This window comes from Oncorhynchus kisutch, linkage group LG22 (genome assembly GCF_002021735.2).
Source record: "Oncorhynchus kisutch isolate 150728-3 linkage group LG22, Okis_V2, whole genome shotgun sequence".
NCBI classification, from domain to species: Eukaryota; Metazoa; Chordata; class Actinopteri; order Salmoniformes; family Salmonidae; genus Oncorhynchus; species Oncorhynchus kisutch.
This window is the reverse complement of record NC_034195.2, coordinates 21,657,960-21,716,426: the sequence shown is the minus strand read 5'-3', so window position 1 is coordinate 21,716,426 and position 58,467 is coordinate 21,657,960. Positions and strand designations below refer to the sequence as shown.

The window sequence follows — 58,467 nt, the reverse complement described above, 5'->3', positions numbered from 1 at the left end:
CTGGCGAGGGTTCAGTCTCCTTGCCGCTCGGATGTACTCCAGATTGCGGTGGTCAGTCCAGATGAGAAAAGGGTGTTTAGCCCCCTCAAGCCAATGTCTCCACTCCTTCAAAGCCTTGACGACAGCTAACAGCTCCCGGTCCCCCACTTCATAGTTTCGCTCCGCCAGGCTGAGCTTCCTCGAGAAAAAGGCACAGGGCCGGAGCTTCGGTGGCGTACCCGAGCGTTGAGAGATCACAGCTCCTATCCCAGCCTCGGACGAGTCTACCTCTACTATGAACGCCAAAGTGGGATCCGAATGGGCCAGCACGGGAGCCGAGGTAAACGGAGCCCTCAGGTGACCGAAAGCCCTGTTCGCCTCAGCCGACCACTGCAAACGCACCGGTCCCCCCTTCAGCAGTGAGGTAATGCGAGCCGCTACCTGACCAAAACCCCGGATAAACCTCTGGTAGTAATTGGCAAACCCTAGAAACCGCTGCACCTCCTTTACCGTGGTGGGAGCCGGACAATTACGCACGGCTGAAATGCGGTCACTCTCCATCTCCACCCGAGGTGGAAATGCGGTACCCTAGGAAGGAGACGGACTGTTGGAAGAACAGGCATTTCTCAGCCTTGACGTACAGGTCATGCTCCAACAGACGACCAAGCACCCTGCGCACCAGGGACACATGCTCGGCGCGTGTAGTGGAGTATATCAGAATGTCATCGATATACACCACTACATCCTGCCCATGCAGGTCCCTGAAAATCTTGTCTACAAAGTCTTGGAAGACTGATGGGGCATTCATCAACCCGTACGGCATGGCCAGGTACTCATAATGCCCTGAGGTCGTACTGAACGCAGTCTTCCACTCGTCTTCCTCCCGGATACGCACCAGGTTGTAAGCGCTCCTGAGATCTAGTTTGGTGAAGAAGCTCGCCCCGTGCATTGAATCAATCGCTGTGGCTATGAGAGGTAGCGGGTAACTGTACCTCACAGTGATCTGGTTTAGACCTCGATAGTCAATACACGGGTGCAGACCTCCCTCCTTCTTCTTCACAAAAAAGAAACTTGAGGAAGCGGGTGAAGTGGAGGACCGAATGTACCCCTGACGTGGGGATTCGGAGACATATGTTTCCATAGCCGCCGTCTCCGCCTGTGACAGGGGATACATGTGACTCCTGGGAAAAGCGCCGTCTACCAGGAGATTTATCGCACAATCCCCCTGTCGATGGGGTGGTAATTGAGTCTCCTTCTTTTTGGGGAAGGCGGGAGCCAAATCGGCATATTCAGGGGGAATGCGCACAGACCAGGTCTCCAGACCAGGTCTCTCCACCATAGTAGCACCAACGGAAACCCCTAAACACCTCCCCAAGCACTCCCGCGACCACCCCGTGAGAGCCCTCCGTTGCCATGAAACAGTGGGGTCATGACAGGCTAACCAGGGTAGGCCTAGCACCACGGGAAATGCAGGAGAGTCAATGAGAAAGAGACTGATTCTCTCCTTGTGACGCCCCTGTGTCACCATTACCAGGGGAGCGGTGGCCTCCCTAATCAACCCTGACCCCAATGGTCGACTGTCTAAGGTGTGAACTGGGAAGGGCACAGTCAGGGGAACAATGGGGATCCCTAAACTATGAGAGAATGCTCTGTCTAGAAAATTCCCAGCCGCGCCTGAATCGACGAGCGCCTTATGCTGGGAATGCGGGGAAAACTCAGGAGTCATGACATTCAAAAACAGGTGTGCAACCGAGGGCTCTGGGTGAGAATGGTCCCAACTCACCTGGGGTGACGCTAGAGTGTCCTGCCTGCTGCCTTGACCCCCAGAGGATCCAATTCGACACAGACCGGCAGTGTGCCCTCTGCGGCCACAGATGTTGCACGCGAAGGCCCCTCCTCCAGCCTCCCTTAGCGTAGCACCTCCCAGCTTCATAGGTATCGGAGCGGTGGTGCTGGGGGATGGAACCAACAGAGCCTGATCTGGGTGGCCAACAGGTTATCCAGCCGGATGGACAGGTCCACCAGTTGGTCAAACGTGAGGGTGGTGTCCCTGTAGGCAAACTCCCGACAAGCTGCAAGCTGCAGCGATAGTGGTCGATCAGGGCCCTGTCGTTCCATCCCGCTCCAGCGGCCAGGGTCCGAAAGTCCAAAGTGAACTCCTGTGCGCTCCTCACTGCCGCAGGTGGAAAAAACGTTCACCCGCCACTCTACCCTCGGGCGGGTGGTTGAAGACTGCCCGGAAACGACAGGTGAACTCCTCGAAGTGGTCCAGCACCGCATCTCTTTCCACCCACAAGGTGTTGGTCCACTCCAGGGCTTTGCCCGAGAGGCATGAGACGAGGGCGGACACCCTCTCACGGCCCGAAGGAGCCAGGTGGACAGTCACCAGGTATAACTCCAACTGCAGCAGGAAACCCTGGCAGCGGGCAGCCGTCCCATCGTACTCCCCGGGGAGGGCGAGGCGAATCCCACTGGAACCAGGTGCAGGGGGAGCGAGTAGTGGAGGCCCCTGTTGTGTTGGTGGAGGTGCTGGAGGAACTCCCTCTCTCCCAGCGGTCCATTGTTTGGACGACGCGGTCCATGGCAGCGCCGAGATGGAGGAGCATCGCTGCGTGTTCCTGGACGCGCTCCTCTACCCCAATAACAGGGGCACCTGCTCCTGCTGTCTCAAATCAAGGGGTGGGGTATTCTGTCAATGGTGGGTGTAGCTGGTGCATGAAAGTCAGGCGCAGGAGAGCAGAGAGGAATGGACAAAGCACTTTATTTAGACAATCATAATGCAGAACACAACCGTGTCACAAACCAAATGCCCAAAGAACAGGTGAAGGAGCACAAGGTACAAAACCCAAGTACAAAGTACCGGCTGCCACAAACACGGGTATAAAACAAAACCTGGCGCAAAACAGCCGGAAGCTTACCAACTTGACAATAAATAATACCCCACACAGACATGGAGGGAACAGAGGGCTAAATACACATGTAAATTAGTAGGAGATGTAAACCAGGTGTGCAGGAAGACAAGACAAAACAAATGGAAAATGAAAAGTGGATCGGCGAAGGCTAGAAGACTGGTGACGTCGACCACTGAACGCCGCCGAAACAAGGAGAGGAACCAACTTCGGCGGAAGTCGTGACAAGGCAATAGATGAGAAACTGTACCAAATGTTTCTAAGAAAATTAAACTACTCGATCATATTCCTCATTTCTTTGGCCATGATGACAAATAATCTTTTTGACTTTTGTTGTTGACTTTTGTTTTGTTGTTGTGGAAAATAACTGCTTTCATAATTTCCCAAATTGAGTCATTTGAGTGTTGATATGTCAGGGATGACAGAGATAGGGGAGGGTTTGATCTGGTGGACAGTGACCTGAGTGGACCGACTGCCACTGTACTGAGGAGACAGATGCATCAATTTGGATGGAGTGCAGCTCAGCTCAGCTCGTTAAGCCCTGACAATGGCTGCTCTGTGACAATGATGGAGTGGCACACAGAAGCATTGAGATGTGACCCATTCACAGTGGCAGAAAGGGCCCCCCTCACCACTCCCCCCCTTCTCGCACTTCAGGGGACATGATAGAAGAAAGTGATGAGCTCCTCTGCACAGCGAGGGGTTGGTTAAATATCCCTTAAGTACACAATCCAGCCGTGCTAGTCACTTTGTGGGGGCTGTCATGTTTCTTTGAATCCAGGGAGGGATCTTGATAATGTCAACTGGTGCAGTGAATAATACAGTTAAATGATATTTCAGTGATATTGGCAAGATGTTACAACAGGCTCCATACTCTTTATATCTTTTGGTCAAATGTGATATCTGGTTTGAATTACACATGTTGCCAAACAAAAGAACAGAAAAAGCCTCCCTGTCAGTGTGGAAGAACATTGCTGGGATAAGATGGATCGCACAGGCATTCAAACACTCACTGACGTAGACACACACGACTCTGCAGCGATGTGTGGGATGTGAAATATGCTGGATATGGGAGGCCTCTGGAATCCAGGAAGGAGCTGAGTATTGCTGGCAGGAACTCACTTGTGAATCCCAGAGTGAACAACACTCCTAGAACTCACTTCTTAAGCAACTCTCCCTCACTGTAATACACATGTACTTACACCCTCCCTCTCTTTCTCCCTCAAGCTTATACTCAAGTACTGTATAGTTACACTCCCACAGCACAAGGTAGAAAACCTGGCTTCACCTTTGGCCTTGCTGTGGAGCTGTCAGAACATGCACACCTTAATGATACTGTAAACAGGCTAGCAGATAAGAATGTGTCTATTTTCCTGTGAGCATGATCATCTCAGGTTAAATTATGTTAGAGTCAGAAAGCAGTCTGTCCACCGGTGTGACAAGGATGCAAATTAACTCCCTAAAGTCGCTAATCTAATTAATATGGTCCCCATAGACACCACACAACACCTGTCTCACCCATCCTCCACTCAGCTCCAACTGGGCTAAGTCACATACTCACACAGTACATCCCACACAAGATTACCCTAACAGATCACACACACACACACACACACACACACACAAACATCACAATAAGCACAGTTTAAAGATTTGATCTCACCCTGCATCCTCAATTACTGTGACTTAATACTGAGCCACGAATCTTTATCTTTACCTGACTAGTACGGCCTCACCCAGAACACTGTAACCAGTCTCTCAGTCCCCTGCTCTCACTCCAACACTCAGTCCGCTTGTCTGGAGCTGAACCAGCACTGCTGGAGGCTATTGATTGACCTAATATAAACAACATTCAACACTCATTCAAACAAACATTCAAGTTACACATAGGGTTAAGGCTCTGTTTGAAATTGGTCTTTACCCCTCTATCAGTCTCTTACCCACTACAAACTGAACTAAACTACAAGTCATAAAAGCAGACTGCTAGAGGCTTATAGATTACTAGATTAAGTAATTAGGCAGTCGAGTTCACATCTGTTGAACAAAACTACCGGTGGCGGGGGAAAGGGGGTATGGGATGGGGGAGGTGAGAGAATAGAGGCAAATATAACATTGTTGGAGAGGAGAGAAAAGGGGTTAGCCAACAGAGGGATTGAGTAGCAGGGAGGGGTTCTTATTGACAAGCTTTAGAACAGAAAAGCTTGTCCTGAGAATGTGATTGGCTGAGCCTGACAGTAGTGACCATGACAACATATGCTACTCCCATAAAGCCCCCCAGAGACAGTTACTATGTGTACTCTAGACTAGGGCGGCACAATCACCCAGCCCTCCTTTCCATGTCAATGAGCGCTTTAGACACAAACAAAGAGACCAGCGAGCTTGAAAAAAAAAAAACGGTTTTATTCAGAAATGATTGATCGTGTGCCCAGTTCAGTTTTTAAATGTTTCCGTAAATCTCCTACATAACATTGCTCTCAAGAATAAATCAAAGGTTAAACTCTTAGAGAAAATAAAAACATTCATTTTTGGGGTTTAATCCAAATAAAAAGAGGCTACAACAGAGAGATGGCTGCTCCTGGGTTGGGCTGACTGACAGTGCTACAGCCCTGCCCTATTGGTTTGTGTTCCATAGGCGAATCTTAGCCCCACCCCCGAGTGGAGGATAGCCAATAACAGTGTAGTGTCCACAAACACAACTCCCATGATGCCCTTCTCTCCATGGGAGATTAAGGCAGTAAACACAGTGGGGTATACCTTGGGGGTGGATTGGGAGACGAGACTGCTGGGCAGGAAAGACCTCTATTGACCAATGATGCATGTTTGGACTACAACCACAGAGGAAGATACAGTAAAAGCACAATGATGATAAGTCCAATCAGAGAGAGAAAGAGAATAATTCTGCCCTTCTGACATACAGTACAGTAACGTGTCTTTTCCAGTTGTAACACAAACACAGCACCACAGATTGAGATAGTTCTAAACGTTGTGGCGCAGCTGAGATGAGTGAGATGATGCACAGTACAGTAGATAATCAACCATGACTGGTAAGAGGGCTGAGGATAGGACTGTAGGCATATGTCTAAGTGTGTCTCAATGTGCTTTTTTGTGATTTTTGTTGTTGTTGTTGTTGTGTTTCTGTGTGTGCGTGTGTGTTTGTGCATGTGTGTATGTGTGTATATCCCCCCCCCTCTCTCATCCAGGCATGAAGACCCCTCCCTCCCCCAAAAGGTAGCAGCCCCTCCCCTGCCCTTGTGGACTTTGTTCTACTCTCCCTGGGCGTCATAGTTGGCCCCGCCTGCCTTCTTCAGCTCGGTGCGAATGTAGTCCTCCTCCAGCTCACGAGCATCACTGATCATGAACTCCTTAGCAAAGTTCTGCAGGAGACAAAGAGGAGAGGGGAGAAGGTGACAGAAAAGGAATGTGTGAGAGAGTGTTAGACAAGGAAGACAAAGGAAGGTAGAGAGATGGCACAGACAAAATTGTGTTGTACTTTATTTGGCAATCAATTTACTGTATTGTATTTTAACAGCACATTATTTAAAAATAGTATTTGTTTAAAAAAAAGCATGTGAGTATGGGTGAGAACAGAGAGTCACTAACCTGGACAATATCTTTCACCAGTGTCTTGTCAGTGCTGATCTTGGCACGCTGCAGGCCACTTACGTTTTCCCCTATCCAGGTGATGAGGGTGAACTTGGCCCGCTTGCTCATGGCGTCACCCGTTGTGATCCGCACAAAGCCAAAGAGACGCACATCATCTGAGAGTGAGAGAGAGATGAGACAGCAGCAGTCAGTCAGAGATGAGACTGACCATCAGACAGGCAGAAACCTGCAGAGGCTGATGACCCCGCAGACCATTTCCATTCCCAGCTGTCATATGACAGATAATTATGGTATAGTTCTTAAATAAATTGATTTGTCACAATGTTTGAGCCAGCAATTGGCAAGGCCTGATTCCTGTGTACTGCGAGTTGATTGAGCTTTGTGAGAGTGTTTCTATGCTGCTGTCTCAGCCTCCAGTATTTATGCTTCAGTAGTTTATGTGTCGGGGGGCTAGGGTCAGTTTGTTATATCTGGAGTACCTCTCCTGTCCTATTCGGTGTCCTGTGTGAATTTAAGTGTGCTCTCTCTAATTCTCTCTTTCTTTCTCTCGCTCTCTCTCTCGGAGGACCTGAGCCCTAGGACCATGCCTCGGGACTACCTGACATGATGACTCCTTGCTGTCCTCAGTCCAGTGCTGCTGCTCCAGTTTCAACTGTTCTGCCTGTAATTATTATTATTTGACCATGCTGGTCATTTATGAACATTTGAACATCTTGGCCATGTTCTGTTATAATCTCCACCTGGCACAGCCAGAAGACGACTGGCCACCCCACATAGCCTGGTTCCTCTCTAGGTTTCTTCCTAGGTTTTGGCCTTTCTAGGGAGTTTTTCCTAGCCACTGTGCTTCTACACCTGCATTGCTTGCTGTTTGGGGTTTTAGGCTGGGTTTCTGTACAGCACTTTGAGATATCAGCTGATGTACGAAGGGCTATATAAATACATTTGATTTGATCTGTATGAAGTATGAACACAGGCAGGGAATATTGGCTTATTATGGCGACACTGCCAAATCCAAAAGTGGGATAAATCTGTGAGTACAAGAGAAAAGGGAAGGTATTCAGAACAACAGGTTCAATCCAAGGGGTCTGGAGTTGTGAGCAATACCGAGGGGATTGGGGAGGCAGTGATTCTTGGTTCACTCTGTCTCTTCCTCACACATTCATATCACATGTTAGCCCTACATCACTACCTACATTACCAGACACTACCAGACTCTTTTCTGTGTATATCAATGATGTTGCTCTTGCTGCGGGCGATTCCCTGATCCACCTCTACGCAGACGACACCATTCTATATACCTTCGGCCCGTCTTTGGACACTGTGCTATCTAACCTCCAAACAAGCTTCAATGCCATACAACACTCCTTCCGTGGCCTCCAACTGCTCTTAAACGCTAGTAAAACCAAATGCATGCTTTTCAACCGGTCGCTGCCTGCACCCGCATGCCCGACTAGCATCACCACCCTGGATGGTTCCGACCTAGAATATGTGGACGTCTATAAGTACCTAGGTGTCTGGCTAGACTGCAAACTCTCCTTCCAGACTCATATCAAACATCTCCAATCGAAAATCAAATCAAGAGTCGGCTTTCTATTCCGCAACAAAGCCTCCTTCACTCACGCCGCCAAGCTTACCCTAGTAAAACTGACTATCCTACCGATCCTCGACTTCGGCGATGTCATCTACAAAATGGCTTCCAACACTCTACTCAGCAAACTGGATGCAGTCTATCACAGTGCCATCCGTTTCGTCACTAAAGCACCTTATACCACCCACCACTGCGACTTGTATGCTCTAGTCGGCTGGCCCTCGCTACATATTCGTCGCCAGACCCACTGGCTCCAGGTCATCTACAAGTCCATGCTAGGTAAAGCTCCGCCTTATCTCAGCTCACTGGTCACGATGGCAACACCCATCCGTAGCACGCGCTCCAGCAGGTGTATCTCACTGATCATCCCTAAAGCCAACACCTCATTTGGCCGCCTTTCGTTCCAGTACTCTGCTGCCTGTGACTGGAACGAATTGCAAAAATCGCTGAAGTTGGAGACTTTTATCTCCCTCACCAACTTCAAACATCAGCTATCTGAGCGGCTAACCGATCGCTGCAGCTGTACATAGTCTATTGGTAAATAGCCCACCCTTTCTCACCTACCTCATCCCCATACTGTTTTTATTTATTTACTTTTCTGCTCTTTTGCACACCAATATCTCTACCTGTACATGACCATCTGATCATTCATCACTCCAGTGTTAATCTGCAAAATTGTAATTATTTGCCTACCTCCTCATGCCTTTTGCACACATTGTATATAGACTCCCCCTTTGGTTTCTACTGTGTTATTGACTTGTTAATTGTTTACTCCATGTGTAACTCTTTGTTGTCTGCTCACACTGCTATGCTTTATCTTGGCCAGGTCGCAGTTGCAAATGAGAACTTGTTCTCAACTAGCCTACCTGGTTAAATAAAGGTGAAATAAAAATTTTAAAAAAAATAAACATTGTCTTGGAATAGAGCAGTTTTATTCTCTACAGTTCAGCACACCAAATAGGTGTAAATTCACATCTCTAAGTAGATTATAGTAAATGTAATAACACATTTATGACATGAATCTGCTCTGGACTAGGCCCTGTCCATTCATTACCCTTAATAGTGCACTGATGGCACAATCTAGGCATGATTTCTATGTTTATCTGTGCCTTACTGACTCAGAAGCAGCATACGTCTATCAGACCTCAAAAAGCTCTGTTGTGCATTAACAAGAATCAGTGTTAAAATTATCAGCATGGTGTCAAAAGCCATCGCTAGATTCAATACCTCCCCATACAAGAGTCCCCTACATGTCACCTGACTGAACTGTGATATCCACCAGACCACACAAAGGCCTATACTGTTTCTCTGTATAACAACCAATGTTTCTAGCACTTAAATAAAAACATTTACAAATACTTTTGTTGTGCTTGTTTCTATATTTGTCATATTGTGGAAGTGGGTAAGGCTGACAAGTAATGAATAACTATATATGTGTTGAAAAAAATATAATACATTTGCTAAAGCCCGACTTCCCCTGTCGTAAACTTCCTGGTGTGTCAACATCTCTTCTCTCTAAAGCCTTCCCTTTTAGTTATGCTGACAATGCTGTTAAGACAACAGTCCAGAAAACAGCTGCACTACTGTGACTATGATGATGCCGCAAAAAGACAAATAGAACGCTTGAGTTTAGAACTTTTAGTTGATAAGACACCTGCTTCTTTTAGAACACTCAGCCTGTCAACTTCTTAGTGCAGCAGTCTGTGGCCAAGCCCTCAGACAGGATGAGACTTTCACAGTTTCTGTTAAAGCAGATTCATCAGAATGTATATCATATTTTATACAGTAAGATTAGAGAAAAAATATTATCTGGGCAAAGACAAGGACCAGAGTGAGGAGAGACTATAGTAGTATGGGACAGCCCAGCCTGGTCTCCAAGACTAAACGTAACATAGCATATGTAAATCCGGGACACTGACATTAGAATGATAAGTTACGTTTGGTATGGTTACATAAGGTTACTTAAAGCATTATTTCTATTATTTCTATGCTTCCCCGTTCTTAAGTTTTGTTTCTGCAGCTTTTACTTTCGGTATTGTACACCAGCTTCAAACAGCTGAAAATACAATATTTCTGGTTATGTCAAATATATTTCACAGCGGTTTAGATGGTAAAATTATTCTCTACACTATAGTTGCTTGTTTTGTCACACAGTTTGCCCAATTTCCATTTATCAGAATTTTAGCAACCAGGAAATGGTGGAGCAATTTCTGCATAGTGCATCTTTAAGGCAAACACAAAAGGAGGGTGGTTGGTTTGAATGGGTGAGCGTATAACGCAAAATGTCTATCAAATCTAATTTTATTTGTCACATGCCGCCGAATACAACAGGTGTAGACCTTAGTGAAATGCTTACTTTACAAGCCCTTAACCAACAATGCAGTTAAGAAAAATACCAACAACAAAAAATAATAAGGAAATAAAAGTAACAAATAATTAAGAGCAGCAGTAAAATAACAATAGCGGGGCTATATACAGGGGGTACCGGTACAGAGTCAATGTGCGGGGGTACCGGTTAGTCAAGGTAATATATACATGTAGGTAGAGTTATTTAAGTGACTTATGCATAGATAGATCTCAAAATCTCAACACAAAAACTTTCGAATTTTAGCAACTTTTCAACGACTTACTACTTTTTAGCTACTACTTAGCATGTTAGCTAACCCTTCCTCTAAACTAACTCCTAACCTTAACCCCTAGCCTAGCTAACGTTAGCCAGCTACCTAATGTTAGCGTTAGCCACCCAGCCAACGTTAGCCACAACAAATTGAAATTCGTAACATATACCTTTTGCAAATGCATAATATATTGTACATTTAGCAAATTTGTAACATATCATACAAACTGTAATTCATAACATATCATATGAAATGGATAATGAACATCCAAAAATGTATACAAACCATACAAAACATAACATATCATACTAAATGGAGGATTCGTATTTACGAAAACAGGATAATACAAAATGCTCTGAGACCAGGTTGGACAGCCAGGTGTAAGGCCTACTATTTGGGTAGTTAGTATAGCAAAACATCAGTTCTCTTTAAAATAATATAAATCAGTAATAGGCCTAGATTGTAATACATTTGTATTTCATCACTGGAATGTCAGCCCTGAAACAAAACTACAGCCTGGGGAAATACAGGCTTGCAACAGCACAGGAGTTTTTAAATGCAACGCCCAACACTCCAGCATCTAATTGGTTAGTGCCATCCGGAATCTTTAGGACATCTCTACCCTAAACCCTACCATTACCCATGTCAATTTACATTTAAACTTCAATGGGGTACAGCCGCCCTAAGGATCCCAGATAGCAAGGATCGTATCTTAGAGGGATGAGAGTGTGGGAGGGGAGGGTGCTGATATGGTGACGACAGCATGATTTGCTCACTAGGGGTGTCCATACCCCATTGAAGTTGAAATGTAAATTGATAAGGGTACTATGTCCTGAGTAGAATAAGACCCTGCACAAGAAACAGTTGGAACAACTTCAATATTACTGATATCATAAGTTTATAGGCCTACACACTTAAGAACTAAGAAAGGGATACTTCCATATGATGAAGTCACGGGACAGATTCCGGGAACAGACCAAGCACACTAGGCCAGGGTTTGGGGTTTAAGAAGTGAATGAGAAAAATGAAAACAAATCTACTTAGTTGTTAATTTTCTCGAAATCTAAAGGCACAACCTAGATTCGAGCCAATATCTTAAGTAGTTGAAGATGTTATTACTCCAACGTCGTGAAAGTGATAAACTGACACGTTTTCATTTTCGTAAAAAATAAAACACTTTATAGAAGGAGCGTCTTTGATTTGACCGCCTGCACATGCGCAGTTCGGTGCGTGCGTGCGAGACCACCGTTAGACCTGATGATGTTTCTGCGCATGAGCTTAGTAGCCAACGTCGCCATGACATCGCCTACAAGTGTGATCGGGGATTTGATTGGAGAAGCTGTTTCTGCCCATCTTCATATTGTAGGCTTTGGGATCGCAGTACTTCTGTTGTCACTAGTTACCACAGCCAAAAAGTCCAGATTTGCTATAGGCCCATTGTAGAAATTCATGAAAACAAAGGTCACCTTTCTGGTCATAGCCTAATTTAAGGTTAGGGTTAGGCAAAAGGTTATCAGTGCGGTTAAGGTTAGGTTTAAAATCTGATTTTAAGAACAGAAATTGTAGAAATAGGCTGGGCTTAGCCATAAATAAGACGTTGTGGCTGTGTTAACTAGTGACGACCAAGTAGCCTACTTCTGGATGAAGTAGATTACTGCAGTGGCGTGTACTCATGGATGCCAAGGGAAGCCAGACTTCCCCCAAAAGAATGACCAATAAAACAAAGAAATATAAAATAATTAATATTTCGTCTCTCTGTGTTCCATAATTATTCTTCAATTTGCAAGAGGCTGAATGTACACTATATATACACACACAAAAGTATGTGGACATCCCTTCAAATTAGTGGATTTGGTTATTTCATCTACACCCGTTGCTGACAGGTGTATAAAATCGAGCACACAGCCATGCAATCTTCATAGACAAACATTGGCAGTAGAATGGCCTTACTGAAGAGCTCAGTGACTTTCAACGTGGCACCACAGTCATGAGATACCACCTTTCCAACAAGTCAGTTCGTCAAATTTCTCCCCTGCTAGAGCTGCAAGTGTTATTGTGAAGTGGAAACGTCAAGGAGCAACCCGCGAAGTGGTAAGCCACACAAGCTCAAAGAACAGGACCGCAGAGAGCTGAAGCGCCTAAAGATCATCTGTCCTCGGTTGCAACACTCACTACCAAGTTCCAAACTGCCTGTGGAATCAACTTCAGCACAAGAACTGTTTGTCGGGAGCTTCCTGAAATGACATTCCATGGCAGAGCAGCCGCACACATACCTAAGATCACCATGGGCAATGCCAAGCATCAGTTGTTGTCTCTACCTTCTTGCCTTTGTGCTGTTGTCTGCGCCTATCAATGTTTGTACCATGTTGTTGTCATGTGGTGTTGCTACCATGCTGTGTTGTCATGGTTTGCTGCCACACTAGGTTGTTGTCTTAGGTCTCTCTTGTCGTGATGTGCATCTCGTCCTATATTTTATTTTTAATCCCAGCCCCCGTAGGAGGCCTTTTGGTAGGCCGTCATTGTAAATAAGAATTTGTCCTTAACTGTCTTGTCTAGTTAAATGAAGATAAATACAAATCGTCTGGAGTGGTGTAAAGCTCACCGCCATTGGACTCTAGAGCAGTGGAAACGAGAAACAGGGCCCCTCTGTCTCTGTATGTGTAGCCCATCTATCTGATGCCGTCTAGTCAAAAATAGTATTATATTGTTGCCGCCCGTAGCGTTGAATGCAAGGGAAGCCAGAGAGTAGTTGGCCTCCCTTGGTTAAAAAAATAATAGCAAATCAGCGGTGAGCTCAACTGTAAATGGTCCTGGTGCACCAGAAAAAAAGCATCAAGGGAAGCCAGTTTGGATTTGTCTTCACACCAATCACATCACATTGTTGCATCTCATTGTGTTGTCCTCCGGCAGCTGGCTAGATAGCTAGCTAGCTAACATTGTCCCTTTACTAAATTAACCATGGATGGAGATAGGGATTTGGACTTGTGGTTTTACTTCTCTATACTGGCCAATGATTATAACTGCAATTCTGATCCAACCATACATTGTGCCCCTGGCCTGTAGAGGATGGAAGTTCAATATGTAGCGAGATGTACAGTAGTAGGTTAATGTTAACTAACTGGCTCATCATTAACCATGAAGGGAGTTAGTCCAGCGAGCAAGCATTTTAGCTGGGTAGCCTAGGACAACAAACACTAAAAAGGTATGCTACTGTATGACAGAGTCATAGACCATGTCAGCAACATGAAAGAGATGAGGATGGCAATGGCATTTCTCTACAAGTAGGGTGTGTCAACATGTTTTTTCAACAAGTCGTGAAAATGTTGTGTGTGATCTATTACAGCGCTTATTTCCGTTATGCAGGAACATTGTGGTCAATTTGAAATAACTGCATAGGCGCAAAAATTAATGGAATTCTGGCCTTACCTGTGCACTGACTCTTGAATTCTTCATAATCAGTCCCCTGGCCCGCCGGCACAATCATATGGCCCTCATATTTAAACGCTGCCCTAAAAGAACATAAAATGCACACTACATGAATTAAAATGCACTGACCTTACAGACATGTCAAATTGAATATTTGGGCCCGGTCTGTCAAAAAGATCAGGGATCCTCTATGCCAGTCTACTCCACTAATGCGTGTCCACGTCCATCATAAAACATCTATCGGATGGGATTACAATGTAACGACCAGTCTAAAGTAGACTAATCATTCAAAAACCGACGTGTCAAATGCCGGGCAGACATGTCCTGTGTTGTGTCAACATATACGTGTCACTATCACTGTACCTCTTCGATAGACAAAGGAAGTTAGTCATGCCCCGGTACCCTGAATTATTAGACTAAGATAGGTATTTTTTAGGGAGGATTGAAACAATGATTAAAATTGAACACTGGGTGAATGAATGAAAAGTGCACACTTTGATCATCCACCCATTGTTATGGATTTTATAAATGTAGACTCAACTCAATTCTTAGGATGCTGTGTGTAAAATCCCAGATTTATAATTTCCTATGCACAACTAAGTTAAACACACTCACCAGTTTATCTCCGTGTTATCGTCTCTGACGAGGTTATACGCTTCCCTGCAAGCCTCTTTATCGATTCTTGTTGCCATTTTGGGTGGACGCAAATGGACAGTAGCCTAGAGATGAAAGAAAGCACACGGCGAAAAGAACAATCCAAAATGAGCAGAACGTGAGTTCTACAATAGACGACTCAATAGTCTGAAATCACGCGCCCCTATTGAACATGCGCTATTACACGAGCAGTGCGCGGAAAAGGGTGGATCTTTTCTCAATTATCAGAGAAATAGACTATTCTCACGACTCGATTCATTTCCTATATCCAGTTTATGGGCGTTGGTGATGTTTGTCAATCAGGTTGCCGTACTAGAGCGGCGATGTCCCCATACGCAGCATTCACATCCTCCCAATGGTCAACTGAGGGATTCAGCCAAATAAATCCACCCTTTTTTATTGTTGCCGTTTTACTGCGCTATCCTGCCATCTTGTGGTCTGTTAATGTAATCGATGCATGAGAACAATAGCCTGCAGCAACACAATCAACCAAAATTAAACGTTCCAATAACAAATAACATTTAATTTAATTTAATACAATTATATAATAAAATAAAAAAACATAATAGCCCTAGAACACACAGTGATAGAGGTAATTTATTTCAAGCTATACGTGGGACAGAGAGAGAGAGAGCGCGCGCGCGTGCGTGATAGGCTCGCTAAACAGTCATTTTACAATGGCTGTCTCATAAATCTGCTATTTTCAGGAACCTGAGTTACACCCTATACCCCCAGAATGGACCCGCATGACCACATCCCTCCATGAATTAATGAGCCCAACATATATAGAATAAAATCACTTGTCTCATAAGGACAAATTGGAAAAGGCATCAAAGTGGTGCATATAAACTAAACGTTTCTGCACTGAGGGATTTGTTTGCGGTGAGAAACACTTTTAGCAGTGCAGCGCGCAAACTAACCTTTTAAATCTGTGTTCAATAGCTTGACGTTTTCATCAGTGGGCCCCATGCACTAGCCCTGTGATTGGTTGGATTCACAGACAGTCTACGGCTACTTCCTGGATGAGATCATGGCTGCGACTGAACGACTAAATAATACATTTTAAAACTGCTTTTGAGTCAAGCAAGCTGTAACAACGGGTGATGTTGTGCTACATTTAAACACTGTTTTATTTTTTGTCGATACATTTAGCTGTCGAACATAAAAGCGTCTCGTGTAGATCGTTGCTTGTCTACATGTAGCCTACTGTTGGATCTCAAAGTTGCTGTTGTTGAATAGCTGCTACAATGTAACAAGAAGTCAACATCTCCCAGCGTCCTCCCCATACACGTCAAAGTGAGGTGATACCTTGTAACATGATGTCAGTCAAATTTTTTTTTTACAAACAACCCGAAAGTTAGTGTAGTCCAAGTTGTGACTCCACTTGTGGTTTCTCTGAATTATATCGATTCGTCATCAAATTTCACTGTCTTTCAGATAGTGTTGAATTGATAGAACGCAATGGATAATGGACGACAAAGCCGTGTTTCACGGCCTCAACAGATAATTGAGTCGTCCAAGGTTAGTTGCATGATGTGACATATCAAGCTGGTGTTAGTTTTGTCTTACCTGACCAACTTCCTTTAAGTAAGTTTAACTTTTCATGTAATATTACCTGTTGCTCTGTGTCTCAGGTGTACCGTTGGGCTGAGCAAGCTGACTTCCTCCTGCAGGGTCTGAATGAGCAGCGTCAGCACGGCCAGCTGTGTGACATGGTGCTGGTGGCTGATGAGCAGCGTATCCCAGCCCACCGCGCCCTGCTGGCTGTTTCCAGCCCTTACTTCCAGGCCATGTTCACCCTGGGCATGAGGGAGGAGCGTCAGGCAGAGGTGGAGCTGGTGGGGGCTTCCTACATCGGCCTTAAGGCTGTGGTGGACTTCCTCTACAGTGGGGAGCTGCCTCTGGATGGAGGGAACATTGACTATGTTCTGGAGACAGCCCACCTGCTGCAGGTGTGGAGGGCAGTGGACTTCTGCTGCCAGTACCTAGAGAAGGAGGTGAGTGAGGAGAACTATCTATACCTGCAGGAGCTGGCTCTGCTCTACAGCCTGGAGAGACTAGACACCTACATTGACCACTTCATCCTGGAACGCTTTGCGACCCTTTCCTTCACACCAGGCTTCCTGAGGGATGTCCGGCTGCCCAAGCTCAGCTCCTACCTGGCCAGCGGGCAGGTCCAGCATGAGAATGAGCAGGCTCTGCTCCAGGCTGCTCTCCAGTGGCTGAGCCACATGCCTGACCGCCCTGCCCACGCCCGCCAGCTGCTCTCCCACATACGCTTCCCCCTAATGCCAGCCAGTGATCTGGTGGGGCGCGTCCTCCCGGCCGTACAGGCCCTGCTGCCCCCGGAGGCTGACTGTGAGGTGCTGGTGGAGGAGGCTCTGAACTACCACAACAGGACCAGCGCCCAGCCCGGGCTGCAGACAGGCCGCACCATGCTGCGAGGAGGGGAGGAGCGCCTCCTACTGGTGGGTGGGGAAGTGTCGGAGCGCGGGGAGGAGCTGACTGCAGATGTTAGCTGGCTGGATGGAGACTCTGGTGAATGGATGGTAGAGACCCAGATCCCGGCACAGAGGAGCCACCACTGTGTCGCTGTACTGGGGGGGTTCATCTTCACAGCTGGAGGCAGCTCATCACGAGATAATGGAGGTGATGCTGCCAGCAACCTGCTGTACCGCTACAACCCCCGCGACAACCAGTGGATCAAGGTAAAGCCAAAGATACTGGTAACTAACTAAAATATCTTATCTGCATTGTTTCCAATCAGAGCAAATTAACCATAGTGGGCAGAACAAGCAAGGAGGTGGGCAGAGCCAAGCACGAGTTGGTGAGATCCTATTGGCTCGTTCTTGCATGTACACTGAACAAAAATATAAACGCAACTTGTAAAGTGTTGGTCCCATGGTTCATGAGCTGAAATAAAAGATCCCAGAAATGTTATATATGCGCAAAAAGCTTATTTAAAAAAATATATGTACAACCCTGTTAGTGAGCATTTCCCCTTTGTCAAGATAATCCATCCACCTGATAGGTGTGGTTTATCAAGAACCTAATTAAATAGTTTGATCATTACACAGGTGCACCTTGTGCTGGGGATAATTAAAGGCCACTAAAATGTCAAGTTTTGTTGCACAACACAATGCCACAGATGTCTCAAGTTTTTTAAAGGAGCGTGCAATTGGCATGCTGAATGTCCAGCAGAGCTGTTGCCAAATAATGTGATGTTAATTTCTCTACCATAAGCCGCCTCCGTCATTTTAGAGAACCGCAGACCATGTGTAACCACGCCAGCCCAGGACCTCCACATATGGCTTCTTCACCTGCAGGATCGTCTGAGATCAGCCACCCGGACAGTTAATGAAACTGTGGGTTTGCACAACCGAAGGAATTCTGCAAAAACTGTCAGAAACCGTCTCAGGGAAGCTCATCTGCGTGCTCGTTGTCCACACCAGGGTCTTGACCTGACTTCAGTTTGGCGTCATAACCGACTTCAGTGGGCAACTGCTCACCTTCAATGGCCACTGGCACGCTGGAGAAATGTGATCTTCACGGTTTAATCCCGGTTTCAACTGTACCGGGCAGATAGCAGGCAACGTGTGGGCGAGCGGTTTGCTGATGTCAATGTTGTGAACAGAGTGTCCATTTGTGACAGTGGGGTTATGGTACGGGCAAGCATAAGCTACTAACACAATTGCATTTTATCGATGGCAATTTGAATGCACAGAGATACCGTGACAATATCCTGAGGCCCATAGTTTTTTAATTCATCCACCGCCATGACCTCATGTTTCAGCATTCTAATGCATGGCCCCATGTCGCAAGGATCTGTACACAATTCCTGGAAGCTGAAAATGGCCCAGTTCTACCATGGCCTGCATACTCACCAGACATGTCACCCATTGAGCATGTTTGGGATGCTCTGACTCGACGTGTATGACAGCATGTTCTAGTCATCACCAATATCCAGCAACTTCGCAGAGCCATTGAAGAGAAGTGGGACCACATTCCACAGGCCACAATGATCAGCCTGATCAACTCTATGTGACAGAGATGTGTCACACTGTGTGAGGCAAATGGTGGTCACACCAGAAACTGACTGTTTTTCTGATACACACGCTTACCTTTTTTTAAGGTGTCTGTGACCAACAAAAGCATATCTGTATATCCAGTCATGTGAAATGCATAGATTAAGGCCTAATAAATGTATTTCAATTGACTGATTTCTGTTGGGGAAGGCCTACTGTGTGAATTGTGTGTGTGTCGAATATAGTATTATTTATTTTTCAACTAAAAGACAACTATTTTCTTTGCTATTTAAATACAGGTCTCAGAAAAACAAATACTTTTTAAAGGTATTTGAATATATGCAAGTTATTTGAAAACTGAAAATACATATATTTGATGGCTGCCAAATATTTTATGAAGAACCAGAAACTACAACGGTTAGTTGAATTAGTCTAAATATATAATCATTAGCGCTTGGTTTGGAGGGCTCTCAGATATGAATCTTAATATAACCTATAATACATGGAATCACCTCAACATTAAAGTAGACAATGGAATCAGTCACCTCAACATTAAAGTAGACCCCTTTTGCAGCTTACAAAATGACTAGCAAATATTACTAGCAAATGACTAGCAAATATTATTTATTTTAATTGAGTGATAAGGTAATAGATTAACACTTTACATCAAGTTATACATGTGTAATAACTTTTATTACAATAGCAACATTGTTACATTGGACTTTGTAAATTGCTTTATAATTGCATAATGAGTTATTACATATGAAGCATAAGGAACAGTGACTATTCCACTTGTGTACAGTAGTTACAAAAACTCAGCTCATTGCCATGCAATTAAAATGCAATTACCAAAGTTTTATGTAACAACATGCTAATGAAATTGCTCAAAGTAATTACAGTTTTATTGCACAAGAACAGTTTAATGTTAAGGGTTACTAAAAATGCTAACGGTAACAAAATATGGCTATTAAGTGTCAAAAGAAAACAAAATATCAAAAAACTGCAGTCTTGAATCAACTACAGCCAAGGAAGGTGGAAAATCATGTTAGTTTGTACAGTTGAAGTCGGAAGTTTACATACACCTTAGCCAAATACATTTAAACTCAGTTTTTCACAATTCCGGACATTTAATTCTAGTAGAAATGCCCTGTCTTCGGTCAGGTAGGATCACCACTCAATTTTAAGAATGTGAAATGTCAGAATAATAGTAGAGAGTGATTTATTTCAGCTTTTATTTCTTTCATCACATTCCCAGTGGGTCAGAAGTTTATATACACTCAATTAGTATTTGGTAGCATTGCCTTTACATTGTTTAAGTTGGGTCAAACGTATCGGGTAGCCTTCCACAAGCTTCCCACAATAAGTTGGGTGAATTTTGGCCGATTCCTCCTGACAGAGCTTGTGTAAGAGTCAGGTTTGTAGGCCTCCTTGCTCGCATTCGCTTTTTCAGTTCTGTCCACAATTTTTCTATACGATAGAGTTCAGGGCTTTGTTATGTCCACTCCAATACATTGACTTTGTTGTACTTAAGCCATTTTGCTACAACTTTGGAAGTAAGCTTGGGGTCATTGTCCATTTGGAAGACCCATTTGCGACCAAGCTTTAACTTCCTGATGGATGTCTTGAGATGTTGCTTCAATATATCCACATAATTTTCCTCCCTCAGGATGCCATCTATTTTGTGAAGTTCACCAGTCCCTCCTGCAGCAAAGCACCCCCACAACATGATGCTGCCACCCCCGTGCTTCACGGTTGGGATGTAGTTCTTTGGCTTGCAAGACTCCCCCTTTTTCCTCCAAACATATCAATGGTCATTATGGCCAAAAAGTTATATTTTTGTGTCATCAGACCAGAGGACATTTCTCCAAAAAACGTAGTCTGGCTTTTTTATGGTGGTTTTGGAGCAGTGGCTTCTTCCTTGCTGAGCGGCCTCAGGTTATGTCGAATTTATAGGACTCGTTTTACTGTGGATATAGATACTTTTTTACCTGTTTCCTCCAGCATCTTCACAAGGTCATCTGCTGTTGTTCTGGGATTGATTTGCACTTTTCGCACCAAAGTACATTCATCTCTAGGAGACAGAATGTGTCTCCTTCCTGAGCGGTATGACGGCTGCAGGGTCCCATGGTGTTTATGCTTGTGTACGATTGTTTGTACAGACAAGTCCAGCAAGCGCCAGGACCGTCTCCTAAAGTTGATTCAGCTGCGGGATCGGGGCACCACCAGTACAGAGCTTGCTCAGGAATGACAGCAGGCAGGTGTGAGTGCATCTGCACTAGAGGTCGACCGATTTATGATTTTTCGACACCGATACCGATTATTGGAGGACCAAAAAAGCCGATACCGATTATTGGAGGACCAAAAAAGCCGCTACCGATTTAATCTGACCATTTTTTTTATTTTATTTGTCATAATGACAATTACAACAATACTGAATGAACACTTATTTTAACTTAATATAATACTTCAATATTCCAAGGTAAGAGGTTTTAGGTTGTAGTTAATTTAGTATTTACAGGACTATTTCTCTCTATACCATTTGGATTTCATATACCTTTGACTTTCGGATGTTCTTATAGGAACTTTAGTATTGCCAGTGTAACAGTATAGCTTCCTTCCCTCTCCTCACTCCTCCCTGGGCTCGAACCAGCAACACCAGGACAACAGCCTCCCTCGAAGCAGCGTTACCCATGCAGAGCAAGGGGAATAACTACTAGAAGGCTCAGAGCGAGTGACGTTTGAAACGCTATTAATGCGCACTAACTAGCGAGCCATTTCACTTCGGTTACACCAGCCTCATCTCAGGAGTTGATAGGCTTGAAGTCATAAACAGCGCAATGCTTGACGCACAATGAAGAGCTGCTGGCAAAATGCACGAAAGTGCTGTTTGAATGAATGTTTACGCGCCTGCTTCTGCCTACCACCGCTCAGTCAGATACTTAGATACTTGTATGCTTGTATGCTCAGTCAGATTATATGTAACGCAGGACACGCTAGATAATATCTAGTAATATCATCAACCATGTGTAGTTAACTAGTGATTATGATTGATTGTTTTTTGTAAGATAAGTTTAATTCTAGCTTGCAACTTACCTTGGCTTACTGCATTCGCGTAACATCCTTGTCGTTATTGCGTTGGACTAGTTAACTGTAAGGTTGCGAGCTGACACGGTGCAAATCTGTCGTTCTGCCCCTGAACGAGGCAGTTAACCCACCATTCCTAGGCCATCATTGAAAATAAGAATGTGTTCTTTAACTGACTTGCTTAGTTAAATAAAGATAAATAAATAAACATTTAAAGGGCGCCCAAAATACCGATTTCCGATTGTTATGAAAACTTGAAATCGGCCCCAATTAATTGGCCATTCCGATTAATCGGTCGCCCGCTAATCTGCACGCACAGTGAGGCGAAAACTTTTGGAGGATGGCCTGGTGTCAAGAAGGACAGCAAAGAAGCCACTTCTCTCCAGGAAAAACATCAGGGACAGACTGATATTCTGCAAAAGGTACAGAGATTGGACTGCTGAGGACTGGGGTAAAGTCATTTTCTCTGATGAACCCCCTTTCCGATTGTTTGGGGCATCCAAAAAAAGCTTGTCTTAAGAAGACAAGGTGAGCGCTACCATCAGACCTGTGTCATGCCAACAGTAAAGCATCCTAAGACCATTCATGTGTGGGGTTGCTTCTCAGCCAAGGGAGTGGGCTCACTCACAAATTTGCCTAAGAACGCAGCCATGAATAAAGAATGGTACCAACACATCCTCCGGGAGCTACTTCTTCCAACCATCCAGGAACAGTTTGGTGATGAACAATGCCTTTTCCAGCATGATGGAGCACCTTGCCATAAGGAAAAAGTGATAACTAAGTGGCTCGGGGAACAAAACATCGATATTTTGGGTCCATGGCCAGGAAACTCTCCAGACCTTAATCCCATTCAGAATCTGTGGTCAATCCTCAAGAGGCGGGTGGACAAACAAAAACCCACAAATTCTGACAAACTCCAAGCATTGATTATGCAAGAATGGGCTGCCATCAGTCAGGATGAGGCCCAGAAGGATGAGGCCCAGAAGACAGCATGCCAGGGCGGATTGCAGAGGTCTTGAAAAAGAAGGGTCAACACTGCAAATATTGACTCTTTGCATCACCTTCATTTAATTGTCAATAAAAGCCTTTGACACTTATGAAATGCTTGTAATTATACTTCAGTATTCCATAGTAACATCTGACAAAAATATCTAAAGACACTGAAGCAGCAAACCTTGTGGAAATTAATATATGTGTCATTCTCAACTTTTGACCACGACTGTAGTGTGTTTGAGACAAGAACACTTCCCCTCAGATGGACAGAGTTTCGAAGTTGTTTTTGCTAAGCATCCAACTTGCCATTTGCAATGTTTGCCTACGGATTTGAATTTCTCTGCTGTATTATAACATGAATTGCAGTTGTCCACCTTTTCAGTGGCATGTTGAAAGACTCATACAGTAGTTGAACATCACAACGTATTTATTTTGTATCTGTACAATATATAGTTGCATTTTGTTTGATTATGTACATCTGAGGCAATGGACATTCAAGATAAATGACATTTACAGAATGTTCAGATAGTCACATTTGATCTAAACAATACATGCCTGTCAGATTGGAATAGTATAGGAGATTTGTGTTTTATTCTTTCTATTTTTATCTTCCACATGCAGTTCTAGATACAACCCTGCTATTAGTTGAAGGCAGCCAATCCAATAGTTTCTGAAAAATAGTCACTTCCTGAGATCTGTATTCAAATAGTTTTAAAAAGTAGTAATTTCACCGTGCATTGCCACTTTAAGAGCGCATGAGCAGTAAAGGAAGGAGGAAATAAAGAGAGCTCATTCAGCTCTTTGGGGAGGGGCTCTTGGGTGGCGCGACAGTTTGATTGTGTGTGCTGTAGAAGTTTTGTTTTCAGCGTTTGTAGTTTATAAAGTATTGAACTCAATCATCGGTGTGATCACTTTAGATGGTGGTTGTTTTTGTTTGGGACCGCGCCTGTTATGGATCGCATGGATTAGTAGCAACATTGTTGCGAAGCTTTAACATACAAACCATCGGACAGTCAGACAGTACACACGCAGGCCTGAAGACCACAGCTAAGATTTCTCTTTTTCTCTCTCTCTCTTTCTCTTCCCTCTCGTTCCAGTGCTTTACCCTGCAACAGACTCTCTATTTTTCAAATGCACTTCCCATTGAAGTTCATTAGAGCTGGACTATTATTGCCCTGCCAGAAGTATTTGGATGGGCATTTTAGTTAAAAGGGAGGTTGCTTGCAAGTTGTGTATTGTTATGTGAACTGTATTGAGGTGAGGTGTACTAATGACATGTGGCCTAGAAGACTGGACATTTTTAAGGCCTTTGTTGTGTCGATGAACACCCCCCACATTCATACCCTCTGCACTCATCCACTAGAAAATAATACAGATTATTGCAAATCCTCTGTTGATGACTGGGTTCGTTCTCGTATGAAGTTGCTTTTGAATTGCTCTGCCATTATTAGTATTATTGTATAAGGTATTCTTGTTGCGGTTACCCCTGTGCTGTGATGTGGGTTTTATATGGTGTGTTCTCTTTTCTCTCCACTGGCTATCTGGTAAACAGGCTACACTCTAGGCAGTCTCTTCTGCTGATGTGTGTGGGTCTGGTAGTGGTACTCTCTCTATTCTACTCTTTTCCTTTCGGCATGGTTAATACCTGCCTGGCCCAAACAAAATCTTTCTTTACCCCTCTCTAATAAATACCGCTACACTGTATTATAATAGTTGTAGTCACCTCCAAAGCATAGTTAAAACTATAGTTATCCCACCTCTGCTGCAACCCAACCTAACATTTCGAAAATGTCTCCAATTATGTGTCATCTTTACTCTAGAGTGCCCCAATGAATCAGCGGCGTGTGGATTTCTACCTGGGAGCCGTTGGGGAGTGTCTGATCGCTGTGGGAGGGCGTAATGATAATGGGGCTCTGTCGTCAGTGGAGGTGTACAGCCCTGCAGACGACTGCTGGACATACGTAGCAGGACTGCCCAGGTGCGAACTAACACTATTCCTCTATAATGATCTCCCAAAGGGTTACCTGTACTCCTGTCCCTCTGATATTAATTCCACCTGTTAAGCAGCAAGACAACAGAGTAATGAGAACAACACTCTACCTCTAGGGACAGCTCAATGTTATGTCACTGTTCCCAATAGACCTACAATAACTATTATGCCTTCTTAGCTGGCAGACTGGCACAGCTCACATCAAAGCCCTTTCTCTCACCTGTTCCTCTCTTCTCCATGTCTCTGCAGGTTCACCTATGGCCATGCAGGCACATCTGATAAAGGAGTGGTCTATATCTCAGGTGGCCATGACTACCAGATTGGGCCGTACCGGCGAGACGTGTTGAGCTACGACCCCCGAGGAGGAGACATCTGGGTGGAGCGCCAGGCCATGTCATCGGCACGGGGGTGGCACTGCATGACGTCACTTCACCACCTCATCTATGCAGTCGGGGGCAGTGATGACCACGAGGAGAGCATTGATCGTTTTGACATCCTGGCAGTGGAGGCATTTGACCCCCAGAGTGAACAGTGGACCCGTATAGCCCCCCTCCTCCAGCCTAACAGTGAGGCGGGCTGTGGGGTTTGGGGGGGTAAGATCTATGTGCTGGGAGGCTACAGCTGGGAGAGCATGGTGTTCTCACAGGCCACACAGGTGTTTGACCCTGACAAGGGCCAGTGGGTGCGGGGACCAGACCTGCCAAAACGCATCGCAGGGGCTTCAGCCTGTGTGTGCTCAGTGAGACCCCAGCCCTGCAGCCCAGACAGGAAGAGGGCAGGACACAAGGGGAAAGGCAGGCATCACCCCACCCAACCCAACTAAAGAGGATACAGAGGACTGCAGGGAATGGAAGGGGTGAAAAGAGCTATGGAACTGTCAGTGGATTACATATAATATCATCTCTAAAGCACAAAAGTACACAATAGGACTGGTTCTGTATCAGCTGGTTTGTGAAGGCTTCCAACAAGCCTAACACTGGGGATTGTGTGAAAAATGTCTTTGATTTGCTTAGTATTACAATTAAAGCATAATCAATGTGTTCTAACCTAAACGTTTTGTTTGAGTTATGAATTAAGAACTACGGAGTTCCATCAGAATCAGGCAGAAAGGGCAGTGTTGAGACACTTATTCAAATCAAGCCAGCAAAAAAACAACCGCAACATCTGTTCTTTACCTTAAGTGCTACGTTTTCATTTATCATCAAAGTGTCACCTTACAGGGAAACAATTAACACTGGTAGACGACCATTTGCAGGTGTATGCTGCTGATGTTGATGAGGAGCTGGGTAGTAGTCTGGCCTTGTTAACATCAGGTTGAGAAGCAGTTATCTTATCCCCAAGTGACTTCTGTCTCTTGTCTCAAATGGCTGATCCTCAGGGACTGTCATTGAAGTATCATCCAATCTGAAGAACTGAAACATAGCATTTTGTCAGGGTAGGAGAAGTTGTTCTCTACATGGAATTATTGATGTGTAGAAGAGCATTCAGTATAGGGAAGGGTGAACCCTGTCTCACGTGTCTGATACAGGACTTCTAGCCTCAATCCAGTCCTTTCAGTGTCCTCCTCAGAAGTCAAAGATCTGCAGACAACACACTTCCCATTTGACTTCTCACTGCACCCTTTTTCAATGATTGTCAGAATTAATAAATCTCCATAGATTTATGTAGGGAGTTAGTAGTGTGTGTGAAAGTTTAGTTAATAACAATATTGATCTACCAAGACATTGACCTGACATTGATCAAACTATAGCACAAAGACTGATTCCTAATTTAATCAGTCATATTGCTCAAACTGAACTTGATATGAACTCATAGTATGATTCAGCAAGAGCCATATGTAGGTCAAATAAGGAAATATAATCTATATTGGGTTAGAGAAAGTTCACCTTAGTATTTTTCAGAATTTGGTTGGTTTTGACACTCTTGGGGATCAATGCACTACATTGCTGCATATGATCCCTCAGCACCACCTGAAACAACACACACACACACTCCCTGAAGACGCATACACTTCAGATTTGGGTTTCTACCAGAACTCTATTCTAACCTGAGCAGGGCTCCGTTGGTGCTTCAGCAGCTTCTCAGGATCAGTGCCTCCACAGTGACTGCAGGAAGTATTGACACAATCAACTTTTGAAACGTAGAGAGGGATGATTACTGAGTGTCAAAAAGTGCAGGATAGAGTCATATAGTGCAGGATCATAGTAAAGTTGCTACTGTAGGGGAGAATGGGGTGAAGTTAAGCCTCCCTTGTTTCTGGGAAACCGTACACGAAATGTATAATTTGACCAAATATTTAAAAAGAGGTCATCATTTCATGGAGTCTGTGAAGGAAGAAACTACATGGAATAAGTTGTAAGCAAGTTTTTAAAAAATTACATGTATTGTGTTAAGAGATTTCATGATGCTTGTATCTAAATCAATTAGATAGTTTTAAGATTGTTCTATCCATAAATATGAGGCCCTAAACCTAGCATGAAAGTGCATCCTTGTAGCTGTGTGGGCTAATAGTCAAAATGTTTGCCTTGGCGTAAGTTGAGCCAATTGAAAATTGAGCAAATTGAAGTGATTTCTTCCCAGGCGTAATGGAAGGCATTATCGCTAGGAAAGGAGGTAACAACAGGGCCTGGCATATGTTGAAAGTGTTTTTAAAAAGTACAAAGTGTTTGTTAGGTGTTAACCCTGTGTTCAAAGATGCTCAAAATGATTCAAATACAAAAAAGTGACTGTGTTGTGTTGAATTGTGTTTGGGAAATAAAGATAGACATGGTTTTAAAAAGAATGGTGGTAATATTTCATTCAGTACAGAAATTTGTAGGCGGCTTAACTTACCCTGTGCGCGGCTCAACTCACCTCATACCTGGAGTAAGTTGCGCTAAGAGACCACTTTTTGGGGACAAGCTGGGTTTTCAAAACTAACATTTACATGATTTCTGGTTATTTCTTAGGATACACATGTTGAGTATTTGTTAGAAAGAATACTATATTTGCCTTGACGGAGTGATGCTGAATGTAAAAAATGGCTCAATTTACCACACTCTCCCCTATACATGTTATTATCAGGAGAACTCACATGTTTTGGGTCTTCTGGGCCTAGGGGAACCAAAGGGTCTGTAGGCGTTGAGGGTATTGTTGCGAGACTTGCAGAAATCCGCCAGGTTAGACTGGACCAGATAGGGATGCAGCGCCACCTGCAGGAGAGGAGAGAGATGATATGACAGAGCTGTCAAAACGCTCTTTCGGCTGTTGTCCATTCTTGTCTCCTCCCCCGGACCCATTAACAACACCCACACACTCTTTCAGCAAGGTAAACACACACCCGTTTACACATGTAGCATCTATGCATAAACACAGTTTACTGTACATTGTGCTGGATGTATGAGCTGGTTAAAGAAGTGAGGTATAATGCATTATTACGGTATTCATAATATCAGAATGTTGCTTTAGTAGCAGGTTAAAGTCTGATTGAGTACCTGGTTAACTGCAGGGGAAACCTTGGCCACAGAGAACAGTCTCTCCAGTTGGAGGACTTTGAAGTTGGACACCAATACTCTTCACCTTCCCTGAGGCATGCAAGGCCTCCATCCTGCACAGCATTACAGGACAGGCATGGCAATACTCCACACTTGAAGATACCAAACATAGACCACGAAGAAAGACGAACCGTTTTGCTGCTATGAGATACAGTATAATGATGTTAATATAGAGAAGGGGATAAGATCATGTTCTGACCTTCCACAGGTCCAGATAGTGTCAGTGGTGAGCATTTCTCCACCTGCCATAGGGCTCATCACACACTTTCTAGAAGCAATTTAAAAGATGTGAACTCACACAGAGATTTGTTATTGAAATGTCAAGAACGGTATCAGTAGAGACCATTATTCCCTGTATCATCCATGTGATTATTTGTGCCAGTGTCTATGTGTATGTGGTTCCGTGTAGCTCAGTTGGTAGAGCATGGGCAGTGCCAGGGTTGTGGGTTCGAGTCCCATGGGGGACCATTATAAAAAAAGCATTAAAATGTATGTACTCGCTACTGTAAATTGCTCTGGATAAGAGTGTCTGCTAAAATGTAAATGTACTGTAATCCCACCTTCAGTCCTACAGAGAAGTGCACCAGGTCCAGATTGTCCAGCTGCAGGTCACTCGGGGACTTGTTTCTCTTGGTCTCTCGCTTCGTTATCATTCCAGTTAATCATTGAACAATGTAAGAAGTACTTCACCACTATTGTGTATTTTTGTGTACACTCAGGAAACGAGGGCTGTTGTAAAGACTCAGGGGAATGTGGGATCCTCATGCCCAAACAATATGTGGTAGGAAAGGTGTGAGATTACATAGGCAGATGCACTGTGCTATATATGTGATATTGTACAATAGTGTCGATTAAATTTAAAGTTTTTGGTAGTGTAATGCAAATACATTCCGGTATGCAGGTCCTGGAGGACAAACAATGTGACCATGTTGAATCTGCTCAGTATGGTCCCAGGCTGCAATTCATATATCAAACAGTAGATTATGCTCTAGTATCAGCAATGAATGATTTCATGCTAGTCATTCATCACACTGATTTTTCATGTTTTACAATCATCTTGAGAAGCATACCATTGAACCACAAGTGTATCTACAGTACAAATAGTCAAACTGATAAATGTATCTGTGTGAAGTAAGATGGGAAGTATTCCAATGTAATATGTATTATTTGTGAGGATGTTTGTTTTCTTTTAATCCAAGAGAGCCTTCATAGCGCTTTGAAACTGAAGGTGATTCGAGATCTTTCTAGGGGGTATAACATTAGTATAAGAGAAAGTTCTGGCAGAAAATCTATAAGAGTACTGAATAAACAATGTATGAAATGACAACAGCTCAAGTCATTCAACATTGTGTTCATGTTTTAATGTTTTAATTATCTTGAAGTCTTTTGAAGATTTACACCTGATCATAAACACTGGGTACATGCAGGCGTGTCAAAGACAAAGGACCAGTGAGTGAAACCCTAACCATGTCCATCTCCATTCTGGACTGATTCAATCCTTAAGCTGTTACATGACATTACTGATGGACAGGTCAGCTCAGGTCAAATCCCCATGTCTGGATTAGGTGTAGGCCTCAATAACAAACTATAATCAATAAATTAGTGGATACATCCTTTGATGTAGTTTTTATATTACCATGAGCTAATGAGTCACAACAAACAAACAGGTATTTCATAGCTTTACTTTGGTTTAAATAACTTTTTCACATAAAGAAAATAACATTCAATATTACATGAAGATAGATTAACAAGTAGATAGCAAAGGTTTTGGTTGAGCATCATAATCCTAGCAAGAACAAGTATGTAACACAGACTATGGAAAGCACTGTATGTAATCTGCTGGTGCTTGAGTTCCATTTGTTTTCCTGTTAGGATCAACCCAACCATTAACCCCATCATGGTTTGAACAAAGGGGGTGGGTAAACCCCCGGTCCCTGGTTCTATAGGCCCAATGGTGTTTTGGTCAACCCAACATATAAAGTAACATTGGAGCCTTGAGAATTGGTACAACCATGAAGCCAAATAATTAGTCAAAGTAAGTTTAACATAAAATGGCCGTACAAAATATAAATATCAGGTCTGCTCATAAATTGAAGTTACCAAAGATGGACGACCACCAATTACATTACTAAATCCTTTGCTCCTGCAGTGCAACAAATTTTCTCACTCCTCTTCCCTAGTTCCTCTTCTTTCTTTCACCCACTCTCTTCCCGTTCTCTTTTTTTCACATTCACTTTTGTCCCTAACTGCGTCCATACTCTCTGGTCTCCCTCCCTCTCTCTCAGGCTGTCTCTCATTGGTCCAGCTCGTTGCTGTCTTGGCTGCAGGATCTGTAGTGGCGCTGGCAAAACTCCCGGATCCGTGCACATGCCTCCACCATCATCTCCTCTGGTACGGTCACCACGATCCGGAAGTAATTTGGGTACTCAAATGCCTGCAGGGAGAGAAGAGTTGTAAAAGACAGAACAAAGACATTTCTCCACCTTTGGTAGACAAAAAGGATGGATGAGACCATTAGATGGATGGATGGATAGATGTGTGTGATGTTTTACCATAGCAGGCAGGCAGAAGACGGACTGCTCAGTCACCAGACGCTCAGTGAACTGCACATCATTCTGGAACTCTGGGAAGTGTTCCATCTCAATCCCCACCTAGAAATGCCAAGAAACACACTAAGTATCCTCGTCTGTTCTATTATCTCCCCACCTACCAACTCCACACCAAGAGTTCTGAACACGTGAGACTCACCATGAGGTACATGGCTCCTGCTGGCAGCACAGGGGTCAGCCCAGGAACAGTGGACAGTTCAGAGAAACAGATCTCTGAGTTTGACTGAGAAAGAAGCAGGAAACCAGTCAATAGACAAGTCAGTATGACAGTCCTACAGACAGATATCCAGATACGTCAATATGTTAGACTACTACCATCTGTAAATAAAGTAAGGTTCAAGGGAGGGGGACTCACCTTGAGGAAACTGATGGTTCTGTAGTAAAACTCCTGGGGCGTGTCGTTCAGGATGCTCTCTATCGCCCCCTGGACAATGGTGCAGGCACCCAGAATCCTCTGGCTAAGCTTAACCAAACCCTGACGAATCTAAACGCAGAAGAGAAACACATTAGATACATAAGAAGTGATTCAAACCCCAGAGGACATGCACAGACTAATTCAACTGTGTGAATATTGGTGTAGTGCAAGGGAACATCAAGCAGATTCAGACACGGGCCGATCTTTTCTTGAGCAGATGGTCAGGGGGACGAAACATAATTACAAATCATTTGTAGACTGCAAATTGACCGCAAGAAGCCCAAACAGATATAATATTTTACTAAAATAATAATTTCAAGCCTTGCTTACATTTGTGTACAATCACATACACTGAGTATACCAAACATTACACCTTCCTCATATGAAGTTGCACCCCCCCTTTTCCCCTCAGAACAGCCTCAATTCGTCTGGGCATGGACTCTACAAGGTGTCAAAAGCACTCCACAGGGATTCTGGCCCATGCCGACTCCAATGCTTTCCACAGTTGTGTCAAGTAGGCTGGATGTCCTTTGGGTGGTGGACCATTCTTGATACACACGGGAAACTGTTGAGCTTGAAAAACCCAGCAGCATTGCAGTTCTTGACATAAACTGATGCACCTGGCACCTACTATCATACCCCGTTCAAAGGCACTTAAATATTTTGTCTTGCCCATTCACTCTCAGAATACACAATCCATGTCTCAATTCTCTCAAGGCTTAAAAATCCTTCTTTAACCTGTCTCCTCCCCTGCATCTACACTGATTGAAGTGGATTTAACAAGTGACATCAATAAGGGATCATATCTTTCACTTGGATTCACCTGGTCAGTCCATGTCAATGGAAAGAGCAGGTGTTCTTAATGTTTGTATACTCAGTGTATATCTCTCTATTATGTGTGGGAATACTTTGGAACAGATTTCCAAAATTAAAATCACTTGGACCTGATTTGTTGGCGTTTTTTACAGTGTTTTACATCCAACAATAAAATGTGAATAAAAATGTTGCTCAGAAAACCTCTGGGACCATGTAAAATCACCCTGTCAGTTAGGGAACACTGGTGTAGTGTATTGTATGTGTATAGATAAACTGGACCTTACATATTTAATTAGTGAGAGGCTGAAGGACTTACCTCTTTCCCGAATATTTGATTCCTGTCATGAATGAGGATCCAGCCCATCCTCCAGCCAGGAACCAACCATCTCTTGGCCAGACCGCCACATGCCAGGATGGGTACATCACTGCTGAGGGACGCCATAGATTGGTACTTGCAACCTGGAAACACCTGATAATGGAGATACAGTAAACGTTCATATCAATACAAAGCACTGTAGAGGACAATGTCAAATCATCAGTGTTAATTTACACTAAAGGGAAAGTGTTTTTACATAGTGATACATGTATAGTCTATCCACACTATAGAGCAGTACACTCAGGGTTGGGCAAATGTCTTGAAAAATACACCCAGCCACCAAGCAGATTGTGGCCAGTAAAAAAGGAAATGCAACAGATGAGACAGATCCAAGATAAATCTGATTTGAAGGCCAGCTTGGGAAGGGAAAATGGTAGAGCTGTGTTGACTAATCAAAAATGTCATTTTGACACAAAGACCCTGATGTTTAGTGGGACTGACATTTTTTATTAAAAGCAACCAAGGAAAGCAAATTTGGCAGTTTTGGAGATTCAAATAGATCAGAATAGAGGGGAAATCTGTGGCTCAGCACAGCTTTCAAAGATGTTCAAAATCTGCCATTTCAGTGTGTTTGAGGCAAACACTTGCAGCCCTCATCTTGATTTTAAATTGGGTAATTCAAAATGTATTAAGCTGTTTTTGAGTATGTAACTGTAATCCAATTACACATTTTTTAAGAAGTTAAATAACTCCAGATGGGCTGGTACAGTAATTGTTATAAGCTGGCTTTCATTAGAGATGAGGCCTTGACGTGTTTGGGATCCGTCCCGCATCCTATTGGTCAGAGCACAGTGACTGACAGTTCAGAAAAAGCTCATCTTAAACCTCACCTCAGACCTAATTTACAAACAGAGCATTTTTGGCACCACTCTAAACTCTCGTGAGCGATAGGCTTTTTCCACAGAGAGGAGCCCACAGGGGCCCTTAGGGAAAGAGCCTGGTGCTTGCCAAACATTCCCCTCTAACCGTGAGATGGAACTGATGCTGCCCAGACACGTCATGCCTCCACGAAGCCCCTAAACACCCCCACCCTCTCAGCCGCTCTCATACTATACTACCCTCACATCTGCATTAATCGCAAACACATGTGAAAAAAGTGCACAGTCATTCTGAGTTCTTCTGTTGTACTGAGTGAGACATTGGTGGATTCAGAGCTCATGTGATTTATGCACTCAACAACCCCAATCACCCCCCCTAAAGGATTCACAAATCACCCCAACCAACTCTCTCCATTCTCACAGGGACTAATCATAAAAAAACACAGATTTCTTGTAAATCTCATCAAGCAATACTGCAAAAATACTGTTCTCCTATTAAACACATCTTTAAACACCTTACAGAATGTCAATTTTAAAAATATATGCTGTTTAACACCCAACAATGGTAAAAACAAATTCCAATACCTTAAACTATCCCCCAAAAATCTTTAAAACAACTCTCGGAAATTACTAAACTAATTCCAACCCTCAAAGCAGAGCAGAGGAGCGCCTACTGACGATTTTGAGGTGAAACAGAGAGCAGCTGCTGCTTCACGAGGTATCTCTACCTGAAAATAAATGATCTAAGTGATTGATAGTTGGTATTCAGCAGGCATAAAAGTATGTCTTATTTACTTTGAAGAACTACAATATAGTGATTTTGTCAGCAGCAGCTCTATAGAGATGAGATGATGACTTGGAATTAAATTATAAAGTAATCAAATAAAACAAATGTAATATACACAACAACTGAAATATTTTATTAAAGTAACGTGAATAAATGATGGTTTATATGTGATAAGCATCATGGAACTTTGATTCACTGTTTTATTCTGTGTTGTTACAGCATTCAACCCACATAGTGCTTTTAATGTTTAAAAAAGTATTATTTTTTTTAAACGAAACCGAACCGGCCTCAAAAAGCACTAATCCCTCAGCACTACTACAGTATTACCTCTGTGGCTCATCCTTCACTTGCCCTGGCTGACCTAACCCCAGCACTGTTGCCCCGCCACTGCCAGCCCTGCATTCAGCCTGTGACACCCCTAATCCCCCCAGTGCTGATGTGGACGTGTCAGGCAGGTCTCCTCGGATACCCAGCAGAGCTGAGCCAGGGAAAACCTCCCTGTTACAGAATGTTAAAGAATGTGCCTCGCTGGTAATATGTATTACATGAGGGTCAGTGGCCAGCACGTAGGCTATACCCCAGAACTAGAAGCCTCCTCCTGGATGCATGACCTGGCTATTACTCTACTCCACCACACCTCCATAGACCACCATAACCCAATCCACCCTGTGTTAGACCCTAGTAAGCTCAATATCTCCTCAATGCCAGAAGACAATACATTATCCTCTCCTTTTATGCAACAGACACAATGGCAGTTCTCTATTAGTCTGTATAAGTGTTTGTCTGTGTTGTGTTTGTTTCTGAGAGGGCTTCTGTGTGTGTCTTGAACTCACCATGTCACCATAGATCTCATCAGCCAGGATTGGGATGCAATTTTTGGAGGCAACTAGACAAGAGAATAGACACAGTCACACTTGTTTTAGAATAAATCCTTAAATTTTGCTAGAGTGAGAGGGAACACTGTGGCTCAGGGGGTGAATGAACAGAGCTCACCAGAGAGGACATTCTTTAGGTGCTCTTTACTGTAGACAGAGCCGCAAGGGTTGGAAGGATTGTTGATGATCAGGCAGGTTGTCCTGTCATCGATCAGGCTTTCCATGTGCTGAAGATCGATCTCCCATGACTTCTCTGGCTGCAAGGACAGACAAAGCCACTATGAGGCAGAGAGCAGGCACATGCACTTGAAAACACACAAACCTATCTGCAGATTCTGCACTGCCCTAACTATCTCAACTGACCTTTGATCTCTTAGTTCCCTCATTACACATACCTCTGTCTCGGGCGGAGGCAGCTAGCAGAGGCCCATGACTAGAAATAAAACGCTAATGACGGAAGCTGGGACTGCAGCCTGAGACGAGTAGTCTGACTATAAATTAATTTGGTTTGAGAGTTGGTTGGTTTAATGGGAGCTCTGTAAGGTGGCTCAGTAGCAGCTCTTTACATTGTGTGCAGTTGTCATGTAAACACAATGACCTCAAGAGTCACGACATACAACTGTGTCCCAGAGTGACCAGAATTCAGTTTTGAAATGTTGTTCATATTTGTTATGGATGTAATTAAATTCAAAATGATATGCAGCTCCAAGTATTTATGCATTTGTATGTATGTGGTATGTTTGTGTGTGTGTGTGTGTGTGTGTGTGTGTGTGTGTGTGTGTGTGTGTGTGTGTGTGTGTGTGTGTGTGTGTGTGTGTGTGTGTGTGTGTGTGTGTGTGTGTGTGTGTGTGTGTGTGTGTGTAAGCCTAAAGTAAAGATAGTATCCAATGTGATTTATAAGTGCCAGATTTGCACCAGTGAGGAAGAACTCAGCATTTCCCCTGATCTTTCCCTTTCAACAATATATTTTGACCCGCCCTTGCTCTCTTCCTCTCTCTTTCTCTTCACAAAAAAATCTATATCAACCCGCTTTTTCTTTGTTTGCTTTATTTTCCCTCTATTTTGTTCCTTCTCCTCAAAACATGTTTTTGTCACTCTCCCTCCCATTTGAATCCCCCCCCTCTCCCTCCAGTACTCACCAGCAGGTTGTACAGTTTGACCTGGATGCCCAGAGACACAGCCAAAGTCTTGTAGAGGGAGAATCCAGGGCAGGGGATTAGGATGTTGTCTCCAGGGTTACACAGCACCGTGATGGCCAGATCTATAGCCTGGCTGCAGCCACTGGTCAGAAGCACATCCTGCAAGGAAGATAACAAGAGATTTTTAGAGGTCTGTATGTCCTCTAGTTCTGGGGAAAAGTTACAGTAGGGAGACAGAGGTGAATATATGGTGAAGAAATATAAAGTTTAAATGAGGAAAAGGAAGGATGAGTCAGGTAAACGCACCTCTGCCTCCAAGGGGGCCTCGGGGCAAGTGTAGAAGTTTGCCACCACATCTCTGCTCTTCTGATAACCTGTCGATGAGTAGAAGACAACAGCTAATATTTTGTATTGTATACTGTATTCAGTAGTCTGCTGGGACAAAGGGAGATTTCGCATGCATATGTCATTAGAGCTACAATCATCATCAATCATAGCGGGGAACCTATTCAGTTCATCTGCAGACAGGTAAATGGCCCTATTTCACCTAGCTCTCTTAACTTCCCTGACCGAAATTCCATTAATAACATCCAACCTCTCAACCCCTTGCAAGTCACCCAACTCCCCTTTTAGCTGTGCCTCATCTCATATCTTCTCAATTACCATGTCATTTTCTTTACAATTTTTTTAAAATTTTACAACATCTCACTCTATCCTTCGTTTTTTGCACTTGACAAGCTTTTTGAAGTGTTGGTGCTGTGATAAAGGGTTTGCATGAGTCATACCAACAGACGGAGCATAGCCGTTGTATTTGTGTGAGTCAATGGCATCCTTCAAGGCCTGGGTAACTTTTTCATCGGTAGGCAGGTTCCCGAACACTGTAGGGTCCCCTGATGGTGTGACAGGAAGACAAAGGAGTACATAAGAAACATAATTCTGGACAACTGCACATCACAAGTGAACACACGGAGTACATGCAAATAAGATAGTGGTGTAGCATCTCACCAATGGATAGAGCAATCATGGGCTTCCCGGGGTTGGGTGTGAGCTTCATCCCGTCCACAATGGCACGGATGGGATTCAAGGTGTTGATTGACATCTCTGAGGGCCGGATGTTCCATCTCTGCCTGCAGCTCTTGGATTTAGAAACACTGCCTTTCACAGTCTTATGTTGGATACCATTCCCATTAAGACCTTTTCCATTGACGCCATTGAGAGAATTATTCTCATTGACACCATTCCCATTCATTTTGACCACATAGGAATTGTCCTCCATGTTGCAACTGCAGCTCCAGATGAAAGTCAAATTGGGAGAAAAAGATAGGTAAAACAAATAGATTTCGATGAATAATTCCTGCATTGCATTTTTTTGAAAAATATCATACAAATAAAATACTATACTATACTAATATTATGAATGAATATACAAATAATACATTGGAAAACTGCAAATAAACTTGTTGGATAATTAAACATCAGTGCAGAGAAGTAGGCTAGCCCAGATGTTCAATTACCCATGTAAATTCAACAGGTGCCATGTCTATAAAATCCAGATTGAACTCAAACGCGCTGCGCTTACTGTTCTGAAATGAAATGAAGATATGCGCGCAGTTGAACATTAAGGTGGCCTAATGAAGAGCCATCTACTGATCGGACTTGGACAAGTCTATCAATGGCTATCTTATCACAAACGCAGTATAAATACATGCATTGTAAAATCCATACGCTAAGAAGTAAAACAAATTTACATCACGCAAGAACAATAAATGATCAACCTAATTAACGTAAATTTAACCTAATAAAATCGAATCATTTAATCAACTCGTTGAGTTATCCCAAAAATATGAGAAACATAAGAAAATTGAAATAAGACAAAAACAACAAATATTCTAAAACGACAGTGCCTTTAGGCATCTCTTTTAAATAAGGAAATATTTGTTTCTGCATGCGTAATAATAAACATGCGAGCTATACCTTAAATAATTGGCCATAATAAATTTGACCCGTAGCGGATTTTAAATGTCCTGTTAATAAATTTGATATTTACTTGCAAAGGGTAGTTAAATGCGTAATCATACATTTAAATGACAAAATAATGTTTAAATACCTTTACAATCTCAAAATAATTTCACACTCCAAATGAAGGAATTCAGGTAAAATACTCTATATGTACTTATACTGATAAGTCTGTTATAAACCAGCTTTATAGCAAGCCCCCGAAAATGGGTGTTGAACCCTGCCCATCACTTCATTGGTGGAGACTGAGTGTTGTGCCATACATGCCTGTTACACCATTCCCAAAAATGTGAAACACCTCAAGGTTTGGGTTTAACTGTATCATTTAACTCTTTCCAAAGGATATATACGAGACTCGTGACAGGAGACCCATGTGCTGTCCTCGTGCGCAACGCGCACATTTTCATGAATGAGAGATCTTTTTTTTTCTAAAGAAGCATCAATCAGTTTCGATTAATCAAAGTATTTGATTTCAGCCTCTAACAACTGATCTCTCAAAAACGTGTTGAGGCTCAGTCATTTTGAGTGCAGTTTAGGATTAGCATGATTTTTCCATTGTAAAAAAAAAAAAAAATGTAAAAATGGGGGTAAGTAAGCTAATAGACCCGAATCTATGGAACAGCTACACCTTGCTTACACGATGGTCTCTCCAGAACTGGTTTTGACAGTGGTGTTTCAATGCTCCATGCATTGGGTTATTTTGCAATCCAGTTTCTGAAGTGAATTATGATTTCTGGCAAATGACCCAAATGACCACAGCATGTACAGTATGTATACAGGAGTACAAGTAAGCTAAATAGGTATATACAGTCAAATACAGATAAGTAGTATACGATACAGTGCAATTGCTTCATGTGTGAAAAATAAAACTTCAATTTATACACTTTTTAAATTCACACTTGACCATTTTTATTTAAAACAGTAATGTGACAGGTAGCCTACAGCATAACTGTTGTTGTTTTTTGCTTCACTCTGGGGTTGATTACCCTCATGATGGGTAAATCAGTGAACTGGGACTGAAGGATTCGTGGTGCAATATTGATAAAGAGAGAGCTGTGTCCTGAAACATTTACAGAGGAATGTACTTTCTCTCAAGATAAATAAATACGAATCCTAGTAAGAACATTTTGCAGTAGTCCAAAACACACAAAACTCCCCTGGAACTTTGTACCCTACCATCCCCTTATCTGGCTAAGGACCCTTTGCCCTATGCACCAGCCAGTGTGATGGGGTTGAGTCAGTGAAGGACCCTGTCATTCTCCATACCTATGTTGATCAGGTTCCTGTCCACCTTCTACATACACAACATTCTGAATAAATAAAACATTTACCTTGAAACACCCTAAATCGATGTCCTCACCTGACCTACCCCAAAATGATTATGGACTAACAGTACTTTCCCCTCTAAAGGGAGTGTGTCAACACAAATGCATAGGGGGTATGCACTGACAGTTTGATGACCCTTAACATGTCACTCACATCACAGCCAGGAATGATTCCACACCAGCTGGAGCGGAAAATATTTTTGGTAGATTGTTCTGACAATTCTCACATAGAAACTTCATTGAGAGGAAGGATGTTTGAAATGCTTTTTACAGTTTTATCACAAACCATTTTTGAGAAAATCATAATGAAAGTGGCCATTTTAGGCCCTTTTTAGACCTATACATGCCTCCTGTAAGACGTTATGATTTGTGAACACTAAGTGATACAGAAAACATTTGTGTCATTATACTCCTTATTATGTGCTCTAAAATATGGAGTATGTCTTGATTCTGACATTTTTCACATTCATTTATTCAACATTAAATATATTCATATTTCAAAATAACCCTTTTGATGTTGTTAATTTTAAGACATTGTTTGGAACAATATACTCTACAAGTACATCACATTTCCAGAGTGGACTCTGCTAACGCTGAAGGTATGAAAAATGTTATGAGCACCACCAACACAGTGAATGGGAAAATGGATTCAAAGCGAACTCCCTCTGCTGGTGACTTGCTGAATGTGCAATCCTAAAAGAGGGCTGTGATTGGTTAATGACCTATAACATCAATTTCTATGTATAAATGGGTCATATCATTAAAAGTACTGGAGAGAAATTGTAGATGTTTGAAGAGTATAATTGTTACAAACAATGTCTACAAATAAACTACACTAAACAAAAATATAAACACACCATGTATACTCTTTGTCCCATGTTTCATGAGCTAAAATAAGAGAGCCAAGAAATTTTTTTTTTTTTCTGTCTGTCCTTTTGTGGGGGAAAACTTCATTCTGATTGGCTGGGCCTGGCTCCCAAGTGGGTGAGCCTATGCCCTCCAGGCCCATCCATGGGGGCACCCCTGCCCAGTCGTGTGAAATCCATAGATTAGGACCTAATGAATTTATTTCAAACAACTGATTTCCATATATGAACTGTAACTCAGCAAAACCTTTTAAAATGTTGCATGTTGCATTTATATTTTTATTCAGTATAAATAAAAAGGGTAGTTTTGAGGTATTAATATTGATATTTTTTTATGTTGAATAAATGTATGTGTATTTCAGAATCTAAACATACTCCATATTTGAGAAAACACTATACGGAGTATAATGACATCAAGAAATTGTCTGTCATGCATGGTTCACAGATCATAGGGCCTTACAGAAGGCATACAGTACCAGTCAAAAGTTTGGATTCTTCAATGTAGCCACCCATTGCCTTGATGACAGCTTTGCACACTCTTGGCATTCTCTCAACCAGCTTCATGAGGAATGCTTTTCCAACAGTCTTGAAGGAGGTCCCACATATGCTGAGCACTTGTTGGCTGCTTTTCCTTCACTCTGCGGTCCAACTTATCCCAAACCATCTCAATTGGGTTGAGGTCGGGTGATTGTGGAGGCCAGGTCATCTGACGCAGCACTCCATCACTCTCCTTCTTGGTCAAATAGCCCTTACACAGCCTGGAGGTGTTTTGGGTCATTGTCCTGTTGAAAAACAAATGACAGTCCTACTAAGCGCAAACCAGATGGGATGGCGTATTGCTGCAGAATGCTGTTGTAGCCATGTTGGTTAAATGTGCCTTGAATTCTGAATAAATCACTGACAGTGTCACCAGCAAAGCACCCCCACACCATCACACCTTCTCCTCCATGCTTCACAGTGGGAACCACACATGCGTAAATCATCCATTCACCTACTCTGCGTCTCACAAAGACACGGGGTTTGGAACCAAAAATCTCAAATTTGGACTCATCAGACCAAAGGACAGATTTCCACCGGTCTAATGTCTATTTGTAAATAAAGAGATCTTCTGTTGAATCTGACAATTAATCTTGATGGTTGTACAGTCGTCTCAAATAAAACTGTGAAGGACCTCTGCGTTACTCTGGACCCTGATCTCTCTTTTGACGAACATATCAAGACTGTTTCAAGGACCCCTCCTGTCTCAGCCTCCAGTATTTATGCTGCAGTTTATGTGTCGGGGGGCTAGGGTCAGTCTGTTATATCTGGAGTATTTCTCCCATCTTATCTGGTGTCTTGTGTGAATTTAAGTATGCTCTCTCTAATTCTCTCTTTTTCTCTCTTCCTTTCTCAAACTCTCTTTCTTTCTCTCTCTCGGAGGACCTGAGCCCTAGGACCATGCCTCAGGACTACCTGGCATGATGACTCCTTGCTCTCCCCAGTCCACCTGGCCGTGCTGCTGCTCCAGTTTCAACTGTTCTGCCTGTGGCTATGGAATACTGAACTGTTCACCGGACGTGCTACCTGTCCCAGACCTGCTGTTTTCAACTCTCTAGAGACAGCAGGAGCGGTAGAGATACTCTGAATGATCGGCTATGAAAAGCCAACTGACATTTACTCCTGAGGTGCTGACCTGTTGCACCCTCGACAACCACTGTGATTATTATTATTTGACCCTGCTGGTCATCTATGAACATTTGAACATCTTTGCCATGTTCTGTTATAATCTCCACCTGGCACAGCCAGAAGAGGACTGGCCACCCCTGATAGCCTGGTTCCTCTCTAGGTTTCTTCCTAGGTTCTTGCCTTTCTAGGGAGTTTTTCCTAGCCACTGTGCTTCAACACCTACATTGCTTGCTGTTTGGGGTTTTTAGGCTGGTTTTCTGTACAGCACTTTGTGACATAAGCTGATATAAGAAGGGCTTTATAAATACATACATTGATTGATATTTCTCATGTTTCTTGGACCAAGCAAGTCTCTTATTATTATTGGTGTCCTTTAGTAGTAGTTTCCTTGCAGCAATTTGACCATGAAGGCAGGATTCACGCAGTCCCCTCTGAACAGTTGATGATGAGATGGAGCCGTTACTTGAACTCTGTGAAGAATTTATTTGGGATGCAATTTCTGAGGCTGCTAACTCGAATGAACTTATCCTCTGCAGCAGAGGTAACTCTGGGTCTTCCTTTCCTGTGGCGGTCCTCATGAGAGCCAGCTTCATCATAGCGCTTGATGGTTTTGCAACTGCACTTGAAGAAATGTTCAAAGTTCTTTAAAATGTTCTGTATGGACTGACCTTCATGTATTAAAATAAGGACGGGCTGTTGTTTCTCTTTGCTTATTTGTGCTGTTCATGCCATAATATGGGCTTGGTCTATTACCGAATATACCACACCTACCTTGTCACAACACCACTGATTGGCTCAAATGCATGAAGAAGGAAAGAAATTCCACAAATTAACTTTTAACAAGGCACATCTGTTAATTGAAATGCATTCCAGATGACTACCTCATGAAGCTGGTTGAGAGTATGCCAAGAGGGTGCAAAGCTGACATCAAGGCAAAGGGTGGCTACTTTGAGGAATCTCAAATATAAAATATATTTTGATTAGTTTAACACTTTTTTTGGTTACTACATGATTCCATATGTGTTATTTTATAGTTTTGATGTCTTCACTATTATTCTACAATGTAGAAAATATCCAAAATATTGAAAAACACCATCACTGTGTTTCAAAGGCACGTTGTGTTAGCTAATCCAAGTTTATCATTTTAAAAAGGCTAATTGATCATTAGAAAACCCTTTTGCAATTGTGTTAGCACAGCTGAAAACTGTTGTCTGATTAAAGAAGCAATAAAACTGGCCATCTTTAGACTAGTTGAGTATCTGGAGCATCAGCATTTGTGGGTTCGATTACAGGCTCAAAATGGCTAGAAACAACAACATTTCTTCTGAAACTCGTCAGTCTTGTCATGCCCTGACCTTAGTATTCTTTGTTTTCTTTATTATTTTGGTTAGGTCTTGGTGTGAAATGGGTGATATGTGTGGTTTTGTCTTATTCTAGGGTGTTTGTACTGTCTAGGGGTTTTTGTAGATTTATGGGGTTGTTTTCATCTAGGTGTTTATGTTGGTCTATGGTTGCCTAGATTGGTTCTCAATTAGAGGCAGGTGTTTATCGTTGTCTCTGATTGGGAACCATATATAGGCAGCCATCTTCTTTGGGTATTTCGTGGGTTATTGTCTATGTTATGTTGCATGTTAGCACAGTGTTTATATAGCGGTCGTCTTTATCGGTTTGTTGTTTTTTGTTTTATACATTAGCATTACATTATACATTGTTTGTTTAATTAAGTGTTCTTCATTCAATAAAGAAGAATGTATTCTAACCATGCTGCGCTTTGGTCCCCTCCATACGAATATCGTGACAAGTCTATTCTTGTCCTGAGAAATGACTGCTATTCCATGCGAGAAATTGCCAAGAAACTGAAGATCTCGTACAATGCGGTGTACTACTCCCTTCACAGAACAGTGCAAATTGGCTCTAACCAGAATAGAAAGAGGAGTGGGAGGCCCCGGTGCACAACTGAGCAAGAGGACAAGTACATTAGTGTCTAGTTCAACAAACAGACCCCTCACAAGTCCTCAACTGGCAGCTTCATAAAATAGTACCCACAAAACACCAGTCTCAACGTCAACAGTGAAGAGGCAACTCTGGGATGCTGGTCTTCTAGGCAGAGTTCCTCTTCCCAGTGTCTGTGTTCTTTTTTTTATTTTGGAAAAGTTGTATTGTTACACAGCTCATTTATATTTGTAACAACATTTATACACATAAAAACAGCATAAAAGCATAAAAACAGCATTTGAATATTACATTTAAATTAGTTAAAAAGTAAGTAAAAAGTAAAACGTTTTTTAAACAATAGAAACAACCATGAATAAAATTAATATTTAAAAGCCATTTAAAATGTGTACAAAATATATTTTTTAAAGACATGAAACTTTTAACTTTGTTAAAAAGCTGTCTTCGGTCCTTTGTACAGGAACGGGGTGAGTCCTTATCAACTTGCCTCCTCCTGCTCTTCCGAATCAATAACCGTCCTGTCCTTCGGGGCCCAGAGGAGATCCCTCCCCTAGGCGCATCGCCCTAGGCACCACAGCGCTGTCAGGCAGTGACCGCTGGGACCTTGGGTGTTGTGGTGGAACCTTCGCCTGGGGTTCGAGGCCTCCTTTCATCTGTACCATCCCAGGGCTTCCGTGGCTATCATGGCCACTGCCTGGGGGGTGGTCTCTACTCGTTTTGCTACCAGCAGGTTGCGGGAGGACCACAGTGCTTCCTTCAGACACGTGAGGGTGGGCCAGAGCTTGGTGAAGGCCTTTGGTGGAATAGGCCTTCGGCCCACCCCATACAGCACTGGGGCGTTAGGTCGTCCCCTGCTGGCAGACACAAGGAGATCCGGGGGTCTGATTCCTTCCACAGGTCCTTGGCGGCCTTGCACTCCCAGATCAAGTATTTCACCGACTCATCTTGGCCGCAGCCTGGTCGGGGGCATGCGGGTGTCCTCGCCATGCTCCGGGAGTGCATAACAACTGGGAAGATCTCATGGGCGACCATCCAGGATAGTTCCCGGTGCCGGTTCAGCAGAACAGGATGGGCCACGTTGCGCCAAACCGTTGTGGGTTCGCCTGTAGCATGCCCACACACTGGACAAACTGGTTCCCGCTCCTGCACAAGAGAGGGAAGAGACCGGTGTTTAGTTAAAACCGTGACTGCCTCTTTTTCCAGTTTAAAATGTCTTAAAAACTTTTGGAGCTGGATGTAGTGTGTGGGGAGCAGAAAAGAGACTGGGGCTCACCGGTCTGTGTTCTTTTGCCCATCTTAGTCTTTTAGTTTTATTGGCCAGTCTGAGATATGGCTTTTTCGTTGCAACTCTGCAAAGCAGGAGGCCTGCCAGGGGTAGTGGTGGTAAGGATTCACTCCATGGTGTTGAAAAGAAGCTCTGCTGTTGGGACAGTTTTATGTAGGCCCTAACAGTTTGTGGGCACCGTTTGTCACCTTTATAGTGCAATTAATGTATTGTTAATGTTGTGTTGTTTAGTGGCTTTGCTGGCATGCATCTAAAAAAAATTGGGGGAGTTTGCCCCACCAACATTTACACGCTAAATAACCACTGGTTAAGACAAGTAACTATGAAAAGGGCAAACATCATGATAGGCTTGCAAGCTGAGCTTGAATAAGACATCTGATTACCACTTTGCATTTAGAACGGTTGGTTTTATTATAGATAATAAATAACTAAATCATTGATGGATGTTTACTATATAAAATAAATGCATCCCTTGTCTGCCCCTACAAGCCGGTCAGCATACGCGTCGTCACGTTCCGAAATGAAGGTCACTGTCGTCATGATCTGACAGACCTTCCAGTTGTTTTGAACGCAACATACTGACAGCCAATACAACACGGCCAAATACTTCCGGGCCAGGACCGTAAAGACCTTGTCAAAATTAAGTATTCAATGGAACCTGCTAAATATGTACAAAACACAACCGATAAAAATATGATAGGTAAGCGTACAATACAGCACAAATTATTATATGTTAATCAATATTTACCCCCTTAACTGACTTGCCTAGTTAAATAAAGGTTAGATTAAAAAATATATATATTCACGTTTCCACAATAAAGAACCTTTATTTTGAAGACCTGACGAAATAATTGACCAGGAAGTGATTCTCTTCAAGGCATTACACGTTCGTGTGTATTTTTATGAATTTATGAACTACAGTATTAGAATGGCATCGCTGTTGCTACTGCAATCAATATAATAAAATTTAGGGTAACGTTTTATGTAATGGAAACGTATAACACTTGCATGGGATAGGACACTCGAGTTCATTGTATTTGCGTGGTTTCAGTATCGTGTGCAGTGAGCTAACTAACTGCTGTAGCTATTAGCTTACTAGCTAGGTTAGCTGCTCAACATGTAAACTTGTCATGTGATAATGTGAAATTATTTTGGTCATACCCGGGTCACAACATATTGATTTGGTAAACTGTCCATTTTTTATGTGCATCTATACCAATCTTTGCCCAACACCAATTTGTTTTTGACCATATTTAAGTTGTTGACTTCCTTCATTACAGTTTTTTCCTTGTCTCCTGCAGGACTGTAGCAGACTGACTAGTGCCAGGATTGAACCCAGCCATGAATATAACTGTGTGCTCTTCAGCGCTGTTGACTCGTGCTTACAGAATGTGTATTTCAAAAGCCCCATGGCCCCATTCCACTGGATCCATTGGCTGGGTAGTCCCTGTCTGCATGGCCCCCAACCGGTCTTATTCTACAAACATCAAGGTTCGTTCCTACCTACAGTACATGAAGCGGAAGATCAAGCCCCCACCAAGTCCTCCATACCCCCATGTCTGCCAAGTGGGTGAACCGGTGCTGCGAGCCCAGGCTGCAGCGGTGGACCCTGGGGCAGTACAGGGTCCGGAGGTTCAGGAGGTGATCCACACCATGGTAAAGGTGATGCGGAAATTTGAATGTGTGGGACTGAGTGCACCTCAAGTTGGAGTGCCACTTCGTATCTTAGCTCTGGAGTTCCCAGAGCGCATGTTGGAGGACAGCTTGCCTGCTGCACGTGAAGCCCGCGGTCTGACCACTGTGCCTCTGCGGATCTTTATCAACCCACAGCTGCGAGTCCTAGATGGACGCACAGTTCTGTTCCAGGAAGCCTGTGAGAGCATCTCGGGGTTCTCGGCCACTGTTCCACGCTACCTCTCTGTGGAAGTCTCAGGTGAGATAAGTAACGTGTTCCAGAGAGCAGCAAAAAAAAAATCTAAGTTATGTTTTGCAACTGTTTGGAGTAATGATTACACCCCAGATTTAATGTACCCGAAACAGCCATCTAACCTAAATCTCTCGGCCCATGGCTGGTCAACATCAAATTAATTAGGCATGCGTTTTTTATTTGTATTAATGTTTCAATTTTTTGTGTCAAAGGCTTGAATGAGAAGGCAGAGCCTGTGACCTGGCAAGTGAGCGGCTGGCCCGCACGCATCCTACAGCATGAGATGGATCACTTGGATGGAGTCCTATACATTGACCGCATGGACAGTAAAACATTCATTAACGTGAACTGGGCAGCAAAGAACGAGTAGCCGTTTCAAACAAACCTAGTCACCCTGATTGACCCACAGCACTTAAAGACAGTTCTTGGACATAACATGGCAGCAGATAAGACCATTCTGAAACCTTTCCTTTGACTGATTAAACTGTAAATTCGTAATAATAAATCATGTATTTATGAAGGCAGATTTATAGTCTGGATGAATATTCAATTATCTTGCAAGTTGTTTTAATTTGTGTGGACATTTTTAAAGGAACTGAAATATTGACTAAACTGTGGTGTCACCAGATGGCTGACCACAGAGAACATATTGACTAAACTGTGGTGTCACCAGATGGCTGACCACAGAGAAAATATTGACTAAACTGTGGTGTCACCAGATGGCTGACCACAGAGAAAATATTGACTAAACTGTGGTGTCACCAGATGGCTGACCACAGAGAAAATATTGCTGAATGTTGGAAGTAAAGAAAAAACTGAATAGCTTTTATATGCTGTAGTATCCTACATTTAAACATCAACATCTAAAGAGCACAGCATGAGAGACATCTGTTCCTATTTTAAATCCCATTTTAATTCAAATATCTGCAGAAAAAATAACAAATAATGAAAAGAAACACCTTAACCTCAAACCACATTTGGCAGTATTATCATAAATCTTGACCTGCAACATTTAATCACTGGTTTCAGACTCATAACATAAGTTTAAGGCTCCAGATCCCAACGGAAAATGAGACTGGATAAATTATAATGGAAAACAAAGGTCACTTTCAGGGAAATATAAGGACCTACCAAGAGCCCAAAATAGAAAAATATACAAGAGTTTGGCACTTCACTTTTAATCCCTGAGTGGGCTAAAGCTAATGTATAAATTATTGCAAATTAAGGGTATTTTGAATTGAAGGCAACATGTACAGTGGGGCAAAAAAGTATTTAGTCAGCCACCAATTGTGCAAGTTCTCCCACTTAAAAAGATGAGAGGCCTGTAATTTTCATCATAGGTACACTACAACTATGACAGACAAAATGAGGGGAAAAAATCCAGAAAATCACATTGTAGGATTTTTAATGAATTTATTTGCAAATTATGGTGGAAAATAAGTATTTGGTCAATAACAAAAGTTTATCTCAATACTAGAGCAGTGATGTTTTGGGGCTGTTGCTGGGCAACACGGACTTTCAACTCCCTCCAAAGATTTTCTATGGGGTTGAGATCTGGAGACTGGCTATGCCACTCCAGGACCTTGAAATGCTTCTTACGAAGCCACTCCTTCGTTGCCCGGTTGGTGTGTTTGGAATCATTGTCATGCTGAAAGACCCAGCCACGTTTCATCTTCAATGCCCTTGCTGATGGAAGGAGGTTTTCACTCAAAATCTCACGATATATGGCCCCATTCATTATTTCCTTTACACGGATTAGTCGTCCTGGTCCCTTTGCAGAAAAACAGCCCCAAAGCATGATGTTTCCACCCCCATGCTTCACAGTAGGTATGGTGTCCTTTGGATGCAACTCAGCATTCTTTGTCCTCCAAACACGACGAGTTGAGTTTTTACCAAAAAGTTATATTTTGGTGTCATAGGGTCAGATGAAATTCTCCCAATCTTCTTCTGGATCATCCAAATGCTCTCTAGCAAACTTCAGACGGGCCTGGACATGTACTGGCTTAAGCAGGGGGACACGTCTGGCACTGCAGGATTTGAGTCCCTGGCGGCGTATTGTGTAACTGACGGTAGGCTTTGTTACTTTGGTGCCAGCTCTCTGCAGGTCATTCACTAGATCCCCCTGTGTGGTTCTGGGATTTTTGCTCACCGTTCTTGTGATTATTTTGACCCCACGGGGTGAGATCTTGCGTGGAGCCCCAGATCGAGGGAGATTATCAGTGGTCTTGTATGTCTTCCATTTCCTAATAATTGCTCCCACAGTTGATTTCTTCAAACCAAGCTGCTTACCTATTGCAGATTCAGTCTTCCCAGCCTGGTGCAGGTCTACAATTTTGTTTCTGGTGTCCTTTGACAGCTCTTTGGTCTTGGCCATAGTGGAGTTTGGAGTGTGACTGTTTGAGGTTGTGGACAGGTGTCTTTTATACTGATAACAAGTTCAAACAGGTGCCATTAATACAGGTAACGAGTGGAGGACAGAGGAGCCTCTTAAAGAAGAAGTTACAGGTCTGTGAGAGTTAGAAATCTTGCTTGTTTGTAGGTGACAAATACTTATTTTCCACCATAATTTGCAAATAAATTCATAAAAAATCCTACAATGTGATTCTCTGGATTTTTTTTCTTCTCATTTTGTCTGTCATAGTTGAAGTGTACCTGTGATGAAAATTACAGGCCTCTCATATTTTTAAGTGGGAGAACTTGCACAATTGGTGGCTGACTAAATACTTTTTTGCCCCACTGTATATATATATATTTTTTTTGTTTGTTTGAATTCTTCTTCCACTTAGACATGATTATTGTGTAGTTCAGTGGTTCCCAAACTTGTTATAGTCCCATACCCCTTCAAACATTCAACCTTCAGCTGTGTACTCCCTCCAGCACAAGGGTCAGCGCACACTCAAATGTATTTTTTTTACCATCATTGTAAGCCTGCCACATACACACTATACGATACATTGTTTAAACATTAGAAGGAGGGTGAGTTTTTGTCACAACCTGGCTCGTGGGAAGTGACAAAGAGCTCTAATAGGACCAGGATACAAAAGATAATATAATCAATAATTTTGCTCTTTATTTAACCATCTTACATATAAAACCTTATTTGTTCATCGAAAATTGTGAATAACTCACCACAGGTTAATGAGAATGGTGTGCTTGAAAGGATGCACATAACTCTGCAATGTTGGGGTGTATTGGAGAGAGTCTCAGTCTTAAATTATTTTCCACACACAGTCTGTGCCTGTATTTGGTTGTCATGCTAGTGAGGGCCAAGAATCCACTCTCACATAGGTACGTGGTTGCAAAGGGCATCAGTGTCTTAACAGCCCGATTTGCAAAGGCAGGATACTCTGAGCGCAGCCCAATCCAGAAATCTGGCAGTTAAATTAAATTTTCACAGAACCGGTTGTTGCAATTTCAATGAGTCTCTTGTTCAGATATCGGTAAGTGGACTGGAGGCAGGGCATGAAAGGGATAATGAATCCAGTTTGTGTCATCCTTTTCGGGAAAGTAATTGCGCACCCAACTCAGGTGCTTCGCTATATCTCATTTGACATTGTCCGTAAGCTTGACTTCATTTGCACACAAAAAATCACACAATGATGGAGGGACCTGTGTGTTGTCCTTGTTAATGCAGACAGAGAAGAGCTCCAACTTCTTAATCATAACCTCAATGTTGTCCCGCACATTGAATATAGTGCAGAGAGTCCCTGTAATCCTAGATTCAGATCATTCAGGCGAGAAAAAACATCACCCAGATAGGCCGGTCGTGTGAGAAACTCGTCATCATGCAAGCGGTCAGACAAGTGAAAATGATGGTCAGTATAGAAAACTTTAAGCTCAGCTCTCAATTTAAAAAAACGTTTCAATACTTTGCTCCTTGATAACCAGTGCAGTATGTTATAAAAGCGTTACATGGTCTCTGCCCATATCATTGCATAGTGCAGAAAATACACGAGAGTTCAGGGGCCTTGCTTTAACAAAGTTAACCATTTTCACTGTAGTGTCCAAAATGTCTTTCAAGCTGTCAGACATTCCCTTGGCAGCAAGAGCCTCCCGGTGGATGCTGCAGTGTACCCAAGTGTCGTCGGGAGCAACTGCTTGCATGGGCGTTACCACTCCAATATGTTTCCCTGTCATGGCTTTTACGCCATCAGTACATATACCAACATGAGCAGCAGCTATGTTTGGCTACATACGGACCGTTAGGGGAATTCCCGCAAGAGAGTAATGGTTAATGTGATTGGATGTTAATTATTTGACTAGGCTACCTGTATTTGCCATTGTGTTGGTATTTCACGTGTACCCCCAGTTTGGGAATACCTGGTGTAGATCATTGACAAAAAAAGACAATTAAATCCATTTGAATCCCACTTTGTAACAACAAAATGTGGAAAGAGTCAAGGGGTGTGAATACTTTCTGAAGGCACTGTAAGTGTACGTGATTTGCATTATTATTTTTATGGAGGGATAATGATTCTAAGGAGCCTTTTAGGCATTGTTTTAAATCTGTGCTTTTCCCAATGTACATTAAGTGCCTTTCAATGTATTTCTACATTTAAACTGAGGATGACTGGTGAAAATGTTGGGCACAAGCATAATTAAGTGGTGTTCTATACCAACAGTCTTTGCAGTACTCAGCACTGCAGTACCTACACAGGATTAAAGGGACCCTTTTTCACCCTGGCATACTTGTGCAGACACCCAACTGAAGGATCACATGGTTTCCCTGGCAGATCTCCACCTCTTCGCAGGCACTAGTGTGGAAGACCCTGCAGGTGAGGCAGAAAACCTCATGGTCTGAATTTGCAGTTTTGCAACAGCCATTAAAATGAATGGGCAGGGGGGTAGAGCTTCTTGCTTCAAAGTCATCAAGTGGATCCTTGTGAGGTGGAGACACCTCCATCTCTATGGCTTCCTCGCCTTGGTAATAATCCACTGCTCTCGCTCTGCTCCTGTAGGACTGTCACCATCACTAAGTTTACTTTATGGCCCTCTTATTTGCACTTATCAAGAAGGAGGCAGCTCACGCTATGAAAGATATTGCAATTCTTGCAATGTTGAACAGATGTGCCTAGACTAGAGTAGGACTTCATGCAGCTGCAGATCTGACTGTCCCCTGGAGACAGGGGAGGCATTTCCTGATGCTTGTGCAGACAGCGAGTGTGAATCCACACTACCCAACACTGATTTGGCCAACTCTTTATTTGGACTTTGCCAGCTGGCGTTTCTGGTTGGCATTAACTGGCAGCTCAGTGTGGAGACAGACATTCTTGCTTTGAGAGGAATCCCCACTGCTGTCCCTTGTAATGGATGGGGTTGTGTTGCCGCGGGCCACCCTGATTGGTAAACAGAGAGGATCTCTGTCAAACCCAACATCTTTATACCCATTCAACTCCTCTGCTGTGTACAGATCCAAATCCAGAATGTCATCTTCCAGTGGTATGGTCTCTAACCTTCTCTTGGTGTTATCCAGCACGATCTACAGGCTGTGACCTTGCTGTCTCTCCTGTACCAGGTTGAACTCCCAGTCCACCCCTCTGGCCTGGGGCTCTATGGCAGACTGCAGGAAGAGGCCCTCACAGTGTGCAGTGAAGAAACCACAGGACAGATGGAGGAGGATGTCCACTGGGAGGGCTGGGGAACGCAGCCTAAGCTCTTCACACCGTCTGACCTCTGAAGCATGGTATCCATGCAACACAAAAAGATTGGCCTCTTGCTGCATGGACAGAGCGGGCTTGATGTAATGTGTGAACATGCCTGAGAACATCTGGAAGGAGGAAGGATTTATTGCTATTAAAATGTAGACAGTACAAATAATCTTTCTGGACAAAGGCAAAGTCCCTTTCACACAATTGAAGCAAAAACAACATTAGTGATGAAAATCAAGATTATACATTGCTCATCAGTCAGGTATATATCCAATACAGCTGCTGTAAATTAGCATACCTTTACCACTCTTTATTACTTCCTCCAGGGACACAAAAACAAATTGAAGCCTGCCAGTTCCGGCACTTGAAAAGCTCTAGTCAGCCCCTGTCAATCCGACATGACCTGAGGCAGATGGTGCCGTCTTGAGTGAGTCTTCCATCACACTGAGGGGATTCAGCCCAATAAGGAGTGTGTGTCCAGAGCACAGCCATCCTGAGGCAGCCCATCTAACTCCTTACACAGTTCCTCATCTCTGCATATCAGGTTCCAGTCACCCTGCTCAATCCAGTACTCCAGGCTGACCCGGTACAGTTCCACCAGATCCCTGGCTTTCTTCCCAGGAACACTCATCTCAGCTACATAGAAAACAAGGACAAAATAGTAATGAAATTATTATCATTATCAATGAAACCTCTTGACTGGACTCCACTACAATTGGACTTAGTTGATTTATACGTTTTATAAATTACACATCTGTTTATAAGACATTCCCCTAAGAATATTATGCTCCCATAACATAAAATTAGGAGTGGTTAAAGCAAAAAGTGACAAGATAACATCAGCTGTGTTCGAATACTAACCGCACTAACCATACTATTTGTGATGTAAATTGAGGATGTAGTATGCTTATTGGTCATAGTATGGATACAGTTAGTATGCCAAATGTTCCCAGATGTCATACTAAATTCGCCAAAATACGAAATGTACAATCAGTGGACATTGTTTCCGTGGATTCTAAAATGGTAGGGGGATGAAGCGAGACGGTGGGTGGTGGTTGGAAGAGTGCGCTTGTTTGAAATGGAAAAGTGTTGCGGTAGCTTTTGATGAAGAAGAACATCAAGATGAAGCAGTTGCTTTATTAGTGGGATGCACTGTTGAGCGCCACATCCTGAGGGGTTCGTGCTGATTGTAGGAGATTGTGACAGACGGTTAAATGGTGTCCCTTGAGAAGGCAAGAACAAGATGTACAGTGGGGAGAACAATTATTTGATACACTGCCAATTTAGCAGGTTTTCCCTACTTACAAAGCATGTAGAGGTCTGTAATTTTTATCATAGGTACACTTCAACTGTGAAAGGCGGAATCTAAAACAAAAATACAGAAAATCACATTGTATGATTTTTAAGTAATTAATTAGCATTTTATTGCATGACATAAGTATTTGATACATCAGAAAAGCAGAACTTAATATTTGGTACAGAAACCTTTGTTTGCAATTGCAGAGATTATACATTTCCTGTAGTTCTTGACCAGGTTTGCACACACTGCAGCAGGGATTTTGGCCCACTCCTCCATACAGACCTTCTACAGATACTTCAGGTTTTGGGGCTGTTGCTGGGCAATACGGACTTTCAGCTCCCTCCAAAGATTTTCTATTGGGGTCAGGTCTGGAGACTGGCTAGGCCACTCCAGGACCTTGAGATGCTTCTTACGGAGCCACTCCTTAGTTGCCCTGGCTGTGTGTTTCCGGGTCGTTGTCATGCTGGAAGACCCAGCCACGACCCATCTTCAATGATCTTACTGGGGGAAGGAGGTTGTTGGCCAAGATCTCGCGATACAATCCTTTCTGGTTGTTGGCCTGAGGTAGGAATAAATAGATTTAAACAGTGGATTGGTGGTATTTGTTTACTTATTTTTTCTGGCAAAGTATGAGGGAGTTGTACTCCAGTCTAGTAGGTGGCTGTAATGCAACATGTATTAGATGCCAACCGCTGTTACAGCTAATCGAAGAATAACTATTTTCGTGCTTTTAGGACCCGTAATGCCATTCTTCAGGAGATGGGCGTGGCTTCACAACCTTTTTGAAGAAAATATGCAGCGGAAGTCTCACGAGAGCAGATACGAATTAATTGCTTTAACTAATTATGACAAATGTTAAGAATTTAATAAAGTAATTACTTTTAAAATAAGTTACATGTTATGTTGGCTGACAATGTGTTAGCTACGCTGTCCTTACGAACCGCATAGCATATCATTACAGCAGTATGTACCGGTATGTTAGCTAGCTAACTACCCAACGTTTAGTATAGTGGTGCGTTCTCAATGGACCTTGTCAATTCCCTCTGGCTGTCTACTCTGATTTCAGAACACAGTGTGCCAGAGCGCAGAATATCTGAGGAATTTATGACACCAGTTGATTATTGCTAGTCAGTAAACGTCGGCATAAAACGTAATTGTGGCTAGCAGCACAGTTACCAACGCTCTGGATAACATGAAAACAGCCTAACCAGCTCTGCTAGGGCGAGTAAAATGGTCAGATTGAGGTGTTCTCTCGTGTCTGGAAGTAACTAGCCAACGTTAGCCAGTTATCTTGGGTGCTTGACTGTGGTACTCCTCCGCCAAATAAATCAAATGTTTTGTCACATGCGCTGAATACAACAGCAGCTGAATACCGTTAAATGCTTACTTACTTATTAACCAACAATGCAGTTCAAGAAATAGAGTTAAGAAAATAGTTACTAAATGAAGTAAAACATAACACAATAACGAGACTATATACAGGGGGTACCGAGTCAATGTTAGTGGAGGTTACAGGTTAGTGGAGGTAAGTTGTACATGTAGGTAGGTGTAATGTGACTGCATAGATAATAAACAGCGAGTAGCAGCAGCGGACAAACAAAGGGGGGGGGGGGGGGGGGTAACCAATGAAAATAGTCTAGGTGGCCATTTTATTAGTTGTTCAGTGTAATATTTGTGTTGTGGAGAAATGACCAGGCTGGAGACGGGAGTACAGTTAGTTTTCGTTTAGTCAAAACCCCTCGTGCTCTACAGTTCGCGGCACCCCAGTGCGCATGTGCATTTCCTATTAGGTGTAGTAACGTAACACTGCCGTAATGCATTACTGCTTAGTAACACAGTAACTAATATAAACAGATGTAGATCCCAGATACTACACTCCTCCCCCATAGTGTTTAACTCCCAGAGAACAAGGTAAATATGTTAGGTAACTACTAATGCAATATCTGAACAATGCATTCTTAAACATTTTTCAACTACTGGGTTGAAGCAGACTTTTCAGAGCCCAGCACAAATCCAGGGGATTATTCTGCCCCGAAGATGGAGTTTGTGTCCTAATAACTAACCCAGGTAATGTCCTTTGTCTTTCCTTATATCTAGGACATATTAAAGTGTTTGTTTTACTGTCTGTTACCTCCTTAACCAGCTCAACTCACAGGTCAAGCTTTTGAGGTGCCCTTCGCTGTCGAATAGTATACCTCCGCTCCTCCTGGGCTTCCTGTGGTGGGCCAGGTTCGGGTGGAAGGTCAGGCTCTGTCTCTCCCGTACGGCCACAGTCAGGAGAATAGTCCTGGGGGTCGTTATTGTTCTTGTTCTCTCGGCATGTCTCTGCTGGGGCGTTGGACCGTAGCAGATGATCCACATGAACGTTGACCTGTCGATGACCAATTTGGACTTGGTAAGTCAAAGGTCCTCGGCGTTGCAAGATCACACCTGAGTTCCACAGGCGCTTAGGGTGTCTGAAATCACGTACCATCACCCTCTCTTCCTCTTTGAATTCTCTGACAGTCTTTGAGTGTCTGTCATGAGCTTTCTTCTGCTGTAGCTGGTGCTTTGCCACAGTGCTTGACAGGTCTGGTTTCAACAATGTCAGGCGGGTACGTGGTTGGCGTTTCAGAAACAGTTCAGCTGGTGTACATTCCGTTACTGTGTGTGGGGTGTTACGGTAAGTAAAACAGGAACCGGGGAAGCCTTTGGTGGACGGGCACAGACTGAACCTCGAGTCTAGTCCAGGCCTTCTTAAAGGTTTGCACGGCTCTCTCCGCTGCTCCGTTTGATGCCGGATGGTAAGGTGGTGACAGGATGTGCCTTACTCCGTTGTTCTTGAGAAACATTTCAAAATCGTTTGACATGAACGGAGGGCCATTGTCCGATACGAGCTCCTTGACTAGTCCAAAGGATGCAAACAGATGTCTGAGAAGATTGATGGTCTTCTCAGCTGTGGTCAGTTGAGTAGGGAACACTTCCATCCACTTGGAATGGACATCGACGACAACAAGGAAATGTTGCTTGTCAATTTCCGTGTAATCCACATGGATGCGTTCCCAAGGTGTAGCAGCCCAGGACCATGGATGAAGAGGCGCAGCAACAGGCTTGTTGCGAACAGCTTCACAAGGTGAGCAGTGGCCTACATGCTGTTGAATGTCTTGATCCAGTCCAGGCCACCACAGATAACTGCGAGCGAGTGCTTTCATTCGAGTGATCCCTGGATGTCCCTCATGTAGGTCAGATAGCAGTCTCCTCTGGAATTTGTGAGGTACCACCACCCGTGATCCCCACAGAACACACCCTTGATCAGTGGACAACTGGTCTTTCTTGTCGATGAATGGACGAAGGTTATCGTCATTTACGAAGGTTGGCCAACCGCCTAATGTTAAGTCCAAGACTTTGGAAAGCACTGGGTCTTTCCTTGTTTCCTCTGCTATGTCAGAAGCAGATATGGGCAGTTCATCAATGAGAGAGATCTGGAAGTCTGCTCTATCATCTTCACTGTCGGAGTCACTATTGCATGGTAGTCTCGATAGTGCATCGGCATTTGCATGATCACTGGATCGTCTGTACTCAATCTCGTAGTCGTAGGCTAACAATATCAGAGCCCAACTTTGCATTCGAAGTGCAGCAAGGGTTGGTATAGCTGATTTTGGTCCAAGGATGGCCAACAGAGGCTTGTGATCTGTCAGCAGTTGGAACTTCCTTCCGTAGAGGTATTTGTGAAACTTCTTCACTCCGAATATTATGCTCAGGGCTTCCTTCTCAATTTGAGCATAATTTTTCTCACTTGGTGACAGAGTCCTTGATGCAAATGCAATAGGGTGTTCTTCACCTGACGGTAGAACATGTGAGATGACGGCTCCTACTCCGTATGGAGATGCATCACACGCGAGTCTCAGCTTCATCTCTGTGTTGTAGTGGGCAAGCCACTTGCTCTTTAGCAGACGCTGTTTGCAAGTCTTGAATGCTTCTTCGCATTGTGGGGACCAATTCCACTTTGTATCGGCCTGCAGCAGTTGGTGAAGCGGATGCAACAATGTGGACAAGTTTGCCACAAACTTTCCGTAATAGTTCAGGAGCCCCAAAAATGACCTCAGCTCTGAGATATTTGTGGGTGCTGGTGCGTTTACGATTGCTTCCACCTTGCTGTTGGTTGGGTGCAGGCCTTGTGCATCAATCTTGTATCCGAGATACTCCACGGAGTCCGAGGAACACTTGCTGCGTTTCATTCTCACTCCATATTTCTCCAGTCTTGAC

General features: G+C 43.3%; 4 protein-coding genes and 1 pseudogene across 16 annotated transcripts; 2 read left to right on the top strand and 3 right to left on the bottom strand.

The window, feature by feature from the left end:
• Positions 1-2,723: 2,723 nt before the first annotated feature.
• Positions 2,724-15,191, bottom strand: LOC109866940 (coactosin-like protein). Its single transcript, XM_020455867.2, has 4 exons — positions 14,739-15,191; positions 14,124-14,206; positions 6,489-6,646; positions 2,724-6,262 (listed from the first exon to the last, which is right to left on the bottom strand). Exons 1-4 carry the CDS (start codon positions 14,813-14,815, stop codon positions 6,152-6,154), a joined length of 429 nt encoding a protein of 142 aa, XP_020311456.1. The 5' UTR covers positions 14,816-15,191; the 3' UTR covers positions 2,724-6,151.
• Positions 15,192-15,486: 295 nt separating this feature from the next.
• klhl36 (kelch-like family member 36) lies at positions 15,487-27,651 on the top strand. 10 transcript variants are annotated; one of them, XM_031801017.1, is made up of 5 exons: positions 15,487-15,659; positions 15,930-16,298; positions 16,412-17,503; positions 24,700-24,857; positions 25,119-27,651. In XM_031801017.1, the coding sequence occupies exons 2-5, from the start codon at positions 16,239-16,241 to the stop codon at positions 25,690-25,692; spliced, it is 1,884 nt and encodes a 627-aa protein (XP_031656877.1). In that variant the 5' UTR covers positions 15,487-15,659; positions 15,930-16,238; the 3' UTR covers positions 25,693-27,651. The 10 variants fall into 10 exon arrangements, with proteins under 10 accessions (XP_031656877.1, XP_020312107.1, XP_031656878.1 ...); XM_020456518.2 differs by having other exon boundaries at positions 15,488-16,098; positions 16,215-16,298; positions 16,412-17,485; XM_031801018.1 differs by lacking the exon at positions 15,487-15,659 and having other exon boundaries at positions 15,671-16,073; positions 16,215-16,298.
• A 277-nt stretch (positions 27,652-27,928) lies between these two features.
• On the bottom strand, positions 27,929-29,055 carry LOC109867687 (aldo-keto reductase family 4 member C8-like; annotated as a pseudogene).
• Positions 29,056-29,744: 689 nt separating this feature from the next.
• Positions 29,745-38,568, bottom strand: tat (tyrosine aminotransferase). Of its 2 annotated transcripts, none has more exons than XM_020456675.2 (12): positions 38,345-38,568; positions 37,243-37,520; positions 37,023-37,127; positions 36,544-36,611; positions 36,238-36,396; positions 35,217-35,355; positions 35,057-35,109; positions 32,559-32,711; positions 31,367-31,495; positions 31,151-31,234; positions 30,955-31,053; positions 29,745-30,836 (listed from the first exon to the last, which is right to left on the bottom strand). In XM_020456675.2, the coding sequence occupies exons 2-12, from the start codon at positions 37,511-37,513 to the stop codon at positions 30,696-30,698; spliced, it is 1,401 nt and encodes a 466-aa protein (XP_020312264.1). In that variant the 5' UTR covers positions 37,514-37,520; positions 38,345-38,568; the 3' UTR covers positions 29,745-30,695. The 2 variants fall into 2 exon arrangements, with proteins under 2 accessions (XP_020312264.1, XP_020312265.1); XM_020456676.2 differs by having other exon boundaries at positions 37,243-37,526; positions 38,345-38,409.
• Positions 38,569-46,183: 7,615 nt separating this feature from the next.
• LOC109867597 (peptide deformylase, mitochondrial) lies at positions 46,184-47,824 on the top strand. 3 transcript variants are annotated; one of them, XM_020456842.2, is made up of 3 exons: positions 46,184-46,233; positions 46,649-47,280; positions 47,487-47,824. In XM_020456842.2, the coding sequence occupies exons 2-3, from the start codon at positions 46,689-46,691 to the stop codon at positions 47,642-47,644; spliced, it is 750 nt and encodes a 249-aa protein (XP_020312431.1). In that variant the 5' UTR covers positions 46,184-46,233; positions 46,649-46,688; the 3' UTR covers positions 47,645-47,824. The 3 variants fall into 3 exon arrangements, with proteins under 3 accessions (XP_020312431.1, XP_020312429.1, XP_020312430.1); XM_020456840.2 differs by having other exon boundaries at positions 46,192-46,319; XM_020456841.2 differs by having other exon boundaries at positions 46,192-46,531.
• Positions 47,825-58,467: the final 10,643 nt, after the last annotated feature.

What these genes read in the sequence shown, in the direction of transcription:
- tat (XM_020456675.2), bottom strand. Translation starts at nt 37,513, where the DNA reads ATGGAGGACAATTCCTATGTGGTCAAAATGAATGGGAATGGTGTCAAT. An exon ending in CGGCTATGCTCCGTCTGTTG is followed by an intron (nt 36,612 to 37,022) that starts GTATGACTCATG and finishes ACTCATCGACAG; the next exon opens with GTTATCAGAAGAGCAGAGAT. An exon ending in CAGGAGCCATGTACCTCATG is followed by an intron (nt 31,054 to 31,150) that starts GTGAGTCTCACG and finishes TGGCATTTCTAG; the next exon opens with GTGGGGATTGAGATGGAACA.
- LOC109866940 (XM_020455867.2), bottom strand. Translation starts at nt 14,815, where the DNA reads ATGGCAACAAGAATCGATAAAGAGGCTTGCAGGGAAGCGTATAACCTC. An exon ending in GATAACACGGAGATAAACTG is followed by an intron (nt 14,207 to 14,738) that starts GTGAGTGTGTTT and finishes ATGTTCTTTTAG; the next exon opens with GGCAGCGTTTAAATATGAGG. An exon ending in ATTCAAGAGTCAGTGCACAG is followed by an intron (nt 6,647 to 14,123) that starts GTAAGGCCAGAA and finishes TCTCACTCTCAG; the next exon opens with ATGATGTGCGTCTCTTTGGC.
- LOC109867597 (XM_020456842.2), top strand. Translation starts at nt 46,689, where the DNA reads ATGAATATAACTGTGTGCTCTTCAGCGCTGTTGACTCGTGCTTACAGA. An exon ending in CCTCTCTGTGGAAGTCTCAG is followed by an intron (nt 47,281 to 47,486) that starts GTGAGATAAGTA and finishes TTTGTGTCAAAG; the next exon opens with GCTTGAATGAGAAGGCAGAG.
- klhl36 (XM_031801017.1), top strand. Translation starts at nt 16,239, where the DNA reads ATGGATAATGGACGACAAAGCCGTGTTTCACGGCCTCAACAGATAATT. An exon ending in AGGTAAAGCCAAAGATACTG is followed by an intron (nt 17,504 to 24,699) that starts GTAACTAACTAA and finishes TCTTTACTCTAG; the next exon opens with AGTGCCCCAATGAATCAGCG. An exon ending in TACGTAGCAGGACTGCCCAG is followed by an intron (nt 24,858 to 25,118) that starts GTGCGAACTAAC and finishes ATGTCTCTGCAG; the next exon opens with GTTCACCTATGGCCATGCAG.